Genomic DNA, 72,089 nt, shown 5'->3' with positions numbered 1-72,089 from the left:
GAGAAATGCAACACGTGGGCTTACACTTTCACAGATATGATTTATTTAATCACTTTATAAAGAAACTTGCAACAAATCTAAAAACACACATGTAAGCTACTCAGGAACAAAAACCAGAGCTAATGTTTTAACCAGTTACTAGGCACATTACCATAGCATGAAAATGCGCACACACCTCTCAACTGGCATGTTATAAACACAAAACACTTCAGTAAACTATTCACTCATTTTGTGCACAAAATTGCAACAAATAAACAAAGTAGCAGTGCAACCTAGTTGGCCCTTCAGAAACAAGGAGCAGAGGTATTATGAACAGCAGAGTTAGTTGTTGGGCTGGTTAACATCACTGATTTAAGTTAATAGTTTTCCAGCCCTACAGAACACACACACACAGATACACGAGCCGCCGCAGTGGTTCGGTGGTTATTGTGCTCGGCTGCTGGCCTGTTAAGACACGGGTTCTATTCTGGCCGCGGTGGTTGCATTTCGATGGAGGCAAAATGCTAGAGGCCCGTAAATGCCATCTGCATGCACGAGATCTAAAGAATGAGGACAGGTTCCAAACTTGTCAAGCACTGCAGTGATTGTACAGAGATTTTCAAGTGTGAAGATCCTTAGCAGAAGCAGACCACAAACCACTTGTGAAGCCACAGAGACGCATCATATTAAAAAAGCTGGTTCACAATGTGCGAGCAATACTTCAATTGTATCATATAACACAGAAATGATGTTTCTTTCATAGTTTTTATGATAAAGGTGTGATAAGTTTTTTTTTCCTGCTGCGCTGGTTTGAGGGCATTTAAGCAGTGTCTGCGTCGTTAAATAACCAGTTGTCAGTGAGCGCTGTGTTTTATCTTTCTTCCCAACTTCAGTAAAACGGCAAGTTGGTACATACTTGAAGAAAACAGCACAGCAACAGGCACAAGAGAAAAGATGGGACAGGTGCTGACCAGCAACTGAAGGTTTATTGAAAAGGAACACATAAAATATACTCACTTTACAACCAAGAGCGCCCATGAGCTGCGCGAACAACATTGCTAAGCAATCAACTTCAGTCATGGTGGTCAAGATTCAACAGTTCACAGTCATGAACGACCTTCCGTCCTTGTTCATGATTGTGAACTATTGTATCCTGACCACCATGACTGAAGTTGACAGGTTATCAGTGTTCGTGCAGCTCATGCACACTCTTGGTTGTGAAGAGAGTATACTTTGTGTTCCTTTTCAATAAACCTTCAGTTGCTAGTCAGCAACTGTCTCATCTTCTCTCTTGTCCCTGTTGCTGCACTGATTTCTTCAAGTATCCTTCTTCCCTTCTTTGGTCATGCACCGTTGCACTGGAAAACTACAAATTTAAAAGTACTGTCAGCATTTGCCTGAACAATTTAGCACGTCTAAAATATGCTTGTCTTCTGGTAGCCTCCAGCTGCTCACGATGATGGTCTCTTCTAATTCATGATGTCACAAGCGAAGCTGCAACCCTGCAAAAAAAAAAATCCTAATATAAGCATCTTGGTGGGCACACGTCTAATAACAAATCTTTTGCAATCCTCAATGAACACAGACATTGGACAGCTCTGTACAAAGAACTTATGTCCAGTCACTTGGCTCAAACCAAAATAGTGAAAAAAAAAAAACGCCCTTCCCTGGCACCACGAGCATATTTTTACAGCCTGAGCAACAAATTGTTCTGAAAGTGGCTAAAGAATGCATTCATTACATAAAAGACATTGACTATTCATGACACCTAAAATTCCTCAAAAGTAAGCAAATTATATACAAACAAAAATTCCCAATTACGCACCTCACAGCAATGGCAAGTGCTGCTGTTTCGCTTGAATCCTGCCTTACAAGCGTACCTGCTGGTGTCAGCCATGGGGACGGCCATTCAATTGCTTAAACCCACAAGGGCGTTTAGATGAAGGCATAGCCGGCTGGAGGTGGTTGCACATCACTCCCTTTGTCTTCCCTCAATTGTACCATGGCAGGTGGCTGACAAAGTAAACCAAGCGAAGAGGGCAGGCCCAGCCTATCGTCTTTTTCAGCCTCACTGCTGTGCACAATTTGAAAGGCAAAGTTGCTAACGGCCAATTCATCCGGGGCTACATAAGCTAGATCACAAACTGATTATGGGTGCAGGGGTCAAGTGGATGCAGCTAGCACAGGAAAGGGCTAATTTGGGGAATATGGGGGAGGCTGTCACCCTGCAGTGAGTATAGTCCGGCTGATGATGACGAAGGATGATTGATTACCAATGAATATTTCACTTTTCTTACCCTTGGCACAAATCGCTGCACAGACTCATAAATGTTGGTTATAAGAGTATACATCTGATTGGGAATGAGAGGGCATGATGCAGCAGCGTCAGTTTCGAGTGAAAGAATAAATTCTGGTTCCTTGCTTACAATGCCGCTGGATCTATGCTATCTTCCAGTAGAATGCATGAGAACTGGTGTAATGCCCTCGCACAAAGTGCAGACGTTAAGGAACATGCACAACATGTTCTTCTAGAGAACGAAAAATTCCAAAGTAGTGGTAATGACCATCGGTCATCACTGCTGGATCACTATGCCTCTGTGTCTTTAGTAATTTCTAGCATCCGTGGGTAACTCTGGATGGTATGGCTTCAGCACTTTAAGCAGGGAATGCAGGTGAGAAGCAGGCAATTGGCTATTAATTGCCCACACGCGCAAGTCGTGCTCTAGACATTGAGTAGCGGAACCAGACTCAAGTGTCATTCTATCTTCATAAACCACCAACTCCTCATTTTCAGAAATCCGCGACAACTCTTACGTTGCACTTTCTATGTCAGAGATGCTGCTAGCGGTGTTAAAATCCGACAAGTGAGAACTGCGGCTTTCAACTGCTTCCTCGGCTGGCGCTGATAAAAAGGATAAAATAACATTATGCGATGAAAAGGCATCTTGACTGTTCTGCTCCTGTTGCGCACAATCTGCTGCCATGACCATTATCAAGACTGACAACTGCCCCAAACAGTTTTCTAGTTCGTCGTGAACAGCCTCTGCTGTTCTTCGGCGTCGTTGCCGAATGGACACTTCGCTTAGCGAACACTTCATTCTCTTCATGATACAACGAATGTAGCACTTTATCAAACTATCACGAAGGGCATGGAAAACATATATACACTACTGGCTTTGTGCCAACCAACACAGGTCACAGCACAATAATGGAAGTCTAGAAATCACTCACCATTGAGGTCATCCTCTGGGCAAGCCTTTGTTGTTTCAGCTGAATTCCAGTAAAACCACAACGAAACACAGCAGCGAGGGCACGGCGACCGCAAAAAAACTGTACTAGAAGAACAAAAAACGTGAAAATCTTGCCACGACTGCCGCTGACACGCGGGTTCTCGGATGAGCGCGCGTCGCAGTATTGGCTCTCGGCGCGGCCACGAGTAGCCGCGGTTTGGATTTGGATTTGTGATAGTGATCTCCATGGCCATTAGACTGCGGGGCGTCAGTGAAACTAGAACTAAATTTCTTCGGCAGTTTTAATTTTGTCTGCGTGTTTAATTAAAAACAAAGTAATTCCAGCTGTTTAAAAATATTTTAGATAGAAATATATCTTTCTACCTTAGTGTCACAGAGTGCAAGTACACTTGCACTGCTCACCATTTGCATACACACCACATGCAAACTTGCACTCGAAGTAAAAATTAATAAATTAATACTGTCATGGTGAGGAGCAGTGATCTGGTACCGGCTTTTCTATTTGGGCTTCAGAAATAGCCAGAGAGGGCAGACAATTAACCTATAGCATGAATGTTATAGCAATGCCATCGTATGTGGTTCAACATTTATTCATCATTTGACAATATTGCTGCAATGTGATAAGACCACTTTAGAGCAACGTTATCAGCATGTTGCTTGGTAACACTGCAGCAACATTATCTAATGTTGAAGAATGTTAGCGCAACATAGTACAACATTTCGTTTAGAATTTCCTCATGGCCGAGGAACTGTTATCTTAACTTGATGGTCGCTGAAAATGCTAGATGTTTTATTTTTCTTTTCATAGTGTAAGCTCTGCTGCTCCACTAAGAGGTCTAACAAGTATCACACACATATATAGTTAGCATTCGAGAAGAGTATATTATAAATAATAATAAGCCGAGTGGTCAGCTTCCCGCTTCAACTATAAGGTAATGGAGCTCCCGGGCGCGGCCATCTTCAGCCGACTGGCGCACCGCGGTGCGGGCGTTTCTTTGGGGACTGCGGGGCTGCAGCAGCTCTGCGGCCGCGCTTGCATAGAGCAGCGCTTCGGACGCTGAAGAAACATTGTCCAGCATACTTCTGCAGCGTGGCTGTGTTGCAGGAAATATTGACGTTATCAAAGGGAGAACATTGATGAGCTGAAATGATATTTAGTTTAACATACACGTTAATTGTGTCGGCGCTTAGAACGCGCTCGTGCTTTTATCGCTTCACAAAGAAAAGTTTTTGTTCAGTATCAAGTATTAGGTGTGCGGCTAGCATGCAGTTCCAATTCCCATGCACTCTTAATCCTTCCTGCAGGCCGTAAAGCACCCCCCACAAACAGGGCTTTCTTGTTGCCTGCGTGGTGCGCCAGTTTATCAACAAATTACCGCTTTGAGCTTATTGAGTCGCAGCGCCAACAGAAAACAAATTTTGTAATGGTTTATGCTCCCTGGTGCCTATAAACGACAACCTTCAGACTGCAGCTCGCTTATCCAGTTCCTACACCATTGAGTCAAATCAATAAATTCACATTCCTATGCATAAAATTATCATAGATGATAGCGCATGTAAAAGACGGCAACAAACGACACGCCAGCGCAGAAATCTGCTTAGAAGTAGCGGTTTCCAGTCCGTACGCTACTTGGCCGACTACTCCGCGGGAAAAATTCTTGTCGTTCGCAATAGTATTCCAGAATTTCCCTGAACAGCGTCACAGCTGCGGTGCCAGCGCTTAGAGCCAGCAGAATATCATCATGGTGTGCACAAACAACGAGACAGACGCGCACCGCTTCGCCGCACTTACTCACATCCAAATGAACGGAAAAAAACTCGGAGATGTCACGTTAACGACTAACTGCGCGCAAGATAACCGCAGTACTGTCTGGTAGAGGGAAAATGTGAGTAGTGACACACAGCCCACACCCTCATACGTTAGGTGATGGAGCACAACAACGACAGAGGCGAACAGGTAAACATGCCTTCTACGCGCGGCGCCGGCGCGACCCGCAGTTACCGCAGTCCCTCGGGCCGCGCGCGCCGACAGATGGCGACTGGTGTCGAGAGTAGGAGCGCATCCGCAGCCTGCGTGCGAGGGTAAAAGAAGACGCTGGTGAGACAGTAAAAAAAATTATCGAAGAACTTTAACACCGTTTAAATGCACGCCTGCAATACTTTTAAAATGGCTATTACATGAGGAACCAGGTGGGACTCTCATGACCTGCGGAGAATCCTATTCCTGTCTGTGGCGTATGCGGCATGCAAGATGGCGGCAACCTGAATAGAATGGTCTGTACACTGCAAGGTAAAACATTGTCGTCTGAACGCTGACTTTTGGTGCCGTTTTTCCGTTGCTTACGTTACGTTCCGCAGAGAGCGAAGACAGCAGGGATATTTTGAGCAGATCATTTGACCCTCTTCATTCAGAACCGCTGGCAAGCGTGTACTGCCACGTGGTCGTGGAACTCGGCTTAGATTGCCCGACATCAGCCGACACGTACCAACTTTTTGTCGGAAAGAGAGATGATTGACAACCATGACATACATTAGGAATGTCTAGAAAAAGAAAGAAAAATAATAGTTCCCTGTCCACACCGCCGAATGGCACAACGGGCACGACAACTGCGAGAGCACAACGAGAAAATCCCCCTGGTTTCCCACTTTTTTTTGTCGCGATCTTGCCCTGTCAACCGCGCAGCCCAAGCCCAGCGACCGGAGCAGTGGCGTAGCCAGAAATTTTTCGGGGGGGGGGGGGGCAGTATACGCCCCCGGTAAAAAAAATAATATAAAGAAAGAGCCTGCGCCCAAGCAATACCTTAGCCATTTTTCTGCTTTAATTAACCTGAAGGGTTAGTTGTTTCGTTCGCTGTAATATCTACATAAAGATACCAGCGCACGCAGGACGCCAAGGACTTGATTCGTAAAGAACATTTATTTTCTCACAAAAGAGACCCATACAAAAAACCGCGGCTTTTTAGAATATTTTCACATAATATACAACGGCAAAGAAGCTTTTGCTCTACAACGAAGTCAGCAACTGCGAACGAATGACATTCGTCAAAACTTCTACCCCACTCATGTTAACCTGCGCCCGGCCGCAGAGGCGCCAAAAAAAGAAGAAACACTTTTTATTTTCGCGATAGTTTATGATCATTTGAGGACAATGCAAAGGATGAAGACGTAGGCTGACGTGAAAAGGTACGTTTAGTTTCGTGAACTATATGCCTACAATTAAAAGGAGTGTCAAACGTCGTGCGATGGCGAAGAGCGACTCTTTTCTGCAATTTTCCGCTTCCTATTATAGAGCAGCGGCAACGTACGCAAATCATTTCGAGAATAAACCGACACTCTTCTTATTTTCGTTTTTACATTTTAATATATCGATGCGGTGTGTAAATAGCATGGGCGAAAAAAAGGCCGAAAGGAGGGGAGGAGGGGAAGGGATCTGCATTGCTATAGCATAGCTATTACTCGTAAGGGTAGGCGAAGTGTTATGTGCAGTATCCTTGTCTGCGAAGAGCTACGCAAAGAGGACCCCAGGCCACTGGGGTCCTCACCAACACCGACTAAGAATCTTATGTTCACCGTACGTACGATCTTCTGCCGTTGCCTAGCAACTCGAGTTACTACTCGAGCAGTTACGCGGGTAAGCTCGGGTAGTAACTCGGGTCATCATCATCAGCCTGACTACACCCACTGCAGGGCAAAGGCCTCTCCCATGTCTCTCCAATTAACCCTGTCCTTTGTAACTCGGGTAAGCTCGGGTAAGTTCGGAGGAGCGTCGCGCCAGCTGCGCGAGAGGTTGCTCGGGAAGAGCAACATGGGTCATACAATCTTTACCAGCGGCTGTGATAGAAACAGCCACCTGGTGATGCGATAGCGCGTCGCTTAACCGCTGCGCCACTGCGCTTGTAGTGGTATGAGGTCTCGCCGCCATCTATGAATGTTACGTAGAGAAGGACGAATTCAGCATATATGGGCATTAACCCACTAAAGATGTCACGTCATACCCTTAAGCTTAAGTGCCCACTCTAATTGAAGAATGAATATCTGCTTTCGCACGTCTACTCGGGTTAACTACGTTAAACCCCCTTCTTATTTTTAGTTTGATCCGGCTTAAATCAGGTGCGCTCATTTTATCAGAGAACTCCATGGTGGACAATTGAAACCATCTAAAGTTATGTCGATGAGTTCATTCATTTCCAGTGGTTTACTAAGTGGTACTCAGTGCTATGTACTCGTACAGTGCGCACGTCAAGCCGCACTTGACGCGCGAGAAATACGTCACTTTAAGGCTGCTAGACGCCCGTCTCATTGTTTGCTGCAGTATCTTCTTGTTGGCTGTCTAACATGAGGCTGCCTTCCTTCGTATCTTCGCTGCATGCTGTTTTCACCTGCACCTGCAAAATGCGACAAGACAGCGTATCAACTGGTTATCGCAAACAACGACGAGGTGAAGGAGTGAGAGAGCGCGCTGTGCCATCAGTTTTTTTATTTTTTTCTGACCGCGAAGTTCACTCTATTCACCCTCAGTACGTCAACCTCTTACCCTACACTCAGTTCTCGGTGTTCATGAATGAAGCTAAAATCAGGGTCCGTACTCCAGAACTGTTCATTGTCTCATTGTCTGTTTGTCCATTTGGTCCTGTACCATTGGCCACTGAGATACACCCGTGGCTTTCAAGCGTCTGTGGGAAGCGACCCGACCATTGGGAGTTTGGCGACCGAACCTTACCATTGGTTTAGATAGGCAACCAATAGTAGCCAATGGTGAGGTGCATCGCAGCGCTCTGTCAACAGCAAGAGACTGGACCCCACAACTGGTTGCCATTCGGTCCAGTCGCCATCACCCAATGGTCGGGTTTCTTCCCACAGACGACTGAAAGCCGCGGGTATATCTGAGTGACCACTGACAGAGGACCAAATAGACAAACAGACAATGGGAAGTTATGGAATACGGCTCCAATTCTGCATCAAAGATTCCGCATTTGTGGCCACAACAGGGCAGCGGTGAAAAGCGGGCTTCGTTATCTTATTTACCGCATCGAACACATCTAGCAAGTTCGTTTCTTCGCCATCTCACTCAGACCGGCCCTCAAAACATGACTAGGCATCCATGGTTCTTGTTCATAACCAGTGGCCTCAAACAAGCTTATTACGGCGAAAGACACTAGTGGAAGAGCAGCCGCTAAGAAAGATCACTAAGACCATTCTAAAAAAAAAGAAAGCCGATTTCACCTCCCTGTGAGAGAAACTATTGGTGAGTATGTGGGGCTTGACGTCCCGAAGCTGGTGCTGGAATTTGAGAGACACCGTTGTGGAGGGCTCCGGATTATTTTGGATATCATGGGGTTATCTAATGCGCACCGTCGTCGCACAGCACAGGGGCGCTTCTGTATTTCGCTTCCATCTAATCGCACCGCTGCTTCCGACGTTTGATGTCGCGCTAAATTACGAAAGCGAACAAACTGAGGAGCGTGAAGTTGGCGTTTGTAGTAGTGCAAGAACTCTTTCAAGGGCAATGCTTGCTAAACTCCTGGCTTTTTGTGGCTTGATATATTGAGCAGTGATTATCTCGAATAGGAACGGTATGTTTTATTCCACGTCACGTAGAGACGAAATCGCGCGCTCGCTTTCCGCGACTCATCAGCAGTTGCTGGCGCATATCTCGCAGCCACTGCAAACGTCAAATACCGCTGGCGACCACGCTTCTGAGACAGAAAGGATGCAGTGCGTTGAGAGTTCCAAGCGGAAGCAAACGGAGCGGCGGCAGCGATTCAGGTGGGAAGATGACAATGGGAAGTTTGCTGGGGAAATAAGGTGGCCGCAGCTGACGCAGGGCAGGGATAACCGGATGTCAATGGGAGAGGCGTTTGTCCCGCAGTGGAGATGGTTTAGATGATGATTTTGGGAGTGCGTCTTGGAGTGCTGGGTGTCACGTGATGGCTTTTTTTACAGCGAACAGCTGCTATTACCACAGTGTTAGCCTATGGTATGAACACCGCCCTCGCATGCAGGAGGTGCGGGATTCGATCCCCAGTGCCCCTGGCTACCCACCGGTGATACTATGAGTACAATCTGTCCACAGACCTGGTGCTCGGCTTCATTGGGGTGACATTGAAACGGGACTCTGATCTCGCACTGTGTAAAGAAATATGCCTTATGCCATGGCACTCTGGCCAAAGTTTCGATTGCGTAGTTAAAATTCAACACCTCCATCACCATCACCAAAATCTTTTATAGTGAACAAGCCGCGATCACTCAGTGACCTGTCCCTGCACCACGGGTCAGTGCGCGTTAAAAACTGAAATTTAAAACTGGTTTTTTGAAGAAAGTAAATGACGCAGTAATTATCTCACAGGGAAGGGAAGAAGATGGGAGTGAAAGAAGTAAAAGAGAAAGAGGTGCCGTAGTGGAGGTCTCCGGAATAATTTCGACCACCTGGGTATCTTTAACGTGGACTGACATCGCACAGCACACGCGGCATTTGCGTTTCGATGGAGGGGAGATGCAAATGCGCCCGCGCGCTGCCCCTGATGATGATGATGTCCTCACGTTTAATGGCACATCATAGAGTTTCTTACTGTTACCTAGAAGGAAAGCTGGCGGCGCTGCACTTCAGCCACCATGGACGCCCAAAGCATCATGGGGCGGTGAGCTACTTGTTGCGGCGCAGTCGTAATTTTTCGGGAACACGGAGTGGCTTTACTGAGATGTTTCATTCCAAAAACGCTGTCCGTGTGTGCGCAGACGACTTTCGCGCGAACGCAGTGTGCAAAAGCCATAGTAGTGAAAACGCGACGACACACGACGCCAATAAAAGGTTTCACTTTTCCGAAATGCCATTAAAAAACCTCTTATAGTATTTAAGCAACAACATCTTTTTTGAAAACATATTTACTTTTAAAAGTGCGCCTGTTAACTACGAAATATTAGTTTTTTTAGTGTTCATCACTTGGCCAATAGGAAAGCTAGTCATCTCTTATTGTAGGCAAACTTTGCACTTAAATGCTTTTCTGCTCGTTTGTTGCAATCATTAGACAAGATATTGAATGTTAGGACGTTTGTAGTTATCAAACAGCTTTATTTTTCTATTATTTTTTGGCCAAAAGTTGCAGTTCCGCAACAAGTAGCTCACCGCCCCATGATGCTTTGAGCGCCCATGGTGGCTGAGGTGGTCACGTGGGGTCTCCATGCAAACTCCCATAGACGGCTTGCCAGCTTTCCCTCTAGGTAATAGTAAGAAACTCTATGTGGCACATACCCACGGCGGGGGATTGAACACGACGAAGGTAGCGCGAGGCGCGTGCCGTGGCCGCTTCGTCTTTGCGGCCCAGAGCGGAGCTCGCGCGGGGCGTGGATCTCCTACGCCACGGCAGACGCGGGACCGTCGGATCAGCCGCAGTCAGCAGCGGCAAAATCCAGCCGTAGTTGTCGCGGAACAAGAAGCCACTAGGCTTCGCGGTCAAAGCAAACGTCGCCGCTGGATGAACGCAGTTCATGTTTTGGACTATCGCATGCATAAGAAGGAAGCATCCGGACTAGCTGTTCCCTTGGCCGAGCCCGAACCGGGAGACGGTGCCGCCACCTGCTAAACGTGTGCTAAGGGATGAACAGCGCGCCGTGCTCGCAAAGTCGTACAGCAGCGGGAACACTACCGCAGGAACAGCTTTTCGCTGCACTGTTCGTGTAAAGCAGTAGCTTAGCCGTTCTACTTTTTATTTGGCAGGTTCTCGTTTCGGGCCGGCAAATGTTGCATACACTTCAGCTGTTGGTTTTTCGAGGTAATCTACAATTTTCAAATTGTCACTTTTTCTGAAGGCAACGAAAGCTCGTTAATTAGTGTAAATAATAAATAGGCCTAATGAACTATACTGGAGACCAAGTCAAGCCATTATCAAAAGTAGTCAGCTGGTTTCACTTGCGTATATAGGACGCTCCGTCTTTTTTAAAACTTTGGTCACTTTTACCGGGAACGCCCTGCATATTTAGTAGAACTGGATTTTTTAACGACTGTGCATATTTGATGAAGTGCGAGGTTTTATTCTGTTGATTGAAGTTCTTGGCATCGAATCGTACTGAACAAAGTTCTCGACATCGAGTCATACTGCACAAAAGCAGATCACCAGGAGGTAGCGCTACTCGGGGTCTGCCTACACAAGATGTATTTGGTGATTTTGTCTATCACGGCCTTGACGACTGTTGCCTCAGAATACCAGCACTTACTGCTTAACATACGCTATCAGTGCCTCGCAGCCTCTGGAGCGCTCAGTGACACAGGTCTTTGGCTTGTCGGCTCTTCTATGGGGGTCTCAGCCATGCCGGTAACCATGAGAATGAATTGTCGGCAACTGACAGTGACAGCCTTGGAAAGTTAGCGCAAGCGTTAGATTAAATTAAACCCTCCGCCCCCCTTCTTTCCAGGTTTGTAAACCGCGTTTTCAACTGTACGCTTATTAGTGGGAATAATCGCGCTTCACAATAAGAGTATGGCAGGCGGTAAATTTGCACTTGTCACTGCATTCGTACTGCCCTTACCGTAGGTGTGAGATGTGACGACCCCTTCTTTTTTTTTTTTTTTTTTACGCCTCAGCTTAACTGGTAGGCAACACGCTTGTTTGTCGTGTCTTAAGGCGTATTCCAATCGATCGGCGATCTGAAATAGCTTATCGAGACACTCTCTTCGGTTTCGCGGAACAAAATAACTTGCTCCAGAATGCTGACTGGCATACACCATTTTATGCCCTCTCTATGCCATAGGAAGCATAAAGAGGGTTCTCACGCAGCTTCCACCCTCTTCGTTCGATGACGTTCTACGTCACACCTGCGGTATCTCAGGACGTTCTACGTCCGCCGCTTATGAACGTGGGTGCGCTGATGAACACTCTCAAGGTTAGGTTACTTGTAAACATAAATACCCCCGAAAGCAGAAGATTTGACAGCCGTCGCCGTAGCTCAGAGGTAGAGCACCGGACGCGTAATTCGGAGGTCGTGGGTTCGGATCCCACCGGCGGCAGTGGTTGTTTTTTCTTCTGCTTTTCTAATCAATTAGCTTTAAGCGATAACATGTTCAGTAATATTCTAAATTGATCAACACCACAAAATAAATAAATAGATTAAAAAAATCCCCTGTGCCCCTTGGTTTCTGTGGCTGTTGGCTTCTTTCATATTTATAACGAGCCCCTCATACCCCTTCCCTTGTTTTATACACCATTAACGTATGACATCTGCGCTCTAAAAGGATTTGATGCGCTAATATATTTAATAGCAGGACGCTATCGCACATACCTCACTTGGAAGAAGTCCAGCTCTTTTCCAGAGTCTTAAGCAGGTTGTGTTGGTGTAAGGAATGTTTTTCGTACAACTCCTACGCCCACCTGCAAAAGATTGAAGGGCCGTGTCTAATTGTGCTCCTGAATGACGTCATTGCTTATTTGCCAAAATATTAACGTAGAGTTCAGGAAACTTTTTCGCTTAAAGGTGCACTGAAGAGGATTCTGAACTTGCCTTTTTGCCGCGGGAACTCAATCTACACGTTCCTAGCATTCTTAGAAACTGCGACTTATTGCCCTCTGTGGCCGATTTCCCTAATTAAATCGAATTAACGTCCGGCTCCCACCTTTATTTTTTGAATTCTCCCCCGTACGGTGGGCGGAGTGGACCAACGCGTGAAGTGCCTTTCAGCCAGCTCCGTGGAGGCTTTGTTTTCGCTTTATTTTCTTTTTTAGGTTTGCATGAATAAATAGTTTCAGTCGCAGATAATATAGCCGCAAAATAAGCCCGCAGAAATAAAAATACGTGCGGACTATTTGCTACTATGGACTACTACGTATTACTCCGCCGATGGCAGAGCGGCAAGCCGCCACGGGACTGGGTGAAAGGCACTCCACGCGTTGGTCGACTCCGCCCATCGTACGGGGGAGAATTAAAAAAGAAAGACGGGAGCCGGACGTTAATTCTATTATTTAGGGAAATCGGCCACACAGGGCAATAAATCGAAGTTTCTAAGAAAGCTCGGAACATGTAGATCCAGTTCCCGTGGCAAAAAGACAGGTTCAGATTTCTCTTCAGTGCACCTTTAAGCGTAAGGCGTTGAGCAGTTGCCGAGTCAGCAAATCTTTGGGTGGTGGTACCTAAGCGAAAGTTTGAAGTTGTTAATGAGCGCACATATTGCATGAAAGTTGGCTGTTAAACTCCTTATGGTCTTGAAAAAAAAAAAGGTTCAGGCCGTATTCTAGTAGTACTCACGGCGCGTGCCTTTTTGAACTTGGAACAAGTTATATACAGTCGTGCCTTGTTAATATGTATGCTTTGGTTCCCAAACAAAACTGTCCATAAAGAGAGTAGTCCGTAATAACGAATCATGAAGAAAAAAAGAAGTTCAGAAAAAAAAGACGTCGTTAATGTTTGTTTCTTGCTTAGCGGTGGGTAGTGAAGTGGTAATTAGACAATATATATTGGGAGTTCCGATTGCATTATCTCGGTAGACATTTTTTTATAATGTGCTGCAGTTTGATGCGCCTAGAGGTCGACGAAACGCATGGTGGTGTCTAATGACGTGGTGACGTATTCCCTATTACGACTACTGACAGACCATGAACCGCTAGTATATATCGGTACGATGTCGGCGGACTGATGCTTAAGGCAGCTTTCAACGTTATTCAAGGTGCATGCAGAGAGAGCATACTTAGCAACCATTCATGCAATATGAGAAATAGTAAGGCGCGCTGACCGGGCAGCATGACCGTGGAAAGCATGAAATCACAAAACAAAGCCATCTATCTATCTATCCATCCATCCAGCATTTTCATTTTTGCAGTGCTCTTCGCTTCTGTCTATCGCCTGATGAGATGCACACACTTCACGGTTTTGCTCCTCTTGCCGCGTATCACGCTCGCTTCAGCTGTCGAGACTTCTTCGTTTGGCGTGTCTGTCGCTGTAAAAGAAATTGGCAGTGACTTAGCTCTGCTAGGCCAGGATATACTAGCGTCAGCTGAGGGCGAGGTGTCCACATCTCGGTGGATACCTGAGCCAGAGGGAAGGCGCATAACTGCCCTCTTGGAACAGTGGACACCTCAACCGTGCTTTAAGCTAAGTGACGGTAGTGACAGGTGTGCGCTGCATGCGTTGGCATTGACAATGTGTCAGAAAAGCGGTGCTGAAGCCATAGGCCGTCGGCGTTCGTTGTGTTCATTGGCCGTTGGCGTTGACAACGTTTTACACTCCGATCATTTTAAGGAAAGGAAGTGCGCATAATGGCTCCCTGGGTTAGCGGACGCCTGAATCGTGCTTATAGGTACGTGGGGTGATGAGAGAGAGATGTGGGCTGCAGGCATTGACAAGGTTGTGCCAGAAACGCGGCGCTGAAGCTATAGGCCGTCGGCGTTCATTGTGTTCATTGGCGTTGGCATTGTCAATGTTTTACACTCCGATCATTTCAAGGAAAGGAAGGCGAGCGCGCACGGCGAGGCACGCCAGCTGTGCGTAGTGACGTCACTTGCTCCTCGCGCATGCGCAGCACGGCTCTCCAGGAGCCCCGCGAAACTGCTCAACCTCAGCCAGTGTAGCTCACGCTACAAGACATTGCACAAAGTTCAAACATCTCAAAGAGAAGCGTCTCCTAACTCATCCTATATTCGGCTGGGTCAACGAGGCTTCGTATGGCAGCCTGGCCAAAGCCTTAGGGCTTAACAACCACAGATTTCATTCTTCTTTTGTTTGAGGAGAGGTTGTTACAAACGTCTAGCGGGGAGGAGGATTGAGATGAGAGTTAAGGCCCGGGTTGAAATAAAATCTGCTTGATGGGGAGGTTGTCAAGCTGCTTCTGGGCAAGGGTTGTTGGGGGGGTGTGGCTGAATACGCTCAGGCAAATTCAGCATGGCGTCGTTCGTCGCACAGAAATGAGCAGAAAATAACAAAAATAATCTGCTCTTCTGCCACCATATGGTGCGTTTCTGTAAATAAGGAGGTGTTTTTTTTTAAATTGTACGTGCGAACGTAATTTATGTGTACGGCTGCGCTATCTGATCATTTCTCTCTCGCAGAGCTGTCGAGGGAAGAACCTGTTCTCACAAGCATGCATTGCTGAGTATATAGCGTAATTAAAAGCGGTCAACATGTGAGCGAACATTGCAGGAAACATCTTTTAGCCTGTCTTTTGATGTTGCCGGTGGCCTTCGCTCGCTGGAAGGATCAGGCAACAGCCTCCAGATATTCTGTATTTCTGCCGCGACAGTGAAGCAAAAGGGTTCAATGACGAACGCAAGAGCACTATGCTGCGACTTGGTGCCCCTTTTCATTCAGAATGCTGGTTGGTTGGTTTATGGGGTTTAACGTCCCAAAGGGATTCAGGCTATGAGGGACGCCGTAGTGAAGGGCTCCGTAAATTTCGACCACCTGGGGTTCTTTAACGTGCACTGACATCGCACAGTACACGGGCCTCTTGAATTTCTCCTCCAAAGAAATTCAACCGCCGCGGCCGGGATCGAACCCGCGTTTTTCGGGTCAGCAGCCGAGCACCATAACCACTGAGCCACCGCGGCGGTTCATTCAGAATGGGTGCAGGTGTCGCATGTTAAGTGTCTACGCATGGCAGCGTCCCTTATTCATCTGGCGCATTCCGCGTCTTCCAAGCATCACAAAGAGCCGCTGTTTGTGAAGTACGATAACGCTGAGGCATCATTTGGGCCCGCTTATGAGCTCGCTTCGCGAATTGAGGGTGCCAGTTCTTGTGACCATCTGTTGGCCCGCAGCAGTACAGCCTCATTTTGAAGCTTGTTGGTGCACTTCCCGGTTCCTCTTTTCCTTTCTTGCCAATAAGTAATTTGCTCCCTTAGTACAAATTTACTCCACCTTGGGGGATTCCCCTAAACCTTCGTTTGCCGCTGGTGACCAATGCGTATTAGGCACTCGTTATACGGGCTCAAGAAAGCGTCCTTACCAGTTAAAGCGCTGATGAGCAGTCCAATCACGATGGTAGCAATGGTACTAAAAAAGCTGCTCCAATATGATGAAATTCCGAGCGCGGGGAGTGAGTTTGCCGATCTGAAAGACACCGCGAGACGGGATAGTGTAATATCCTCATGGCCTGACGTCCGGGCTTCCGTGAAGACATACGGCCGCAGTGGGACGTTCCCGTGCGGAAAACCTAAACTATTCTCGGAGAGTAAGCATATAGTTCTTGGAGTGGAGACAATTCAAATTTAAATTAAAAGTTTATTCACCAACAATGCACACAAAAGTTGGAGGGGACACTTAAGCTCCGCCTTAAGGGTACGGCGCGATAGAGTAATATGCAGAAGGTCATTCTCTACTTTACATTTATATAGATCCCTAGGAGTCCCCATACTCTTCCTGGCGCACTGCGCCTTCCTGCAGCAACCAATCATTAATTTAACTGCCACCTGCCACAGTGGACGGTTTTCTCCCTATCCGGTGGGCAGGTTGTGATGACGCCGCAAGGTCACGTGACCTAGGTGGCCCACCAGCCTCCCAGGCTGCTTTCTGGAGACCACCTGCCAGAGCCATGGTCGTGGTTATTCGTTCAGAAAGCCGACGCCGACAAGGCCGACACTGAATTTTCTGGTGAACGGGGTCTTCAAAGCTATTGCGTTAAAACCATAAATTCTGATCTGCCTAAGCACACTATGCCTGTTGTCTGATCGGGCAGCAGCTGAAGGCTCCTTTCCAATAAGAAATAAATGTATATGCATACATTTATTGTCTAAATATACATGGCAATATATATCAATCTGACAGCACAAAATAACGCATGCAAAAACCAGTCAAACTATACGAAAGGCAGCAAATTTGCGCACCAATCTCCAACATAAATCATCTTACTCTTGAGGAGGTGTCGGCAACGGCGCAAGCTTGCTGATGTTATCTGCGCAGAAGTCTGTCGTGACGTCCATTCTCGGGGGCTTGACGTCGCTCAGCAGAGTTTGCCACATATGCCACAGCTGGTACACGACCGTCAGCAGAGTGGCCCAGCCGGCTCCCTGGACATGCGGGCGAGCGTACACTGCGTCTTAACAAAGAAGAAAGGCTGAGTTCGGCTCGCCGCACAGCGGTGAGGCCGGCTCCGCCTTCCAAACGCCGCCGGCGTAAATGACACGTGCAAAAAGAAAAAAAGTGAGCGGTGAGCAAAACTGTTTGTGAGCAGGGTACAGTTCGCAACTGCAGGCTGTTCACCGCTGCCTGCTTCGATATATCGCGCTTCGTCTCCATGCGAATCTCAGCGCCTATATAGCGTTTGAAACTGCCCCACCGGAACATCTACTTTTCTATTCAAAAGTTCAGGGGACAACAGGTTTTCGTATTGGTCCTGAAGAAGTTGCTATAGCACCTCACTGAGCGCTCCAAATCGCTGGATATGGAAGAGGACATTCGTACTTATTCCTCCAGATCTTTGAAGTACTCGGCATGCTTCGAAACGCCCGCTACATGGGATAGCAGTAAACTGAGAGGCCTGGAAACTTCTTAATTGCACTATGAAGACGGTTCTGTGCTCTGCGTTATGAGCCGTCATAATCTCTTGTATTCGCTCTTATCTCGGCATAAAGCGATTTTGTTCACTAAGTCTTGAAAGCTAATTCCTTAATTATCCTCGAATATTGCTTCCAGTCTGGTGAACCAAACAGCTGTATGAATATGAACTGTTGAAAAACGTATTCGGCAGAAGATACTCAGAAATTGTAGCCTCGCTGATTTGTGCAGGCAGGAACAACATTGCACTCAGTAATTCAGATCTCAAGCGTCGTGTCTTGGAATACAAATGTAAAAGGAAAAAGGGCAGTGTTTTAATACTCACGAACCTTTGCGTTGACGAAAGGAAAAATCACTGCCATAAGCATCAGTGCGGCTAGGGGTCCTGAAATTGCTGCGTTGGCCATCATGAAGATCTGCAAACGTATCATCAACGATCAGATCGCCGTCACTGCCTGCTTCTTGGCCACACTGTTATGTTGCATCTTACATAGATAAAAGCGCAGGTTATTGTTGAAGGAACATGACGATATGACTGATCACGCCAACAGGTAAAGTTCATAGCAGCGCTCATAACACAGCACGGAAACGTACAAACACTTGCTGTGGCTGTTTTGCATCGTATTATTTAAAACTGGGCAGTTTTTCTTGGCGCTCGGTGAGTAACTTCATGCATAAAAGCAAGGAGCTGTTAACTGCTTATCTGGCTAAAGCTTTGCACTTACTACTCTGCAGGCTGAAATATTTAGTTGTTTTATATGGTAGCACCTCGTGAATCTTAATTCGAGCATTTTGGATGGACTAAAGAAAATTATTGTTCGTAGAATAATGAAAAGCAGAGACATTATCCTGCTCTCCACCCCACAAGCGGAGCGTGACGCTTTGAGATCTTGGGGAACGTCATTTGTGGCAAGTTGATGTAAGCTGTGCAGTCAAATTTTTGCGTTAATAACGCGCAGTGACACCGAGGTAGGCCTTGATAAACCGTGTTCTTGCTGCAGCGTATACAAATTGCGAGGATTTCTACGCGCAAACCCGAACGTTCCGACATCAAAGCGGCAGTGGTGTTGGTTTTGGCTTTTAATGATGAAAAAAGGAAAGATGGAAGGGAAGGGAGAGAAAAACAGCAAAAGGGTCGCATTTTGGGACTCGGCTTTCATGTCAGGAAAGTCTCGACCCTTCGGAGGCAGCCGTGGCATGCGGTCGGCGGCAGGCAGCAAGTCCCGTCAATGGGAGAGTCGCGTCTCTGCGACTGTCTCAAACTTTTCTACCTCGGCGCACAGTGCAGTACGCTTCCTCGTCTATGCTAGACGGTGAGCGAGGGCGACGGCCGAGTGCGCGCATTTTTTCCGACAAGGACGCGTCAGCACATACTATCAAGCGGTTCAGCAATCGGTATACGCTCAAGAGATCGAAGCACTGTGCCTCCGACAAATGACTCAACACAGAGCGTGACAAATTCAGAGCGGTTAGCTTTTTGCCGCGTGCCACCTAAAAAAATGAGTTAACAATTCTTCACAGAATGAGAGAAATGAACTACCTTTCTCCTTTGGAACATATTGGGGGCCTTTCATGTCACTTGAATGATGAATCATTGTGTTACCGGTCAAAACCTGCGTTATATCAGCCGAAGCGATGGATTTAGCTGAAGTGTGCACGATATCGTTTTGCACATTCGATAATATCACGGTCTTGGCTAAAAATTCATTTCTGCATTAATAAGCTAAGCGCAGTCCGCCACCATCCGTCAGACTTCTCTGCTCGCAGACAGTCGATGGCCATATCTCTAGATCTACTGGTTTATTTTCAACGGGTGAGTTATAAGTGTCGCAATTGGAAGCGCGAATTACCGCGACTTGCAGTCTCGTATCCGGTTATAGATAAAACCTTTCTATATTATTATCATCGCGGCCTAGTGCCACGATCTCAACGTTGACCGAGTGGAGAGAAACAACTGTCTATCGCGTCGCGAGAGAAAAGAAAGCAAGAGGCCGAATAGTGCACTTAAATAATAATGTCTCAGTAACATAGAATATTGACGCAATCTTTTATCGGTCATCTTTCTTCTTCTATTGGACGCAAATTTATCGAATTACACATGACCTCCGCCAGATGTGTAAGCTCCAATGTCTCGGGTATATCAACTTTCATACGCTTTACAAAACCCCTGTCTGTGCGCGCCGGTACGGAAGAATGTGTACAGGTTGCCCTGATTTAATGGATTGGGCATAAAAGACAGCAACACGCGACCGGCGCCGTCTGGCTAGTTTAAAATTATACGTTAATGTATATTTAAGTCTTGAAGTTATACGCGGGTGCATATGCAGTGTCTGCCATTCCTGGCTTGAACACGCGAGCGGCATGTTGCGAGTGTGCATGAAAGCGAAGTGGCAGACAACGAGAAGCGTCAGCTCTAGGTCCCTCTGCGCCTGCGCCACTTTGCTTTTGTGAATGGTTGTGTTTGACGCACTTGTCTGACGCACTTGGGTGCAAGGTTCGATCCCCAGTGCCATGGGTACAAGCTTTCCACTGGACTGGTGCTCGTTTTATCTGAGGTGAAATGCTTGGAAAATAGGTCTTTGACCCCCCCCCCCCCCCCCCCTGCCTTTGATTACTTGAAAAAGCCTTGTGCCATGGCACTCTTTTGCCATAGATGCCCTTGCGTCACAAAAATCTCTAATATTAATCATCATCATCAATTCTACTTGAGCGAATATATTTCAATTTTTGGTATTGCACAATATTTCATTGCCATGGATCACACACGTAGGAGCCTAAATTATGATGCACGCGAATAAAGATCTCTAAGCTGCTCTGTACTCGCTACTTCACCGTCCTTGTGAGATTTCAGAGACTTGTGCCACACCTCGTCTGTGTTTCGGTAGCCGTAGTTGCTGCACTGCCTTCGGCATACAAGATCAATGCCCGACCACCTGCACATGACAGCCGAATTGCATGCAGTCCGTTTCTCTATTAGAGCTCACGTTGACGTAAGCCAAATAGTGTGCCTTTCTCAATACAGGGCAGCGCATCGACTACGTATCCTCGGTCGGAACTAAGTCCAATGCGACAGAATAAACAGGTAGCGCGAGGGACATACGCCCGTATGCGCGCTTGGTGCTACGGGCGATTTCTCGTGAGCTGCTCATTTTGATGTTTCTGCACAAGCGATGTTGCTTAAAAGACACTGAAAAGACACGCCCGGAATTTTCCGCCTATCACATACCTCCGAATATATATATTTGGAGGTCGTGGGTTCGGTTCCCACCGGCGGCATGTGGTTGTTTTTTCTTCTTTTCTAGTCAATTATATTTAAGCGATAACACAGAGTAATATTCACCATTGATCAACACCACAAATTAAATAAATATTTAAAAATAGTCTCCTGTGTTTCCTTGGTTTCTGTGGCTGTTGGCTTCTCATATATATATATATATATATATATATATATATATATATATATATATATATATATATATATATATATGGTTGGTTGGTTGGTTTTTGGGGTTTAACGTCCCAAAGCGACTGAGGCTATGAGAGACGCCGTAGTGAAGGGCTCCGGAAATTTCGACCACCTGGGGTTCTTTAACGTGCAGTGACATCGCACAGTACACGGGCCTCTAGAATTTCTCCTCCAAAGAAATTCCAGCCGCCGCGGCCGGGATCGAACCCGCGTCTTTTGGGACAGCAGCCGAGCACCATAGCCGCTGAGCCACCGCGGCGGCAAATATATATATATATATATATATATATATACACACACACACACACACACACACACACACACACACACACACACACACACACACACACACACACACACACACACACACATACATGGTCTGTTCTGAAAGTAGTAGGGCTCATTTTTTTTAAACAAAACGTATTCAAGAGAATAGTACAAACGATTACAATTTTTCAAGGTAGCACCCTTCCGCACCTACACGCTGCTGCCAATGAGTTTTACAGTTTTAGTACGCCTCCAGGAACACCTGGACCGGAATGCTGTTTAGCTCCCTCGTCACGGCCTGTTGAACCACCTCTACCGATCCGTGATGTTTTCCCTCGAGCGTCGATTTTATTCTCGGGAATAGAAAAAAAGTGGCAGGGCCAAGTCGAGGTTTTAGGGGGGCTGAGACAGCGTTGCCGCCTTGTGCTGGACAAAAAATCGGGGTCCTCATTCAGATGACGAAGAAGATCCTACCGGTTGGCCTTTTCCTCCTCTGACAACACTCCCGGCACCAACTTCGCGCACGCTTTCCTCATGGATAAGTTTTCTGTCACGATCCCAAAAACTTGGGTTTGAGGAATGCTCAAGTCATCAGCAATCATTCTGATACTCATTCTACGATCACTGTTAAGTAAATGTTTCCCTCGCTACACATTTTCGTTGGTCTTGCTGGTCGAAGGGCGTCTGAAGCGGTCGTCTTCCTCCACTCTTTCCTTACCGTCTCGGAAAAGCTTGTGCCACTCAAAAACACCTGATCTACCCATAGAAGCGTCACCGTAGGCCTCCTTAATAATGTTGTGAGTCTCTTTGCCCGTTTTACCAAGATTTACTCAAAATTTGATCGCGTATCGCTGATCCAGTAAACGCTCGACGATTCTGCGTGACGAGACGTTTCGACAGGGGTTCACAGTACAAGCGACCTCTTCTCTTTAACGGCCGAGAGCCGACTGCCGATTTTCCCCAGCATTCCCAATATCTCCCTTCAACGATCCTGCACGCGCAGACCACCTCTCGTCCGCCCGTTCGCCCAGGAAAAAACCAGTCCTACTACTTTCAGAACAGACCCTGTATATATATATATATATATTGCTTTGATAATGAGTGCTGGCACACTGTACAAGTGTAACTGGAGAACTTACCCGGGTTATGGACCCCATGTACGGAACGAGCGTGCTGTAGATCGTCATGACGATTCCGACTACGAAAGCTGAACAAAACAAGCAACATAAAATTGTTCATGCCGCCAGGACAACAAAGGTTATTTTACCAAACGTAAGCTGGTAAGTTTAAGTGCGTTAAATAGCCAATTTCGAAGAAAATTTCGCTCAATGCTCCGCGTTCACTGCTCGTTGTAATGTTACTTGTAATGTTGTACAAATTCGTCGCAGCTTTTCTCAGAGCTTTCACGGACTCCAAGTCACCTTTTTTGTACACGCAGCCATGTAACTTGATCGATCATTCCTTTAATATGTACAGTACGGTCCACTGTTAAAGGGCACATGCGGTCGCGTGGCCTCCGCGCTTCGTGAAGCCCTGCTGCCTAGAAGCGGCGAGAACAGGCGGCATGAAGCGCATGCGCGGAAAGACCAGCCGCCATCATGCTTACTGAGCATGCGTCTTGTGCCGACAACTCCCACAAATTCTCGGCGGTCGCGCTCCGCGAAGCGCGGAGGCCACGCGATCGCATGTTCCCTTTAACAGTGGACCGTACTGTACACGACGATTTCAAAGGTTCTAAGCTAGCAAGTGCTTATAGCTAAGACGTCCCCAAGATTATGTAGCATGCGCACAAATGGATGGCGCACGGCGATACTCACCTATGCATTTTGTGACACGTGCGACGTGAGCCTCTGATATCGGCAACTGCGGCGAGACGACGTCCACATAGAGGATGGCTGCCTGAGAGTTGATCAACGACGATATTGTGCTGAAGGGCGGAGAGGAATCGAGGTCACGCCCAAGGGGCCGTCACTTGCTTGTGCGCCGCGCACCCTTTACCAAGTCGCGCGTCGCACGAACCGAGAGATCGGTTCGGACGAGGCATTTCAAACTCGTAGTGCACATGTCCTGCTTCCTTAATTATTCAAAGCAAAAACGACTTTGCAGCTGGTCTTTGGATTCTAAGCGCAGAAGTCCTCAAATAAACCACAAGAACGACGGAAATGCAGAACGAAATCTTTGAATTACACTTTACTTTTCAACATAAGCTCCCCCAATACTGCTATCTTTTCACAGGCCCGCAATTATACCGCATGGACACCTTTCAACGGCTCTGTGGGCTTCTTTGGGTGGCTAGCCAGACACCTATCACAAGAAAATGCTACACTTCTTAAGATGGTGCTAGGAAATCAACGTGTTCTTTAACCTTAACATTATAATCCCGAGATTTCCGTTGTTACCCTGGCGCCAAATGTTTCGTGTAGTTCAATTTTGAACACGAGGTGCTCGCACGGCCGAAACAACTGCCCAGGAAATCTTTCTCCACTCAGCAGTTACGCAAATTCTTGTTAAAATTATAAAATAAATCTGTCATCCTGAGTGGAGGGGTTGAAAGTTAAAGAGCAATTCTACTCTGTTCTGAAAAACATTTGAGATTTAAATGCATGCTATCCCTCGGCGATCAATGATCCCCCAACTGCGTTTCATGTACCTGGCTCATTGCCTTTTTCGAGACCGAAAAAATGTGTGGAAAAAGGACACAGGACGGGCTTGAAATAATGTAGTATTTACTCATTAGCATCCACCTAAGCGCAGCATCATGTGGCTGCAGAGGAAAGCAACTGAGCTGTCGCAGAAGCTTCGCAGTTGAGGAAAAAATCACACTCTGAAAGTCAGTAAATACTCTGGAGTAATTACATTGTGGGATTCCCCTGAACTCGCTGGAGAAAATGCGCGTAGGCAATAGCGGTCTCCTTTTTATTGAGCTGACTTAAATAACATACCTCGTGGCCGCACTGACGATGCCGGACAGAAACAAGCCAGCCATGCCCGGAAATTGAACCAGGTAGGTCTTCACGTAGAACGGAAGGATCTGAAAGTGACAACAGTTCTCCTTCTAGCAGGGAAAAATACAAGGACTTGAAGGTAGTACCCGCAAGCTGACGTTACTGGCAGACAATCGTTTCGTGGTACGGCTGTTCAACAGCTAGTTTGATTAAAAACACTGATACTGAGTGAAAACTGCAGCTGGCATTAATTATGCTTTCGTCAGCGCTGTGCTACATGGCAACAACACCTGACAGCGCATTTTGATTTTATCGCTGAACGTCATTAGACGAAAAAGGACTAAGAAGAAGCGATTGACAACACTAAGCCAGCGCTAATTCTGGCTGACAGACGCAACACAAAGCTCTCAATGTGCGGTCTTCAGAGAATGCCCGGTGACATTCTGTCAAAGAGGCCTCCACGTAAAATATGTAGTACGAAACGCTTTTGTGTGCATAAATTTCCGCATGGCGAAAACGGCTTTTACGGAAAGGTCAAAACAGCGGCTTCCCTCGATGTGAAAGCGGCTATTCTCCAGCACGAAGCCTTTCTTTGCTGCCGCGTGTCAGAATAGAACTGCGAGCGCTAAGTTGTATTTTTACGTGGGCTGCACACAACACATTCAATTCAGCCTGCGTGTAGCTCCGCTGCACGTTACGAGGAAGCAGTGGAAGCGGTAAGAACAACTCGCGCGAGCCTTTAGAAGATCACTAACCTGGTCGAGCTTCTGAATCTGCCCCACGGATTCCGGGTCGCATCCACGAAACCAGAATGTCAACGCCAAAGCCATAGCTGCCTCGGTTAGGTACACGAAGGCTGTGAGCACTAAGCCCACCACAGCCGTGCTGCAACGAAATGAATGACAGTGTGCGTTGTTGGTCTGTGTGTCAACTTGCACAGCGGAGTCAAGGGAGAGTCACACACCTCCAGAGAGGATTGACTGGTAGCTCAAGGGAAAGTATGCCACACTGGTAACAATTTGGGGGTATCTTCGATTTGGGTCAGAATGGAACAACTTTTATTGCTAGTTTAGATAGTTTTTTGAGAAGCCTGTAAGTAAGCGTGATGCAAGAAAGTGCAAAAGACCAAGAAGGCGGCTCAATCGGGTTGGTTCGGGCATGTTGATGGAAACGACTGAACAGCGCACATAGCGCATGTGTCTGTGTTCTTCTCTTCCGTCCCGTCTGTTAGCACTGTTCAGTCGTTTCGATCGAGTAAAAGACGCAGCAGGAATGCGATAACGACAGCGTCCTAGTGTAACAGTGGTCGCAAAAGCCCTAATTGGCCGCTGCATAGTGTACCTAGAACTTTAAGCGCATAATGAAAACTCTATGGCACTCTCATGGTAGCTATATAGTACGGACCCTGAATGCATTAACCTGAAGAAGAAATTAAAAGCACACCTTGGGTATTGACTTTACGGCCCTCCCTGAAGCAAAACTAAGTGACCTAAAACATGCGAATTGCTCAATTCTACGACTTCGTCAATGATGCAAGCGCATACCGCCGAGCTTCCTTCAGCGTTCTTGATGCGATGTATCTCTGCACGACGACTTGATCGAAGCTTGTTCGGTAAATGTTGATCGCCGTTGTCGCCAGGAGGGTGGACCAAACGTTTTCGTCATTGCCGATATCCAACCTGAAACTAAGGCACAAGCCCCTGGGGTCATAAATTTCTCCATCGCGAGAAATCCCCCAGCGTTTTCGTCATCACTAAAACTGAAACTTTACAACCATCACCCAAATCTAAGGACTAAAGGTTGTTGCCTAAAGCTCGGGGTGCAACACCGCGAGCAAGTTCTGAGGAAAGCACAGCTTAGACAGCAAAGACGATTGCGCGATTGCTCTACGTACGGGACGCGCACACTGAAATGTTTTTCAGGCTTTTCTACTCTGTAAATTAGCATTACAAGCCGGCAACATTAAAAGTGTCTCCCATCGCGAGTGTGTGGCGACGCACTTCGGCCACTGTTGCTCCGGCGTTTGCGTGCAGTCGTAAAGCAATGAGTGCGGCTGCTGACGACACGAGCGGCGCACTGCACACGTGTCCGCTTCGTCGAGCACGAAACGCGCACTTTTCAGGTGTTCCTTTATCTTGTGAAATACCCAGATGTCCAATGGGACGAGTTCTAGCCTGTATGGTAAGTGAGACAAAACATCGTGGAACTGCTCCTGCTTCAGACATTGCTTTGCATGGTTTCCCGACGTGTGAGGTGTCGTGGTCGTATTGAATTATTACATCTCTCGGAAGACGAGCTCTACACGAACGTAGATGCAGTTTATGTAGCGTCTGTACGTAATGTCCTGAGTCGACAGTCACGCCACGTTGCAGACATTCGACCAGCGCAACACCATCACAGTCTCCAAAGGTGTCTGCCATCACATTGTTAGCCGAGCTGTGTCCCGAAATTGTTAGGATGAAGGGTGATAGTATGCCTATTCTCCATAGTCGGTGCGTAGTTATGGCGAGTCCATAACGCACCTCCTGCGGAGAATCGGTGCTGAAAGCCCTCTCTGTTCGCCTCGTCACGAGCCAAGTTTTACTGGCAGTTGCGCAGTCGTTCCCGTTTCATGCAGTTCGTCAGGTGACGATGAACCCACCTTGGACGCACTCTTTTGAACTAAAGTTTGTGGTTGATGGCGTGATTCACTCTTCCCAGAAATACACCAACAATGTTTGTGATCAACCTCTGCTTAATGCCACAATCCCCACAATCAATTCAACACGCGCTACCAGCAGCTTTGGAAAGGACGCTAAAACACGTCCACTGCAGTGGTTCTCTTTCAGAGTGGGCGTGAATGGGCTGTCAGCTTGGTGTGTAGTTCACGCCCAGCTCATTTCCTTGCTAAAGGCAACGCAGGTTTCCTCACAGACGACACTCATTCGAGGGCGGATATCAGTAGGTGGAACACTTTCATAAATCCCATCATGACATGTTGCTTTAACAATGTGCGTTCATGTAATCTGCCATTTTTCAGGCTACTGCTTCGTCGTAAGCGGTACATTAGAAATTTTGTCTGAGAGAGGAAACAAAACTTTCAATTCAAGATAGCATCTTTTAATTCCATCAATTTTAAGAAATGTTACACGCCAGGAGGCAAAATTTACTGAATACCCTTCGCGCAACGCCGGCATCAATAGCCGCAGAGAGAGTGCAGTTATCGCTAAAAAACTTTGTCAAAACAAAACGAGATGCAGTGTAGTGGTGTTTTAGTTCAAGTAATTGTTTTTCCTGTTATATGGCAGTGCTGTTAAACGTATGTACAATGGATCACCACCAGTCGACCGAAAAAAGAATGCTGCCGAATGTAGCACCATATAATTCCCCTCCCAATAGACAGTCAAAACATAATGCATGGCTATAGTGCTGGACGTTCATTATCAGCGGAAGAAAAGGAATACAAAAACTTCTCACTTTAGAGCATAAGCGTGAAAGTCCAAGTCGTCCCAGGGGCGTAATCTGGAAAGACCACTCCGCGCGTCGTAGATGACCTTGCCAATGACCGTGGCCGGTGCCAACAATATGAACAGTACCTGCATGCAGTCTGTCCACACTACGCCTCTCATGCCTCCCTATAGAGCGAAAAAAAAAGAAATGAAGCAATGGACGTCATACGGGGGATTTAGCTCGCACTCTAATACGCCGACCAAGTGCGATATGTGGCGACCGGTGCTACAAGGCCTTAAAGAGAACCTGTCTGAAAGGATTCTAGAAAACAATGCTTGGAAGATAAGGGGCTCACGCGAACTAAAGGCCCTTTGCAATTAAACTCAGAACAATGCATGCGGTGAGACCATTAACAAGTGTGTCAGCGAACCGCCCCTTTGCACGCTACAGGAGGCAAAAAGGAGGTAGGGGGGGGGGGGGGGTAGGGGTTTAAGAAGAGACGACTTACTTCAGCACCGCTTTAACGCGGCGATGTTCTGAATAAAAAGCAGCGCAACTGACTCTTTGCAATTGTTTAGGCACTGGCGGTATTCTTACCAGAGTGGTGTAAAGAGTTCCGCAAAGACCAATTCCAAGAGAGCACCATGTCAAGGGAACGCTGAACACTGAAAAGAAATTTAGATTGGAAAGCATGAGTCTATGTAAGTTAACTCACGATGAGTGTTAAAATTAGAGTTCTTTATGCTGAATGCATGAGGTCCCACTCGTATTTATGTTCTAGTTCAGTGCCTTTTGGCGTGGTACTTTGCCGAACGTTAGCAGCACGTTTTGAGCAGTCTTCATTTATAAGCTTTCTGAGCATACTCGAAGCGAGTTTAAAGTTTTAGTTAAAAAGCTCTGGAAGCGTCGTTTCAGACGCGGTCTGCAGAAATGCACCACACGGCGAGCCGGAGGGGACTTCATACTTTCAACGTTTGTGGCACCGTGCGGCCGCCTTCCACATCCTCCCAGCGAGCCTCTCCTCTTTTGTAAGCTTATAACATGGCATAACGGAAAGAACATTTGCACCGGGATTGAACATCGGCTGCTCGTTGCCGTCTGATCTTTTTTCACATTTTTATGATTTCTGTCTGTCCCTTTATCTTAACAGCCTCGGAAGCAAACGAGATTTCCCAAAAGGTTTCCAGAAGCGCACTGCAAACTTGCTATTTATAAAGGCGTGAAATCCCGCAAAAGTTAGAGTCGTTTTACCAGACCAGCATATAATACATTATTTTAAGACACATGCATTAAGGCGGGTGTTAGAGACGTTACCTAGGACCAATACTCCTAAAGCCATGCGTTAGAAATCTTTTTGCGCATTACGCGGAACAGCCTTGAATAATTCACTGACACTGGCCAAGGTAAAAGGATGCGCTGAAATGGTCCTCATATCAGAGTTAAATTTACGAGTCTCCGCTAGAAATGTCTGAGCAGGACCGCCTTTAAAAGTTGTGCTCCTCGGCGTCCTGTTCTGCGAAAGCCCACGCTCGCTAAAATGACTTCATGTAAGCCAGGTAGAGGGGCAGAGTAGCTTCCCAATATGCTTAGCATATTATTGCGATGCATGAACAATTGACAGACAGCGCAGTGATGTCTGCATTGCGGTCTCCCGCTTCTCCTAATGGTCGTATACGAAAAACACGAGATTCAAACACCGGTGTCATGATCACTTCGAATACACATTGCGTATTCGGGGCACTGTATAGTCCCCATTGTCATGACGTGCCATGGTGCTGACATCTGTGCGCTGACCACGCCGTGGTTCCTGCTTCCAGTGAGGCTCTTTTGTGCTTTTTCGAAACCAAGAAAGCGCAAGTAGTTTGACGGAATCTTAAAATTATTACTTTGAGTTTTTGTTGAGCGCCTGTGTTCCTTCAGAAATTCCAGGGCTAAGTGTGAGGCTTGTAGGGTCTGGGATCGAAAGTTTTTAACTTTATTCCTTGTGACTAAGTTATCAATCACGGCATAACACGGGCCGCCGTGTATACAAATACATCACGAACAAACACATCGCGCTGTGAAGCGCTTTAAGTGCACCGTCGGAAAAAGAAGAGACGTAAACAGGAGGCAAACGCAGGCAGGGAAAGAGAACGTGCTCGTATTACGTTGTAGTCTTCTCTTTTTTTTTTGCCCCAACAGCAACTAACTATCTCTACAGTATACTGCTAATGTGCTGCTTGTTTTTGAAGCTTGCTTTTTTAACATCATTCGCATTCGAAAACCCTAAACAGCCCTGATTGACCATTGTCTAGCTGGTTTTCTTTTCGCTCCATTTTTCTTGTTCTCGTTTTCAGTGTAGCTGCAGCCTGAATAATTAACAAAAATCACTCACCCATCGGGAGTAAAAGCTGTACAGCTAAAACACGTAAATTCCCTAAAACTTTTCACAGCTTTACAGGCTGTACCTGCTGACCTTCTCAGTATGTTCGATCACCGCACCCCGTAACCCGGCGCCAGTTCTTTTCAGCTTATAGCAAATCGAGGGCCTCGGACCTCACGGCCTCAGTGCTTGTAGAACCGCGGCAACATACAGGAAGCGTGTATAGCGATATCGTCGATGAACCACGCAGAGTTTATCTCGCATGTGGCAGCGCGTGCTGTCATGCTAATTCGAACTTAGCTCCAACTCGCACTTCGAACATTAGTCGCGCTTTCCGACATCGTTTGGAAACATGGAAAACATTATTTCGAACTCAAGGCTACGTCTCATTTTGTGCTGTTGCCAGAGGCACAGTGTTTTATTATAATATTAATTGGAAAACTGAAGGTGAAAGCTTGAATTGTGGACAGGGCAGCGCCAGAAACGTACAACCAGAGTTTATTACCGAAGTATAAATTAACCAAATTTACCGTTCAGTAGTATAATTCTCGCAGGCTTAACGAGCCGATAATCAGTGCTGGTGAATAACGTGCACTTTCGAAGGTGCGATAGCATCATTAAATGAGCTATCGGATTCAATGAGTTTAATGAGAGGAGTGTTTTCTTGCGTATTCAAACGTAACTTGTACCACGTCTCCAGCACAGATGCGGTACATGAGTCTCGCGTAATTCATTAAAAAAACTATGCATTGCGCTATCGGCGCATTAAGTGGAGCAGTTTGTACCATCTCGAGGGAAAGAAGGGCGGGAAAGGCGGGGAAAGTAGAGATTAATGTCCAACATAAGGTTACTCCGGTTAAAACTGTCCACGAGATTAATTCACACACACTGAAACTCTTTCGTGAAGAACTCAGTGGAATTGAATGAAAAAACGTTTTCTCCTGTCTTTCAGCCGATAAGGCTTATGACTATTTTCTGGAGACATTTTGTTCGGTCTATAAAAAGTATTTCCCCTATAAAGAGTTAAGAAAACCCAAACGAGCTAGATAGGCATGGCTAACTCCCAAACTACTCAGAATGATAAGAAAAAAGCAAAAACTGTTTCAAAGGTTCTTGAAAAACAGAAACCAGGATTCACTTAAAGAATTCAGGCGATACAGAAATAGTCTAAATAGTGCCTTGAGACAACCAAAACGAGACTACTTTCGAAATATGTTTGATGGAATAGTCGATGTGAAACACATTTGGAGTAAACTCTCTTCAATTATATCTCCCCATAGATACACGTCTGATACTAAAGAGCTAATAATAAATAATGAGCAGCTAAGCGGCAAAATGCTGGCTGACAAATTTAACAAACACTTCGCGCCTCTTATTGATAGCAGTTATAATGATAGAGCACTGCGTCACTTAAGGCCACCGTTACAATCATCCATATTTCTTAATCAAACCGACGAGAATGAGGCACAAAATGTGTTCATGCAGATTAAAAACACAAAGTGCGAGGACATCTGTGGCTTAAAAATGCAACCAGTAAGATTTGTTCTTGACCTGATCAAAGCATGTATAACCTACATTTATAACCTTGTTTTAAGCACGGGTGTGTTCCCGCAAAATATGAAGCATGCTAAGGTAATTGTGTTGCATAAAAATGAAGAAAAAAACAACCTTGCCAACTACAGACTAATTTCAATACTACAAGTGTTTTCAAAGGTACTCGAAAAAATAATTTTACTGAGGATGTCCACATTTTTTGATTATCACTCGCTGATCACAGTTTCACAACATGGTTTTAGGCAAGGTCTGTCCACAGAAACCGCCTTACTCTGCCAAAAATAATTAATTTTGCAAAATATAGAGTCCAAAAAATTAACACTGGGGCTTTTCGTTGATTTTTCGAAGGCCTTTGACAGGCTAAACCATAATACACTCCGAGAAAAGCTTTTCTTTTACGGTGTTCGCGGCGTTGCCGCCGAATTAATATGTAGCTATTTGAGGGATCGATTCCAGTCTGTCTGTGTAAATGAAGAACTATAAAGCTGGGAGATGCTTAAATGTGGTGTGCCTCAAGGCAGTATTTTAGGGCCTCTGCTATTTATTATTTACATTAACGACATTGTAAACATTGATGACTCAGCCAAATACGTAATGTACGCAGATGACACTAGCCTTTTTTTTACTGGAACCCATGCAGACGACCTTGTGAAAGGAGCAAATCAAACACTTAGCAAATTATATTTATGGTCACTTGAAAATTCATTACTAATAAATAATGCCAAAACCAAAGCGGTCCTTTTCCGTGCGAAATCAACATCATGTAATACCTCCACTGCCCTGCGTATAAATGACTCTAATCGAATTTTCTTCCACTGTTAAATCACCTGGGATTTTTTTCCATGAGTTCATGCTGTGGGATAATCATACTGATTTCCTGCGCACTAAACGTTCTCGGGTTTTAGGTATGCTTAGAAAATATCGACATTTGCTTCCACCGCATCTCATGCGCTTACTATATAACACACTTTTTGACTCGCAGCTGCGTTACTACCATTTAGTTTGGGGAAACAGCACAAAAATAGCTCTTAAAAAGCTAGTCATTATGCAGAAGAATGCCCTACGCGCAGTAGCAAATTAGGCTAATCATGCCCAAACTCATTCACTTTTCGCAAAATATCAGGTAATTCAAGTTCGTATGCTCTATGTGTACAAGCTACTGGTAACTCTCAAGTCAGAGATGCATAAAAGGCGCAAAACCCTGCATAAAATAGCAAAATTAAGAGAAAACACTTCGTCTCGCCCTACTCGATATCCAGAAATTTGGTTCGTACCGACACCTTGCACAAATTACGGCATGCAGATGATTTGTTTCAGTCTTCCACAAGCACTAAATAAACTTCACCGCACTGCAGAAAAACTGCGTACATTACAAAAAAAAAAGGAGTTGTTCGCTGTCACCGCTTCATGCAACTGCGAATGATGTTTTCTTTGAGTGCATCATTTTCTGATTATATGTCCCGCTTATTTCTTTTTCATTTTTCTGCCACTACGTAATGTTCTGTTGGTGTTTTCTGCTTGGTGATGTTTTGCTGTTGATGATACTCTTTTCCCTGCTGCCGCTGTCGACGTAGATGTTTTGTTTCTATGGGAGATTGGGCCTGTCAAGCCACAAAACCGCGGCTTTTTTCTCGCCTTCCTTATCACAGTTTGCTGTACAGCGTTTTTTTTCTCGTATGTTTTTATGATGTAACTTTTTGGCTGTGGTAGAAATAAAGAAACTCAAACTCAAACACTCGAGCAACTTCTTTCTCACCACGACGGGCCATCACGATATGTCGGCCGCAAAGTGGGGCGAATTTTGTGCCAGCTGCTTGCCAGAACTAGTTCAATACTGTTAGTTCAGTTTCTTCAAAATATGCGATGCGCATAATGTCCTTAATTTGGCGCATCTGCTAACAAACCTGTCCTTCGTTCAACAACCCGTGGATGTGTAAATGTAGCTTATTTAAACGTGAAGCAGCTGCTACAGCCGTTACGCTCGGCGTCGCGCCTGCTTCTGTATGGCGGTTCGCACAAATATGCGCGTTTCGCTTTGAGGCTCGCTGCACAACGACTAAAAAAAAAAGCGACGGCGTGAACAGAAAGTGAGTTTGGGCCCCTGAGCAAATCCGCGGGAGGTTTCGCAAGCTCTGCCTTGATGTCGGCTGAAGCACATCTCTGCTGGGTTGCACGTCAGCTTGAAGTTGAAGGGCAACTATGCCAAACTCCTGTGTATGAATTGGCTTCACTAAGCCGAAATATTTGATGCCTGTTGTCACACGATGGGGACCATGGTCAGGCAAGCAGACAAAACACTTTAGAAGCGAAGCGCTTGTTTCGCGAACTCTTGGCTGTAGGAGCAATGAAATTGTGGGTGGCGACGGAGGCAGTGGGAGAGAAGGATGGCACAGTCGGCAGTCATCGAGCGGAAGAATGTGGCTCCTATTTAAATACGTCGTCGTACGTACGCCTTGTGTGAGCAGCTATCAAGATGAACTGAGAAAAAGCCTCTACCCATTGGAAGGAATAAAACTGCGCAAAGGGATTGAAGAAGAAAACGAGAGACGTGACTGAGCGCAATGCGCTCTGTCCTGTCCTCACGTCTCTTTCGTTTTCTTCTTCAATCTCTTTGCGCAGTTTTATTCCTTTAATTGTTGTTATGAACCAACTCGCCCAGGCGAAAGTGCTTATTGAACTGATCTCTACCCATTGGGTTTATCTGAAATACGATCCTTGAAGCTGAAACATCTTGAAGTGCACTTGACAGTGCCCGTGAAAACGGAATCGAATTAACTGGCTTTTCTTTGCGACATATTGGAGTCGAAAACAATTCGTGGTATATTTCTTCCTTTTAAGTTTCATGAGCTGAGGCCCCGTTACAGTCCTCGATATCGAGATTTCCACATGTATTTGATCATCATGGAAAAAATAAGTGACGTGTTAATAATATAAATGTCCATCCTCATTCATTTCATTGCTCAAAACCAGTGCGCTTGCATGTGAAATGCAGGCTGGCGCAAAAAAAAGAAAAAAAAAGAACGAAGCTAGTTTTCGCACTTATTTCGTTAGTTTAATTAAAAATAATTCTAGAATGCTAATACTTATTCATTCAGTAGCAAAGCTTCCGAGTTGATTCTGTTTACCGCCATCACAAATGAGAAATCATCGATAAAAGTGACGACTAAACGACGACGCTTCCACAGCCCCATTAGATTTGGAATAACGGTGGCAAAACGAATTGTGGTGCGGCTGTCTGAAGCAACTTGGAGCGTGTTAGTCAGATAGGATAAAGCTCTTGCGCCACTAGGCTTAACTGCGCAAGATAGCTTAACGGAAGGCTAAATCGAAAAACGAAAACGGTCACACTTTGTTTCATGCACCCGTTTCTAATGCGAATTATTAAGTGTTTATCGTTTTGCAAACGAGCATAAATGCTTCACACCACCTGGTTTACCCCAGAAGGTGTTACTTTTGAATAGTTATTTGTTTATTGTGAAGCAAGACAATTAAATTTATGCTTTAAACCCCCCACTATTACGCCCTAGTTTCGATTGCTCTGCAGCTTTTAACTTAATTTCTGGCTCTTTTCATTGCACGTTAAGTATTGATCTGAGAACATTGTGTTCCTATATGGAACAAACTAACTCTGGCAGCATGGTCTCCGTCGATACCCGGATGAGAAGTATGCATTTATCGCTTTTTACTCCTCAAGAAAAACGTGCGCGAAAGGAAGAGCGTACCTGTAGCAATGGCGATGGAGGCTGCGAATATGACGACGGCGCCAACACTTTGCTGAAACAGAAAGCAGTGCGTTCTGTCACTTACTAGCCAGCACGAGCACTAGCGCATGTTTTATACAACACCTGCTTTGAGAACAAAACTTTCCTGCGCGAGATTTTATGCAGGCGGTAACGCAAGAACTTGTGGCTGAAGTAAGTACCGGTCGCTGCTCTCTGCTGGTACAAACAACTCTACTTGCATGTATATAAATGTTCAAGAACAAATATAAGTGTGCAGTGGAACCTCGTTAATTCGAACTTTCGCTTTATTAGAACTGAAGTTTTAGTCCTCACAACATGGCGTGGATTAATGGGGCTTCCCTTAATTCGAGCTCTGCATAATTTGAGAAAGTCTTCGGTGCCTGTCAAGTTCGTATTCGACAGTTTGCAGAACTGGCATGCCACTGACATGGTGTGATGTGCACACCACACTGTCGAGGGATTTTTGGAACGTGGCGTGTCGGCAGTGGTGCGTCGGACAGCGGAGCGCCGTGCGTGCCAGCCCCGCGTTGTGCGTGTACGCGTGCGTATGGTGTGCGCGAGGCAGGCACGAGGAGCGGATAGCTGACGTGTCAGAAAACCGAGGCGTAGAGGAAGACACCGCACCACAAGGCTGGTCATTCAAGCGTGGAAGTGGCAGCTGTCGGACGTTGGATCCGAGCTGCCAGTGACTTCCCTTGGATCATCGACGCTAGACCATTGAGCCTCATTCAAGCGTGGAGGTGGCAGCCGTCAGACTTCGGGTCTGTGCTGCCGTGGACTTCCCTTGAATCGACGAAGCAGGCCTACTGCGATCGCCACTTTGCTACCACGTCTTCCTTGGATGGGCTGCATAGGCCTACGGTGTATCGGAACGCCATCGACGGGGCCTGGCTACGGTTTTCCTGCTGCATCTGCCCAGTTCTTGGGGGCGGCTGACAGGAGTTCGTCAGCGTCTCCCGCGGTGTGCATCTCCGTTCCTCATCTCCTGGCTCTCTACCACCGCCTCCCTGGACGCAACGCCAGCGACGCATCGCAAGTCGACAACCCGCGTCTGTGCTACCTGCAAGGCATTCCTGCTCCACCTGGGACGCTTTGTATCCAGTGAACTCTCTCCTTTTTATCCCTAGTGTTGTACGCGTTTCTAGTGTGTGTGTTTTCCTTGGTGTTTTCGTTTCTTTTATTGGCTCCCTTTCTTTAAAATATAAACACGGCTTCGTTTTGTTTTGTTTTGTTTGATTTCTTTGTTCTTTTCATCGAACCTGCACGCGAAAGCGTTCCCCAGCAGTCCGGGACGCGTCACCCCCGATTCGCGACACATGGACAAAATTTCGGCCGCTGAAAACAAAGAGAAAATTTCAATGACGCTTCGTATTGCGCATGCATCCATTCTTTGACGTGATAAACAATCGAAGGGGCATGAATACGCATTTTGAATCCCCGAGACTGCCCTGCAGTGAGAGGCCCCGAATCGCGATGTTCATCGGGTATGCGGCGCTATCGCCGTCGCAAAAGCTTGCACGTATAGTATTTCGCGGACGATGGCGCGGCTTCTTTGTGGTCTAAACGAAATATGGCCTCGCACAATATGTTGCAGATAAGCATGTAACTGAAGATCTTACACGTACCAGTCAAATTTCATGATGTAACCCGTCACTCTATGTTTGATGTCAGAACCTTGCTCGTTTACTCATTACGGCGATTTTTGTAGGTCCGTCAATGTGCATTTAGCTTGCTAGCAGACAATGGGCTGCGAGTCTCCATTTTGTTCACCGACGCAATACACAGTTAACCCTCGTTGACACGAAGGTGCAAAAAAAAAGCAGAAAAAACTTGAGGGGACACTTAAGCTCTGCCTTAAGTGTATGATGGGACAGCGTTAGTGGGTATAATGCCCATATATGCGGAAATGATCATTCTCAACTTCACATTAATATGTCCCCGAGAGTCCTCATACACTCCTAGCGCAGTGGTGCAGCAATTAAGTGGTGCGCCACTGCCTCGGCAGATGGCTGTTTCAAACACAGCCCCCGATGAGGCTTGTGAGACACAGGTTGCTCTACCTGAGCAATCGCTCACAACCAGTCATTAACTTAACTGCCACCTACCATGGTGGACAGTTTGCTCACAATCCGATGGGAAGGTTGTAACGACGTTACAGGATCACTTAACCTTGGTGGCAGGTGGGCTGCCTGCTTCTCTAGGGATTTTTCATTCACGTCGCCGCCGGGTTTTCCACTAAACGGGATCCTTAACGTTCTCGCTTTAAAATTTCGAGATAGCAAGGTTTCGGGATGAGCGAAGTACCAAAATTTTCAGTGTATTCAGCATACATTCTTAGCCGCGCCTGGTAGCAGCGACGAGGCCACTACCCGTGCGGTGGCGGTTGGTGGTGCTTGTTCCTTTCCGCATAATATTTTTCTCTGCCTGCCTGGCCGTCGTTCCTCTGGGGAACAAACCTGCGATGTACGCCGGCTATCAGCGCCCGAATCACGCGAAGTAGAGAGCGACGCCGAGGGGCGCAAACTGCAGCACGCTATAGCACAGACTTGATCGTTGGTTTGATGCGTTGATTTGATCAGCCGCGCAAGCCGCTGGCTGGTGTCAGAGTGCCCTTTTTGCGGGTTTTCATCGGCCAGATTGCGAGATATCTTAATTTCCTGCGAAATGACGAACTTCCGGCTTAATACTTCGAGATATGAGAGTTCGAATTAACAAGGGTTTACTTTATTCCGCACTGTGGTGTCAAACATGGCTTCAGTGCGCAGTATTTCGATACTGAAACGTCACTGTAAAATTTGCGCTATCGTAAATCATTTGGGGCACACTGAAGCGGGTGTCCACACAGATTTATGAACACTTCAATGCACACCCAGTGCAAGACAAAACGCAGCAGAAAAGCTTGTAATTACTGCTTTCATAAAGGTACGAAAATAATAGTTATACTCATTGTTTTAGGGTCGTTAGTTCTGCGTGGTGAGGCAAATGCAAGGCATTTGGAATACAGCCGTTTCACTTACCGTGAGAGCGATGTACGATACACAAGCTGTAAGGGCTATGCAGGAGTTGAATCGCATTCGAAGGTACTGAAAGCGAAAACGAAAAATATCGACATGAAAAGACTTCAGAGCTACGTCTTCACATTTAATGCAGAAATGGTGTTGCAGCAGCGTCTGGTGCACTAATATTGCACGTGGCAAGGGGATTATTCTGAGCATGCGTTGTGTTGGCTCTTTGAATACGACCAAATCACTGTGCATTTACAAGACAGTGCTTGAGTTAAATATGCTGGTCATATTCACTTTGTTTCAGTCCTTCGTCAAATATTTCAAATAACGTTCGACCAAAACAACTCTCTATCTTTTGGCAAATGACGCGCAGAAGTGGAGCGTGAATAATTAGAGATGGTCAAAAATGAGCGAGTGGCATATGTCCCTCTACACCTCGCATTTTAAAAAGTAAGCGTGCAGTAAGTACGCATCGCAGAATGTCACCTTGCCTTAAGAAAAAAAAAAATGGAGGGGACACCGAAGATACGCCTTAACGGTATGACACGATAGCGTTAATGGGTTAATGAGGACTTTTAGAATAGGGTGACGCTATCGGTTAGGGTCATAGGGGAATAGCGGGGCCGCCAGTGCGCAGGACAATAACCAGGGGGAGATGCGTTACTGTCCTGCGCACTGGCGCCCCCGCTATTCCCCTATGACCCTAACCGACAGCGTCACCCTATTCTGAAAGCCTCTAATGCCCATATATGCAGAATTGCTCATCCTATAGTTTACATTCATAGACCCCTGGGAGTCATCAAAACACTCCTGGCACAGCGGTGCAGCAGTTGAGCGATGCTCCACTGACCCGACAGGTGTCTCTTTCAAACACAGCCACCGGTGGAGCTTGTGTGACCTAGGTTGCTCTTTCTGAACAGCCTTTCGCGACCAGTCATTAAATAAACTGCCACCTGCCACTGTGGGCAGATTGCTCACAATCTGGTGGGCAGATGGGGACGACCTCACAAGGTCGCTTGACAGATGGCTCACCTGCCACCTACAGGGTCTGTTCTGAAAGTAGTAGGACTGTTTTTTTCCTGGGCGAACGGGCTGATGAGAGGTGGTCTGCGCGTGCAGGATCGTTGAAGGGGGATATTGGGAATGCTGGGGAAAATCGGCAGTCGGCTCTCGTCCGTTGAAGAGAGGAGGTCGCTGGTACTTCTGAAGCCTTGTCGAAACGTCTCGTCACGCAAAATCATGGAGCGTTTACCGGATCAGCGATACGCGATCAAATTTTGTGTAAATCTTGGTAAAACGGGCAAAAATACTCAGGACATGATTAAGGAGGCCTACGGTGACGCTGCCATGGGTAGACCAGGCATTTTTTGAGTGGCGGAAGCTGCTCCGAGAAGGTGAGGAAAGAGTGGAGGAAGACGACCGCTCCAGACGCCCTTCGACCAGCAAGACCAACGAAAATGTGTAGCGAGTGAAACATTTACTTAACAGTGATCGTAGGATGAGTATCAGAATGATTGCTGATAACTTGCGCATTCCCCAAACCCAAGTTTTTGAGATCGTGACAGAAGACTTAGCCATGAGGAAATTGTGCGCGAAGTTGCTGCCGGGAGTGTTGTCAGAGGAGGAAAAGGCCAAACGGTAGGATCTTCTTCATCATCTGAATGAGGACCCCGATTTTTCGCCCAGCACAAGGCGGCAACGCTGCCTCAGCCCCGCTACAGCCTCGACTTGGCCCCGCCAGACTTTTTTCTATTCCCGAGAATAAAATGACGCTCGAGGGGAAACATCACGGATCGGTAGAGGTGGTTCAACAGGCCGTGACGAGGGAGCTAAACAGCATTCCGGTCCAGGCGTTCTTGGAGGCGTACGAAAACTGTAAAACTCATTGCTAGCAGCGTGTAGGTGCGGAAGGGTGCTACCTTGAAAAAATTTAATCGTTTGTACTATTCTCTTGAATAAATTTTGTTTAAAAAAATGAGTCCTACTACTTTCAGAACAGACCATGTATGTTGCTTCTCTGAGGATTTTTACTGAGGTTGCTTCTCTGAGGATGAAGAGGTGGCACTGCTGCAGGGCTTCCCCCCTCCTAGCGAGGAACTGAGCGACGAGTGAGAGTAAGGTGCTGGAGCCAGTGCACTCGGCGAGGTGCTGTTGTCACTGCGGAGAGACCAGCAGAAAGGTGAGGAGTTACGGAGTCGTTGGCAAGGTAGGCTGGCTTCAGCCGTTCCAGGGCTATTGAGTCAGCGGAGTCGTTTAAGTAAGGATAAGTCCCGAGGTAATGCGGCTGAATAGGGCTGCGGTGAGAGTCTTGGCGGACAAAAAACATGGGTAGCTATACCGAGGTCGGGCGAAACGCAAACTTGTCGAGGTGTCCCGGGGCGCGATGGTTGAGGTTGATGACTTGGAAACACATCGTGGAGAAGATGTATGTACTGCAGTGGGGCTGTAAGGTGATAACGAAGCCTCGAAGAAGTCAGTAGGAAGGCGAATTGAGGTGCCAAAAACAAGCTCAGCCGTTGAACAGGGGAGTTCCTGTTTGAAGGCGCAGCGTACGCCCAATAGATTAAGAGGCAGGCGCTGAAGCCACTCGTTGGTGTTTTATGGGCAGCGCGTGAGGCTTTGAGGTAGCGTTATAGAAACGTTCCACTAGGCCTTTCGTCTGGGGGTGGTATACGAAGTAGTGTGCAGGCGAGTCATGCCGAGAAGGCGAAGGAACTCAGCGAAGACAGACGGCTCGAACTGTCTGCCGCGGTCCGTGATGTTTGCAGACGGACATGGAAAGCGGGCCGCCCAGGTAGAAAGGAAAGCAGACGGGAATCTGGAGGCAGAAATATCGGGCAGCTGTGTTGCGTCAGGCCAACGGGTGTACTTGTCCACGCAGGTGGCTCTTACTTGACCGCGTCGATTTCAGTGATCTCGGCATACGGTCTCGCGTCACTGTCATTGTGTAATCACTTCGCCCACACATTAAACTTCCGGAAGGAGCACACGTCAAGACAGGGCAATCAGCCAGGACGTTGAACTTGCGCATCATATACCTCCTGCGCTAAAATGCACTTTTCTCTGAACAGTGACCTCGCTAAACGCGGTGGTTCTCCGTGTTTATCCATCATGTGACTTTTCCACACATTAAACAGTCTTATCAGCACGTAAAGTTTACAGGAATCTCTGGAGTCTTTGATCACACGCAGAAATCTTATAGGATAAGGCGTAATCTCAATGTCTTTTTTAAGAGTCTGCTGAAGTATATGCCAAAAGAATACAACATCACGACATAGATAAATAATTTCATTGCTCAATAGTTTCTCATTGCTCGCACAGGAAGCATTTCTCTGACCGCGGCACAATTGTCCCCTTGGCGCGAAGGCACGTCCTATGTTAACTAGAATTGCACCATTTCATGCTTTTTTTTTTACGCTCGGAAGTTTCCTAAGGGAAACGTGTGTGCATTATAAAGGTTATAAGGTTCAAACCAATAAATATAAACGGAGACTGAGGGAAAATAGAAGTTGACCTGCATCGATAATGTACCGCGTTCTAATTACCGTAAACGGAGCTTTTATAAACTAGAAAAGGCGAAAATGAAATTCACGGATCGGCACCATCGACCGATTCCGCAAGTAAAATGCTTGCGTCGACATCGATTTTTAGGCACCAATCCCAGAGGCGCGTCACAACGCCATTCACTTTAAGGCCAGGCCTTTCGGTAGGGACGTCACGAGTATGAATAGACTGGCGGAAAGATTTTTAGATCAAATTTTCTCGCCGATAGATGCGCCTTTCGCTGCCATAGAAACGTCAGCATAACCGGAAGGGGCTATATAATCAAATTTTTCTTAGCACGTACATTAATTAGATGGAGCTGTCCCGAGTGTCACTTTAAGCTAATTTTTAGGTCTGTATGATAGAAAGAGTATACCTGCATGCTGTGCAGACCGCTTTAATTTCACTTCAGCAACATGCACTAACAGCGTGCGTGCGTGCGTGTGCGTGCGCCTGCGCATGCGTGTGTGTGTGTGTGTGTGTGTTGTGCCTGGCCGAGATTGCATACTAAAACTTATGTATAGAATATAAGGGAGTTATCAGTTTTGCTATATTAAATAAATGTGTGCAGGCAAACAGTTATTTATCGCATTTTAACCATTTAGTTACACAATTACCCATCTTCGTGCCAGTTATTGTGGGTTAATGAATTTTTACGCAGTGGGCAATGACACCATGGCTTTTGGTTACATCGTGCCAAAATGCACGCGCTGTTAGTTTCATTATTTCTTGAGAGGCGTGTAGCCACCGAAGTAATATCCATATCAGTTTTTAGAATTTCAAAAACGCAGTAGCCCTCGGCTCTACGGCCCAGCGAATTTTGGTTACATCACGCCAAATACTGCGCGGAGGGGCTGCTTGCAGGCATAGCAACCCGTTCAGTGCACGTAACTCGTCGAAATAGGCAAAATTCTTTGGGCCACAGCGCCGAGGGTTATTGCGTTTTCGAACTTCTAAGAGCTGATATGGATATTGCGATGGGCTGCACACCTCTGAATAAATAAGGAGACTAACAGTAATAGTTATAAGGTTAATTACTCAATATTAGTTAACCAGCCTACTAGTTAACACGTCTTAGCTGTATTCTGATGAGCGCTACACAGCTGATAATGATATGCCGGAAAAAGCACTCTTCTAACTTAAAACGCCTATTATTAAAAATTGCAGAACATCTTAGGTGAAATACTGGTATAAAGTGAAGTTCGGTCTACTGAATGAACGGAGTGTGAATGCCTGTGTGCTCTCGATATCACCGATTATAAATAGTTCCCGAGGCACTCGACTGTGAATCTGTTTCGTGCCCCACGCAAGCTTGGTTAGTGTAACCCGTGAATCTCCCCTTCCGCTTCCCCTCTTCCACTCGCGCACAATCTACCGGTGTATGCTTATGTGGCGAACCTGAAGTAATATCTAAAAATAGCAGGAACTATGAGATGCAATCAAAGAATCAATGCTAAGGATTAAAATCGACTCCATTACAATGAAAACCGTAATCAAAGGGGGAGAAATGACCGGAAAGATCTTGCACAGTCTTCTTCGAGGACTCAAAAGGGAATACGCGAAAATTTACGAACATCGTACGTTCTATCCTTTAGCTTTCATAATTCCTGCCGACCGCTTTAGCTGCATCGGCTTCCCACGCCAACAAGACGGAGAGGTCTTGGCGGAAAGTGGCAAACTGGGAGAAAATGGCTGGAACGGGTTGGAGCCGTCCGTTATACGCGTGGCGCACCTGGAATACGGAGGTGATGCGCAGTGAGTAGAAGATGGGCACGACCAGCTCAGTGGCGAGCGGAAGCACCGCAATGAGCGGCACCAGCGTCCACAGCATGTGGAAGCCGAACGCGTACAGGTGCGCCGTGAAGCCGATGAGGCCCGTGGACGAGACCATGCTGGCCACCACAGACAGCGCCAGGGGCAGCGAACGCAGCGTCCGGCTGCCCAGAAACACCTCGCCGGCCGTCGAGTCCGGTGCTGAAGTGCCGCGGCGGAACGAGAAGCGCAAACCCAGTCCCAGGTTGGCCGCCATCAGCAGGCCGAACACGAACACTTCGAGCATGGTCGTCGACAGTCAGCAGCTGCGCAGCGCCTGTGGACGCAACCGATCGCTGATGAGCTCGTCGAGCTCTGAGGCGCGCATTCGCGCGCAGCTGGCGTTTCAACCTGCCTCACAATTTCTATAGGGAATGTTGTGATTGTGAGGAAGAACGACGAAAAAAAAAAAAACTTCAGGAGGCCTGCAAGGCCTGTGGCTTGTAGATAGTGACGCCGCAGTCAGGTGCAGGTTTCATGAATTAATAGCTCGTTCTTTGTCCACCGAAGCGAACGTGTCGGTCAGTTCTGACATTCGTTGCAACCGCGAATGAAGGAAACGCGACAAAAGTTGCAAAAAAAAAAAATCTGAGCAATCAAAATATAATCAGTCCTCAGACGCGAGGTGATTGTGGTTGCGCCCGTTTCGCGTGACGGCCTTACATTCGTCATAGGATTTCCAAAGATGGCCATCTTTGATGAAAAAGCCCACTTCTCACCTCCATCCCCCTCCCTATCCCCTCCCTTTTTTTTTTGTGAGGAAAACTCTATAATATTCGAGTTTGTCCTACTGTGTCCGGTGTTTTCCAGTTATAACGACGTTGAGATAGCTGCCACAAAAAAAAAAAAAAAAGAGAGAAGAAGAAGGCTTCTTCGCCTGCACCCCTTATGTAAAAAGAATTGAGCAGGCAGGAGCACAATAAAGGAATGTGGGATAAACCCTGGCGGGCATTGAGAGGATTATTCTATCGCGTTATCCTTCTGGAAGTCGACACATACGCATGACACCGCCTAAATCCTTGCGAGTAATGGATGCTGTACATACGCAGCACCGGACAGGAAATAGGACAGGCATGAAAATCAGACCGGAAACTGTGGAACGGTGAAGGAAACGCAAAAATGCAGAGAACAAGCTGTTCCCATTTTGTCGGCTCAGGTGGAAATCGAGGTCATGCAACTTCCAACCGACTTGCCCGTTAATCGACGCCCATGTTACAATCGGTTGCTGGCATCATATATGGGCGCAGACTGCAGAGGCAGAAAAACAATGCCTATCACCAAACGCGCACATTACCATTGTTAACCCTTTAGAGTTGGCCTATTAGACAAAAAAAATACCTAAGGGGTAATTTTCGCGCGGGTATTCGCTATAGTGTGTCGAAACGGAATGAGATCGACGGATAAGCTCTTACAGAAGGAGCGTGGACGGCATGTATTAGTTGATGGCGTCGCCAATCCGGGGTAATATTAAAACACTGATTTCACAGAATTAGCTTTCCATGCTACTTCTCGCAGCACGAAAGGACGAATAGCACAGAAAATTTTAACTGAAATTTATTATTGATGAACATGCCACCCGAAGCCTGCACGTAGACACGGGACATGCAGTTGTGTGATGCTGTTGTGATCAAATATGATAAGATAAGAATTCACGTTTCTTTCCTTGCATAAAAATGGAAGGCGAGCGTCGGCTCTTGGAAAGTTCTTCGTTGTGACACATATGGTGCGCCTGAAGTTATCACGGACAGCTGAGGAGCGCCCTTTACGGCGGACATTACACAAGGAATCCAGCCGAAGCGGTGGATCAGCGGTTAGGGTGCCCACCTGCTGTCCCGAAAGACGCGGTTTCATTTCTGGCCGCGGCGATCGAATATCGATGGTGGCGAAATATAGAGGCTCGTGTACTGTGCGATGTCAGAGCACGATAAATAACCCCAAGGGATCTAAACTGTCCGAAGCCATCCACTACTGCGTCCCTCATAGCCTGAGTAGCTCTGGAACGTTAAACTCCGCAAAACCAAAACTAAACAAGTACTACTTCACTACAACCAGAAAAGCCACTGGAGGATGTCAGCTTACCATCTCCGGACCAACTGCTTCACGGAGCGCGTGAATGTAAGGCAATCGCCGATGTGCTCACCAAGTAGATCGACGCTGAGCGCAAGACTTCGAACATCACCCTTCTGTACGTGATGGTCGTGTGAAAAAGTGTGTAGTACAGCAAGGAACAACACAGACGAGCTCATTTAAACTCGTTCAAGACAGAAAAACCACGACCACGGTCAATACCATGCTGCTGAACCTCACTGAAGAAGACAGCCTTGACGTCCCAGCCTTCCTGCCACGCGCTAAAGTCTCACAGCTCGACCGGCTACGGATTAAATGACGTCGGCGCAACGACATCCGGCGCAACAATCTGCGGCGACGCGACGCGCCGTACAAATCCGCCGACCGCAAGTAAATGGGTGTGGACGCTAGTTTGCCGCTGTGAATTAAAAGTTCTACTCCGCTATTTCGGACCGTGTGAGATGATGCGAGATGTCTCGGCGAGTTCAACTAGATGAAGTCGTTCTCGATGTAGTGACGCCGTTCTGTAAAGACTGTGCATGGCAGCAAGTAAGCCGTACCGTATATGTTGCCTGTCTTGAACCAAATTTTCCTTTTTACTCGTTATACTCGCTGCTCGGCTGGCTCGAGTAACATCGGGGTGATCCATCTAGAACTGGAGGGCAATGCCGCAATGTTCAGTTCTATCTTCATTTTTTAATGCATGCAATGCTTTTTATTCCCATTCTCGCCAAACTAAGGCCGAACATCGTCCCGGAATCGAGTCAAAGTGGGCGCCGAACCCAACGGCATCCAATTCCGAATTTTACATGCGAATGGTATCCTGTGAAAAAAAAAAAAAACTTTCCCTGAGCTAATAGCAGGATTTCAGCCAACGCAGAACCAAATCGAGCAGCTTTGTCTCCTGACGCCTCAGGCAACTCGGCCGTCTACGCAACTACTCGCTCTGTCTATCTGTTCTAGGGTGATCAAAATTACACTTTACAGATTTCTTAAATTAGGCGCAGGGAGTACCTTAAATCCACCTGTACACATAAGTTATGTGGCCAAGGGGACACAAAGTGACATAATGATTGTCACCGTCAGGCAAACAATTAACCTGAATATAATAATGAACTAAGCCACTGCGGCTGGCGTGAATGTTTACATTGGAAACATAGAGGCAGTCTAAATTCTAGGCCAGTCTATTTGGCAGAATTCTATCTAGAATTTCACCAAATAGAGTAGCTTAGAGCACGCGTGCATTCCGAAGTATTGGCCCCCAAAGTTTCAGCGGATGTTGCGTAATTACGCTCATAAGGGGCTGCCACTCGACGCGGAACTTCTTCCAAGTGTGACGCAACTATTACGGCGGCCGTTTCTTCCATTCCGGTAACTGAAAATGAAAGGGAAATAGTTACCTGCCTCACCGGTCGCTCTGCGCCGCTAGCAGACGAAACGCGGTGTCACGCAAGGAAGAATTTCACGCCGATCGTCACCGACGTGCACGTTAACTTACGTGGATCGAGGTGAAAATTTGGAATTAAATATCTCGGAGCACACGCGTGCTATGAGGAGAAAGGGCAGCTGTTCCAGTCCCCACTGTTCCATTTTTCTTTTCAGCGCAATCGCTTTACTTCAGAGGCACTAGGTAATGGTTGTGCAATGACGTCATGACCCTGTAGTTTAATGAGGAATTGTTTAGTGACGTCATCACTGTTCGGCCGTGTAATCGTTGGGGGGTGTTTGAATTTTTAGAGCGAGGTCATGTGGTTGTGACCTCACGACATTCTGGACCAATCCGTATTTTCTGGCCGCAACACCGATGCCGGGTTTCCCCGCTTAACCGGACCCTTAACGCTATTGCGTTAAAACACAAACGCTAGCTGGCAACTGAAGCGTTTTAGTCGAGAAAGTGAACTAGTTCTACGCCTTCGTTAAATCCAGCGGAGGGTCTATACTCCGTAAAAAGCTATAGTGGCAACTAGGCTGTCTTTGCTGCTTCGAGCTAGCGGGTCCTGGTGTTGGTTAAAGAAGTCTTTTATCGCAGAGCGCGCCTGTGTCACTGGCATTTCGCCTCCATTGTAATGCTTCCGCCGCGGCTGAGAATCTATACCTCGTCCTTGGGCTCTTTACCCGCCGCGGTGGCTCAGTGGTTAAGGCGCTCGTCTACTGAGCCGTAGTACCCAGGTTCGAACCCGACCGCGGCGGCCGCGTTTCGATGGAGGCGAAACGCAAAAGGCGCCCGTGTACTGTGCGATGCCAGTGCACGATCCCCAGGTGGTCGAAATCATTCCGGAGACCTTTCTTCCTATCTTCTTTCACTCCCTCCTTTATCCGTTCCCTTACGGCGCGGTTAGGGTGTCCACCGAGATATGTGAAACAGTTACTGCGTCATTTCCTTTCTTAAAAAACCAATTTTCCAATTTTTCCTTGGGCTCAGCAGTCGAAACGCCCCAGCCACTAAGCCACCGTGGCGGAAAATGTAGTAAAAACCGCCGCGGTGGCTGAATGGTTATGGTGCCAGGCTGATAACCCGAAAGACGCGGGTTCGGTCCCTGTCGCAACGGTTACATTTCGATGGAGGCGAAATGCTACAGGCCCTTGTACCGCACCAATGTCAGTGCACGGTAAACAACCCCAGGTGGTAGAAATTGGTTTGGTTTGGTTTAGTGGGGTTTAACGTCCCAAAGCGATTCAGGCTATGAGGGACACCGTAGTGAAGGGCTCCGGAAATTTCGACCACCTGGGGTTCTTTAACGTGCACTGACATCGTACAGTACACGGGCTTCTAGAATTTCGCCTCCATCGAAATTCGACCGCCGCGGCCGGGATCGAACCCGCGTCTTTCGGGCCAGCAGCCGAGCGCCGTAACCACTGAGCCACAACGGCGGGGCTGGTGGTAGAAATTATCCGTGCCCTCCACCTCATAGCCTGACTCGTTTCGGGACGGTAAACCTCCATAAACCATAAACAAAGGGCGTATCTTTGCTTCGATCGGGCCAAGAGGTGCGTTGCCCGCACATTCAGAACGCTGCGTGCCCGTTATCGTGGTAAACGGCGTACACTCCACAAACGGCCTCCGTAGACGCCATTGCATGTGCTGGTTGATAGTTCTACTGCTGACTCATGTCTCAGTCTAGCTGCGACTACCAGTTATGTGGAAAACCACACAAGGTTTTCCGTTAACGAGGTCCATTGAACGTGCCTCAATGGCCTGAGGGTGGCTTGTTTGAATCGTGACCCAAGGTTCCCGGGTTCGATCCCCATCTCAGTCTAGCTTTCTTTTTACCACAGTAAATTAACATAACATTATTACGTGTCATAATGGCATTTCAGTAATGTTGCAACCTTATATTGCAACCTTATATTATATTGTGTTATTGGATTCGAAAAAAACTTTCTTCAATACAACACTGACTAATTTTCTCACAAGCTCACCACAAAAGTTCTGGCGATATTTTTCAGCGAAAAAGAACGCAATCACACAGGTAATGGATGGGAACGATGAGGTGACTGATAAAACCGATATTGCAAATCTGTTTAATGATTTCTTCCAGTCGGTCTTCAGTAAGGATGATAATGACATTGAGAGTGATCATACAACAATTTACACGTTGCCATACTCAATGCACGAGATTCGCATCAATAGGGAGGGCATCTGTCAGCAGCTGCTGTCTCTGGACCCGAAGAAATCGAGCGGTCCCGATGAAATACCGACGGAATTCCTTAAACGGTATGCTGAGTGGTTATCATATTATTTGCACATTTTATTTGAAAAGTCATTGCGGGATCATTCTTTACCTCGTGACTGGCGCAGCGCAATAGTAGTTCCGGTATTTAAAGGCGGTAATCGACTTCTTGTAAAAAACTACAGGCCAGTTTCACTCACTTCCGTATGTTGCAAGGTTTTTGAACACATAATAGCTAAACACATCTTTCATTTTTTAGAAATAAATGACCTATTGTGTCCATTTCAGCATGGTTTTCGGACCGGCCTTTCGACAGTGACGCAGTTAATTGAAACAGTGAACGACTTTTGCAAGGCTATAGATGAACGTCAGCAGGTAGATGTGGTCTGTGTAGACTTCTCGAAGGCTTTCGATAAAGTTCCGCATCATAAGCTTCTTTTTAAACTACGCAGATTAGGAATCGCTGAAAATATAGTACTATGGATTCAGGCCTATCTAAGTAACCGCTGTCAAGTCGTCAGAATAGAAAGTGCAGTATCGAATAGGCGTGAAGTTCTGTCGGGGGTGCCACAGGGCTCCGTTTTAGGTCCGCTTTTGTTTTTATTGTATATAAATGATATTTCTGCTATCGTCGAATCGCCTGTCAGAATGAAACTTTTTGCCGATGATTGTTTAATTTACTCTCCTGTGGCTTCCCCGGCAGATCAGATGAACATAAATAGATGTCTTCAGTCGTTAAACTCGTGGTGCCTGAAATGGGGTATGGAAATAAACTACCAAAAATCTAATTACATGCAAGTAACAAGGAAGCAGAATGTTATGATGTTTCGATACAATATCGGTGAAAATTCCTTAGATCAAGTAAAGTGTCTCAAGTACTTGGGAGTGACATTAACAAATAATCTTGACTGGCGCACCCATATTGAAAATGTCTATTTAAAAGCCTACCAGAAGGTCTGTTTCCTGAGGAGGAAGTTGCCGAATGCGACTAGAGAAATTAAATTGATTGCGTACAAGACGTTCGTGCGGCCAATAATAGAGTACGCAAGTGCAGTGTGGAGTCCTCATCAAAAGGGTTTAAAACGGAAACTAGAAAGATTGCAAAGGATGTCAGCACGTTTTATATGCTCTAAATACCGCCGCACTGATTCAGTCACAGCAATGCTAAAAGAGTGTCAGCTAGAATCACTAGAAGTAAGAAGACTAAAGCAGAAATTGAAACTTTTTTTTCTGATAATGAATGATAAAGTCAAAGTTAATAAACATCACTATGTTGCACCTCCCCTGAAGCGTTGCCCTCGGAAAAAATCACAGTAAGGTATTACAACCTATTATTACACGTACTGATGTCTATCGCTACTCCTTTTTTCCCGATGCTGTAGAAATTTGGAATCAACTACCAAGTGACGTTGTGGACCAAACAGATGTAGACAAATTTGTGATAGGTGTGAACGCGTTCCTGGAAGATTGCTGTGCAAATCTGTAATTCTGTGCATTTGAGTGTTTCTTTTTTTTAGCGAAGAGAATTGCACTTGTGTCTGTATATGTTTCCCTCCCTGTAATGACCCTCATGCAGAGGGTTAACAGTATGAATAAATAAATAAAAAAAAATATTCGCCCAATGAGAATTTTCTTTTCACGCCAGAGAGGCTGCCGAACGATATTTCCGGAAGTTCTGTATGGATCTCTGCTACCGAACGGAAGAAGAAAGAGAAAAACGACTGCCTCTAAGGAGGAGGAGGAGGAGGAATAAGAGGAAAGGCAGGGAGGTTAACCGAAAGAATAATCGGTTTGCTACCCTACACGGGAGGAAGGGGGTGAGAGTATTAAAAATGAAAGAGAAAGGAGAGTAACAGAAATTTTAAGTCACATCAAAGTTAGCATTCGTGAAGTCACAGCCTGTCATGCAGGCCAGAAGTCCGCAAGAGGCGGACCAGTGCCTTTGAGGCCTTCACCGCCGACGATCGCCACGGCAAGTGGCCGAGGATCTTCATTTCAGTCAGTGGGCATGGATCTAGACGCTCCAGCGCACGGCGACTCAGTAAAGTTTCGTCACGTCGTGGTAGGCCGGATGGAAGCCGAAGCTTCAGATCTGGGTCCAAGGATTTTGAACGTGAATGGGAAAATTGGCCGGAATTCCGCGCGGCAATCGTGATGTCCCGCGCAAGTGCGTGAAGCCTGCCCGCTGCGTCTGATCTCGAAAGGGGGATCGACACAAACTCGCCGTCCTGGCGAGCAGTTCGCGCGACCTCATCCGCGCGGTGATTCCCTGCAATGCCGCTGTGCCCCGGTAGCCATTAGTAGATAATGTCATGCCCTGCATTGATGGCAGAGTGATGGAAAACTCTAAGACTGCCTCTAAGATTCCGATATGAACATGCCCGCTAACAGCAGTCGCTAAAAAGTTCATTAATCGATTAGTGTTAATTAGGTGCCTGACCGTGACAGCTATCATCTCACTTTGTGTCCTCCCTGAATGCTTAACTTATGTGCAGAGGTGAATTTCGTGTACCTCTCAGCGACTAATTTTAAGAAATCTTTAAAGCTGAATTTTGATCATAATTCATACAACACATGGCAGAACTTACCAGAAACCATGGGGTAGGAATATATAGAGACTAAATCGGCATGAATGTGGCACACGGCGCCACTATGGGCTCTGTGGTACTTGCTACGTGTCCCACTGCGCTAGAGCTGAAGGACATGAAACACTATCCTGGTCGTCATTCCTGAACTGCACTGTCGTTCTGTGCTTCGGAAGGCTCAGCGGCAGTGTAGCACTGCAGCCGTACAGTGGCGCTGGATGAGTCAAGATAGGAAGAATCTTCTGTACAGGGGTCGCCACGCGAGTCCGACAAAAAAGGGCTCGACTCTGTCAGGAGCGGCAGCTTCATGTTGTCGCACGCGAAGATGAGAAGGATGCCAAGGCAACCGAACGCGCCGTTAAGGTCGAAAGAGAGCAGGCTAATTCTGCGGCTCGTTACCCGTCGGACGCAGCTATGCTCAGAACGCTGCCCGGCTAGAAGAGAAGCAGCTGATGGCGGCGGCTCATCCAGTCACGAAAGCAGCTTGGTATTCCGAGCGCGCTGTACAGAGCTCGAAGAACAGAAGCGGTCGAAGGCTCGAAGGCGGCGGCACTTCGAATAGCCAAGGGACCTCGCTGGGATCCATTTATAAAAATAATTAGGACAACTTTAGGACAACGCATTACAACAATTAGGACAACAAAAATAATTAGGACACTTAATCTCTCTCTCAGCGCATTCCGGGCGCGGGCGGAGGGGTGCGGGAGCGGGGAATCATTTTTATTACTTTTAAGATCTCTTTTGGCCTCTTTAAACAGACGACGTACCATTAACAATATTAGGCCCTTCTGACGTTCAGAAGAAGATGTAATTCCACTGAAAATCTCAAGTGATTCAAGATACCTTGTGTGTGCAGTTCAATTCCTGTACCCAGTGCACCCACCTCCGCGATACTCTTACCCACATTCTTCTCGAAGGCCCTGCGGACCCCCCCACGGAGCCTACAGCTCCTGACCACTTGGGAGGAATGGGAGATCCCACTACGCTCGACGGACCCGGCAAGACAGATCGCCACTGATCGCGCCGCCAACGTCATGGAACTCCATGAACTCATGAACGTATAGTTGAGTGGGGTAGTGCGGGGACCCAGGGACCTACGTGTCCCAAATCCTGTGATCATTAAAGTTATTTTTTTCTCTCTCTTTATACTAAAATAAAGCGAAATCCAAGGAGTACTATCTGCCACGATGGGACTATCCACTTTCCAAATGACATGTTTCTCTCTCATTGCGTTCGTACAATGGACAGCACACCTGTGTAGAACGCTGGAGCGGTGTGCTGCGGAACAAACTGAAATCTTTACGCAGATCATATATTGCTGATACAGTGCAGTTGCCAGGGAAAAATGTGTGTCTATGCAGCTTCGTTCTAGAGTAAGAATTGTCTCTAGAACCGTATACCTGCTTAAAAAGTTTTCTTCCTTTGTGCGACAGGGCAGCGTTCCAGCGCTCTAGATAGGCGGGCTGATGTCTGTACGCCCGATTCAAGCTAGAAATCGTGGCGCAGTTCGCACGCTTTGTTTCGAGACCAAGATGATCGAGAGGGTGGCAGGGAATGCATTGAAACAGTTGCTTGTCTCTAGCATCGGACCAATACAGCCCACGGTGACGCAGCACAAATATTGCTCGCAAATTAGTAATTATCCTATTCAAAGGCACATGTAAGATTGTACAACTAGCCATCGCTTTTCATTTTGTTGTATTGACCCTCTTTGCGAAGTAATGCTGGGTTAATCTGTTTGGAAATAATCAACACAGATCAAAATTGCAACTGCAGTGTACGCACTACGTTCATGCACGCACACGCACGCAGAGGCTCGCGGAATAAAACGCGTGCACTTTAACAATTGAGGATGTTAACAAAGGTTTATAGAACGGATGGCGGCTGTAACTGTACCTCAGTGGCTTTTCATTTCGAAGGCAACAGCGGATGGGAAGAACCTTTGGTAAACAGCGCCATGGCGTTTTCAGCATCTCTTGATGAATCACCATGATCGGACCCGTGCAGCAGTTGCATTTGTTCATGGATTGCTTACTGCATTGTAACTAGCGAACCATGAGTTGCCTTTAACAATTCTGATCTGTAAGAGGTAAACAACAAAACTGCCATGAAAGTCTACGGCTGATTGGACGAGGATAGCGTCCGTGCAAGTTTCTTCGGTATCGGAACCGTCATTCTCGCGTGTCTTTTCTTTGAGGACATGCAAGCTGGTCGCCAGTTTTGAAAGGATAGTGTCACGAATCTAGAACTAAATCGGTAGCCATGATATAGCGCAGGTTTCGGGGCGCCCACGTGCTCGAAATATGACGTCACCGGGATACGGCCTGCGATTGGCCAGTGGTAGCATGGGAAGTGTTATATGTGTAGCTACTGAGCGAGTTGCGCCCACACTTAGCCGCCGGACTTTTACCAGCCTGCTTTGCCAGTGGACGCGTTAGACATCGCGTTTGGTCGCTAGAAAGCATTTGGACGGCTGAGGATCATGGAGGTTGTCGCGCGCGTTTTGCTAGCGGTATTTGTGCTGCAACTTGGTAAGCCTTTCTCCTTACGCGCTGCGTTGAACATTTACTCTTGCATTCGTTTAGTGCGACTGCTGATGTTCCTATACGTAACGAAGCGCTGCACCGCTCGCGAGACAAGACCACTCGTGTGATTCGTTTGAGCTGCACTCGTTAACATCTCGATAAAAAGGCTGTAATTACTCGCTTTAACTGATAGTCGGTATACCTTTGTACTGCGGATAATTTAAGCCTGTGTGTAGGTAATCCATCTTAAGCGTGTGGAACTCTTCACACGCGTGTGTTTCTGCCCTTGTGCAATGCTGTGTGCATTTATTCCCGTCCCTTTCTCTTGCAGCGCACGAGGCGTCCTCTGACTGTCTACGGGACGTGTGGTTCGACTGCGAGAACGGCCGCTGCATCGCCATGTTCTTCAGGTGTAATGGCGATAACGACTGTGGCAACAACAAGGATGAGATCGGCTGTAATGGGTCGACTGTTCTCCCAGAAACACTCGAAGGCGCGACGCCATTCACCGTTCACCGTTGAATTTATGACTGATGCTGTTTTATGGAACTGTTCGAGCAAATATACTTTTCGTTTCAAAATGACTCCTTTTTTTTTTCTCCAGGCAGAGAAATAAAAACAGAACTTGGCGCCTTGCTAGCCACATTCTTGAAGAAAATGCGGTAGGATTTGAAACATGACTTACCAGGATATTTCAGAAGAGCCCCAAAATTGTCGATGTAGGCCCGCTACAGGCAGCGCATTGGTGGATTAGTGGGGATTGATAGGTGGCTTATCAGGTAATTGGATCCAGGTTAATATCAGGTTAATATGAGCCCATGTGATAATCTACTGTACGGTGTTTGGAACTTTGCATTCCACATATGTTCATGTTTGGCAGTGCTGATGACGTCACGACCCTCCCAACGAATCAGGGTATTTCGTTATGGAGAAAACAGGTGGCTTTTGCTAGACCACCTAAATGCTATCGCATTAAAAGAATTTTTAGATGAGCTCACATTAACTCGGGGGGGGGGGGGGGGGGCGCTAGCGTCGGTGACTGGAGCGGTCGCATACCGCGTCGGCTCCGTGATAAATCGCAATCAATTGCGATACACCAACTTTTTCCCCTGCAAGCCTGGTATTATCGTCTCCAGAAACCTCAGCGGCACCTGTCTACACCACGTTTGTTAAGGTGGGGCCAATTTTCGACCACTTTTCGGTCATTTGAAGCTTTCGTCACGCCGCGGTGGTGCTAAGCCTAACGGCGCCGGGGCCTGCGATGGCCCCGGTCGGGGATCCCTCGGCTCTGGCGGCTCCAAATCAAGTCACCGGATACGACCCGCAGTCCTTGCAGATCGTAACAATGGATACCCATCAATCCGAGGATACGACTCAAGGCGAAGATCCTCTACCAACCGAGGACGACTACCTACAAGATATGGTCCGCGTCTGGCGCGAAAAGAAGAACGCGGCAGCGGCATCGAGGGACGCTGCTGCTGGTGCCACCCAGCAACAGGCACCGGCTAGCTCTGCGCATACGCAGGGCGGGAGTGCGCTGAACGCAGCCTCGAAGAGCTCCAAGCAACTCCGGTGGCGGCCGCAGAACACGCCGCGCATTGAAAAAGATGACATCGTTGTGGTGCTGAAACCAAGAAACACGGTCGACCTCAAGGCAACGTTTGGTCCTGGACAAGCCGGCGCTGCAGTCCGCAGCATCCTCGGGGACGACGAAAATGCTGGACTTGTGGTGTGGCCCGTTTGGGACCAAAACGTCCTTGTATGTGCACTGAAATCAGTCGACGCCGCGGAGAAGCTACTCCGGGATATTGTGCTGCCGGTAGGGGAACGCGAGCTACCGTTCCGGGGACACCCTAAACTCTCCGGTGCGTTCTGTCGAGGCGTCGTGACTGTTTCGCCAGACGAAACGTCTGAAAGCGTTAAAAGAAAACTCAGTGCGAAACAAAATGTGGTGTCTGTGCGCAAGCTAGGGGGAACCCCGGTTGCGGTGATCACCTTCGCGGGGACCAAGGTGCCACGGACGGTGTTGTACAGCTACGAACGGCTCCCTGTTCGCCTGTACAAGAAAACAGTGCCAGCATGCCACCGCTGTGGCACAGTGGGCCATCGGGCCGATGCGTGCCCGCGACCGCAGCCAGGACGCTGCAAACGCTTCGGAGTCCAGGTTCCCGATGCCACTCCTGACGGCCTGGCGGAACATGACTGTGTTCCGAGCTGCCTCATCTGCGGAGGCGGCCACCCTACCGGAGCTCCTGGCTGTGCTGGGCGGTTCCGGAAAGCCATCAAACCGAGCTCCGCATCCGGATCGAAACCGAAGACAAAGACGGGGCCCAAGCAGGCTCCTCCGCCCAAGGCCAAGAAAGCGCCAGCCGATCAGGAAATCAAGGCCAAACCCGACACATCGAAACCTGTCAAGTCCGCGACCCAGGCGGTGCCCCCGGTCCTCAACGCCAGGGACTTCCCGCCCTTGGAACCCGTCCAATCACAGGTGAGCAGTTGGAGTAGGGCAGTCTCTGGGCCCCCTACCCGTCCCTCCCCTACCCGTCCCTCCCCTACCCGTCCCTCCCCTACCGAAACCGCCCTACAGCAGCAGGTAGAGGAGCTCAGGCGCCAGAACCAAATTCTAGCGCGCAAAATTCAGGAATTAGAGGCCAAACAGGCCGGGTCATCCGAACCAATGCAAGAAGCTGAGCCAGATGAGGATGACGGATCATCCGTAACATCTTGCCTCACTAGCGTCTCGCGGCAGAGCGGGGACACGGTAGTTGGATCAGCTGGTCGCGTCGCCGGCCTAGAGGCACTGCAGCGCCAAACCGAGCAACTGGAGGAGCAAGTGGCGGCCCTCCCGAATCAAATCATGTCAGCAGTCCGCGAGTCCTTCCAGGACATGTTCAAGGCAGCTTTAACGCAAGCACTTCCCGATCTTATGGCCCAGGTCACTGACTCGGTCCTTAAAGCCGTGCAGCCCTGGGTCAGCACCCAAATTCAGAACGCCACTAGCACCGATTCCCCTCACCTAAAACGTAAGACAGCCTCCCGCCAGGCAGCGAAGGAACACGGTTCAGGCTCGGCAGCTGTTGGGTCGGTGCGGCCCCTTGCTGGGGTTGCGCTGGCTCCCGGCCAGAGCTAGACCGCTACCCTGTAAATAAATAGAACAAGATGGCTACCACATCTAATAGGAATGATAAAAACCTTGAAAAATTCCAAATCATCCAATGGAACTGCAGGGGTTTCAGGGCTTGGAAAAAACGGTCACACCTCCAGCTCTACCTGCAGTCCCTAGGTGACATGCCGGCACTCGTTGCCCTGCAGGAGCCCGGCATAGACGCTAAATTATCAGGCTACAGCACCTTTCAGGGGGGCCCCTCTACGTGCATCCTGGTGAATAAGGCTTACACCGTGGTTCAGGTCGACTTAGACTTGAGTACCGAGCAAGAATATACAATGGTCCGGGTACTGCCTCTCAGACGCCGCGACCCGTCAATACATATCCTCAACATATACTGCCCTCCACATAAGCCGCGCGTAACTTTTAATGAAATCTTCCTTCGCGCGATAAAAATGGCAGCCAAAGAGCCTCAAGTGATCGTTGGAGACTTCAATGCTCCCAGCCTTCATTGGGGCTACCACTTCGAACAGGCAAGAGGACGTAAGCTGGCGGAGCTCATCTCCACCCTCAGCCTCACGTTGCTCACGGACCCGGCGTATCCCACCCGAGTGGGGAATTCGGTAACCCGCGACACGTGTCCAGACCTTTCTCTCGTTAAAAATGCTAGAGCGGCTGCTTGGGAGAACTTGGGAGATTCTCTAGGCAGCGATAACCTCCTTCTCCGGATTACACTCATGGCGAAGGCAGCGCGCAAAAAATGGGGTCAGGCCAAGCTGACCGATTGGCACAAATTCCGAAATCACACTATCCCTCCCGTACTATTTTCCGGCGGCTACGCGGAGTGGGCTAACCACATATACAACATTCAGAAACAACACGTCACAACACTACAAACCACCGAAGAGATCCCCGCAGTGGACACCCACCTCCTGCATTTGTGGGAGGCGCGCCGGAGCTTAACTAAACGGTGGAAAAAGCAGAAAACTAATCGCAAATTACGCGACCGCATAGTCAAACTAACAGAGCAAGCTGCAGCGTATGCTGCCGAACTCTCAGATTCAAATTGGATAGCACGCTGCGACGCCGCAGCTCATCAGATGAGCTCGAAGGGGACGTGGCGTCTCTTTCGCAGTCTAATCGACCCCTCTCAAACGAGAGGGGAGACGCAAAAGCAGCTCCGGCGGGCTCTGCAAGGGTATCAAGGTACGACGGCGCAACTTGCGGACACTCTGTGCGACAGATATCTTTGTCGTACGGAGGACCCGCCTGGGCCTGAGTACATGTACTCTGGCAGGCCTAATGAAACACTTGATGCCCCTTTTGAGTTGCACGACCTTGAGGCGGCCTTAGCAAAAATGCGCCGGGGTACGGCTCCGGGACGGGATCACATAACAGTGAACCTGTTGGCGAACCTGCCGGACTCAGCCTACCTCCATTTATTAGAATACATCAACCAGATCTGGGACGGGCGTCCACTCCCTCCCGAGTGGAAAACGTCACTTGTGACGTTTATCCCTAACACAGGTAAGGCCGTGAATACGGACAACCTGAGGCCCATATCACTGACCTCATGTGCGGGCAAGCTTATGGAGACGATGGTTCGGGATCGCCTCTCTCCATACCTGGAGAGTAAGGGCTTCTTTGCAGTCACCATGTTCGGGTTTCGCCCCCACATGTCTGCACAGGATGTCCTTCTCCAGCTGCACAGGGATGTAATACGACCCACAACTATGCAACACAATGACAAAGCCATCCTCGCCCTTGATCTGAAAGGGGCTTTCGACAATGTTAAACACGGAAGCATCCTGGCCAACTTGAGTTCTACCGATTGTGGGGCTAGGGCCTACGCGTATGTAAGAGATTTCGTGACTAATCGCCAGGCCTTTCTTCGGATTGAGGGCGAGGAATACGGCCCTTACATGATGGGAACACGGGGTACCCCTCAGGGAGCGGTGTTATCACCGCTCCTGTTCAACATAGCTATGATGCGCCTCCCTAGCCAACTGGCCCGGGTGGAAGGCATTCAACACGCGTTATATGCAGATGACATTACAATTTGGACCACTGAGGGGAGCCTTGGAGACATGGAGGCCCGCCTTCAGCAGGCCGCTTCCATAGTCGATGCGTATGCTATTGACTGTGGACTCCAATGTGCTCCAGCGAAATCTGAGCTTTTGCATGTCAGAGCGAACCCAAAGGATAGGACAGCAATTCACATCTCAGGTCCTATTAGAGAGGTGGAGGAGCTCCGCATTCTGGGCCTTTTCATTCACCAGAGACTCAAACCGGACTCCACCATTCTGAAACTCAAGAGAGTAGGCGAACAGGTAGGGCGCATCATCCGCCGCGTTTCCAACAAGCGGGGCGGTCTGCGGGGCAGGGACGCGCTTCGGCTCGTCTATGCCTTAGTGACTAGCCGGATCCTATACGCCGTGCCATATCTCCGCACTACTAAGCAAGACGAGGCGCGAATAGACGCCGTCACCCGCAAGGCAACTAAGCGAGCCCTGGATCTCCCGGTGGCTACCTCTAATGCCAAACTCAAGGCATTGGGGGTGCTAAACTCCTACCAGGAGCTGCGGGAGGCCCACCTCGTGAACCAATACACGCGGCTCATGCAGACGGCCCCTGGGCGCCGCCTGCTAAACCGCTTACATATCCAACACGACTGCACTCCAGAGGAGGCGGAGCGTATCCCAGTACTGTGGCCCCATATGCTCTGGGTCTCCCCGCTCCCCCGTAACATGGACACCGACATGCACGTTAACAGGCGACAAGCGCGGGCTCGGGCTCTTGAGAGACAACACGGCTCCCGACCCGGTGTATATTATGTAGACGTAGCAGGCCCATCGCCCACGGGATTTTGCACGGCCGCTGTCGTTCACCAGGAAATGCACGTTGATGGACTCTCTTTTCGAGCCCCGAATTCAATGCGAGCCGAGGAAGTAGCGATAGCGCTTGCTGCCGCCCACGCCAATTCGAGAATCATCATTACGGACTCCCGAAAAGCATGTGATCATTACTTGGCAGGGGAGATCTCCCCCTTAGCTGCTTGCATTCTAAGACGGACTGCCACTGATCCAACACCCAAAAGAATCATTTGGGCTCCTGGCCACCAGGGCTTACGAGGTAATGAGGCCGCTGACGCGGCTGCCCGAGCGCTTACTCACCGGGCTCCTCATCCCAGCTCTTCTGGCTCGGAGACTAACCAGCCGCTGCTGCGATTCAAGGAAATTATAACGCATTATAGCGACATCCACCGCCATTTCCCGGCCCCTGCAAAGGGTCTGAGTAAGACGGAGGAGCGAACTTTAAGGCGCCTGCAGACAGGTACTCTACTCTGTCCTGCAATCTTAAAGCATTACGATCCTAACACGGATGGGCGGTGCCCACACTGTGGGGAGACCTGTGATATCTTCCACATGGTGTGGGCATGTACTCAAAATCCCCACCTCCCCCCTTCCCCTACCCCTTCCAGAGAGGCATGGGAGACTGCCCTTCTCAACTGCTCCTCGCTTGAGTCCCAAAGGGCTCTGGTGAAACGGGCTAGAGACGGGGCATTGTCATGCGGTGTCCCGGACTAGGGACGCCGACCATGTAGCGGGGCCACTCTGTGGCTCCCAAACTCTATTTCAGTAATTAAAAGTTTTCACCACCACCACCACCACCACCACCACATTAACTCAAACAGCACGTTGTAGCTTTCGCGGTTCGTTCCACTTATCTGAGTTTGTGTGATCGGGACTGTAGGCAATCTTTTAGGTCATACAATTGAAGCGCAAAACGCAGAGAAGACCGAGGAACTGAACAGGTGAGCGCTCCGTTACGGCAAGGAGCGGCCGAGCTGATTTTGATGTTATTTTACTTCGTTGTACAATGAGTAGAAAACGGAAGGGCAAATAGGAGCTCGTTATGAAATCCATGACGGAAGCCAATAGTCACCGAAACCAAGCAGCATAGGGGATTTTTAAAAGTAATTTGTGGTGTTAGTCTATTGGAGCTTAACAAGATAATTATTTTTAAAAAGTTAGTTCATTACAAAGCAGAAGAAAAAACAACCACGTGCCGCCGGTGGGATCCGAACTCACAACCTCCGATTTTCGTGGTTTCGCTGGTGAACACTCCCAAAGTTCGGTTAAATTACACATAAATACCTCCGAAAGCAGATGATTCGACAGCCGTCGCTGTAGCTCCGTTGGTAGAGCACCGAACGCGAAATTCTGAGGTCGCGGATTCGAATCCCACCGTCGGCATATGGTTGCTTTTTCTTCTGCTTTTTAGTGAATTATCATTGCAAAAAGAAATTACCCCGTTAAGCTTCAATTGACGAACACCACAAATCATTAAAAAAAAACATGCCTTATGCTGCTTGGTTTCGGTGACTGTTGACTCCTCTCATGTTCCTTCGACAATGGTAGGGCCAAATAACTGCTATCCGACATTGTTTTAGGTCGTACGAGTAGGCGACAAAATGAATACTTAGCCTACGCACTAAGCGTTTACCTGACATATCTTTCGCATCCGAGTGGGTTTAGTCCTGTTCAGCACTCACCCAGGTCTCAATTTTCTCGGTTTCGAGAACGCGCTTGTAGGGTTTAAAACGAGCGGTTTAAATTCCCGCCTCTGACGCCGCGTGCTCTTCATGCCTCTGCGCCCTCACTATCTTATATGCATCTGGGCTTTCTGTGATGCTGAGAGAAATCTCAGAGAACTAGGCATACTATATATTCTGCTTTGAAAATGTACGTTGTATCAGAGCAAAAACTACTGCTGAACCTGGTTAGAGAGTGAAAGCTACGGCGTATCGGGCAAGTTCTATAAGGCCGCTGAAACGCTGAGTGCGTTCTGGACACTGGACAGGCAGCGCACCCATCCTGCTACCCTGGCAGGTGGCAATTAATGGTTGATAGAGAGAATTTGCTAACCCAACGAACGCTGCGGCCTATTGCTGCAGTGCCGCGTGTCTGTCACAACGTTGTCAGCGCTAACGCATGCAGCCCACATCTCTTTCTCATAACTGCACGCACCTATAAGCGCGATTTAGGCGTCCACTGACCCAGGGAGCCAGTTATGCGCACTTCTTTTCCTTAAAATTATCGGAGTATAAAACGCTGTCAACGCCAACGCCAACGAACTCAATGAACGCCTTCAGTGCCGCGTTTCTGCCACAACGTTGTCAATGCCAACGCATGCAGCGCATATCGGTCACTACTGCCGCGTAGCTTAAAAGCACGACAGATGTCCACTGTTCCAAGAGGGCAGTTATACGCCTTTCCTTTGCTTTCTAAGCTCCCGCTCTATTGGTTTCGTAACGTAAAGCGCGACTGTCCCAGGGGGCCAGTTATGCGCCTTTCCTTTGCTTTCAAAGCTCAAGGTCATTTGAAGGTGAAAACTAGGCACACGGCGATCGAATCACGAGGTCCCGTAGGGAAGCTTTCGCTTCAAAACTATTACCGACAGCCACGTGGGTCGTGTCATAAGCGAGGCCAAATTTGGAACTCTAAGAGACGCTTTCCTGACATCGTTCCCTGATTCGATACGCATTATCAAGACGACCCTTATCACGAGCGCATTGAGATACGCTCAGACAGCGGCATCCCGAAAGCGCTGCGCCTCCAGATCAACCTTTTTTCTCCACTCACTTTGTGTTACGGCGCTGTGATCTGAATGTCAAAACTCCAGCGCAGGTTGCCCAAGGTTTGTTAGTCAGAGTTGTCGCTTGTTGGTAACAGATTTCCAGCGCTGCTGTGCTGTCATCATAGCGGCGCACGCACGCACCTGCAGCTGCCGTGTCAGCGCCGCAAGGCGAACGATAACGCGCGCGAAGAGCAGGCTGTGCTTCACCAGAGGTAGGTTTCCTCCTTTCCCGCGAATCAAAACGTCCTCTTTGGACTGACGCCTGCTTCCCGAATTCCAACTACAGAAAGCGAAACACGTTTCTCTATCGGTCGCCACCAGGCACTACTATTGTGCGAGAAGACGAATAACGACACCTCCTTTTTCTATTTCCGTGTTGCGTCATATACTGACCCTAGAGAAAAAGCTGGGCCCTCAGGCCGTGCAATGAAACAAGGAACGCATGAGCGCACACATAATACCATTGTTCGTGGTTGTCAGCTGCTAGAACGCTTTCTAAAGCTGGTGGTAGGACGGATAGGAGTTCGCAACACACACCATTGGAAGTTGAGGACGTGCAGTGCAGCTCTAAACAGCTATCGAAACGTCATGCTTGGGACGTTTCAGACGGCATGTAGCTCGTACTGAAGGTTACATACCCACGGCAATGTCGTGTGTTTATCTTTTCTTCCACTAGCATCATGAAGTGAAATATTCGGGTAATCTCCACACCTGCTGGTCCGTACCGAGCGCCTGCCGCGTATCAGTCGAGCGCACCAATCTGAATCATCTGAATGCGTCTCAGAACAATGATTTGGTACACGGATAAAGTGAGACATTCAAAAGATTGCGAGGGCATACACATGAATGGAAATGTCTTTCTGTATAGTTTGTACTGAGTGCATTTCAAGTAACCTTCAATCTTTCCGACGATAACCGATAGCCGATTACAAAGACTGGCTTACTTCATATCGTGTTCACCGGACACAAACACTGCTTATGTTTTCCTAGCGTAGGAGGGGCCCACAACGTGATCGTTTATGCACAGCACGTTTATTTCTCTTTGCTGACGGGGCACGTTTACGAAGCTCAGTGTGCATCAATATTAAACCCTGAAACTTTTGTCAAACCTTCATCCATGTGCCTCAGTCCGCTATTAGCGTTTTATTCGACGTAAATAATCCCGGTAGCAGACTATCGTTGAAAACTAGGATAGTTAATGACGGTTCATCATAGAACGTAAAACCAACGCGCAAAACGTTGCGTCTGCCTTCTTCTACATTGCTTGGCGCGCAGTTTTTTACCATCTATAGTGAACCGTATCAGTGTGGCGGCTCAGAACGGGAGGAAGCCATTGCTGCCTCGAATCCAGTTGATACAGTGACAATGCCTTTGTCCTCAGCCACTTGCTCCAAAATTTGTTATTGGTAAAAAAACTGCTAATAAGAATGCTGCTCTGTCTATGCGGTGTCATTGCTCTTTTTTGGGGGTGTCGGCCTAGGTGATCCCAAAAATGTCTGCTGCATTCACCTCATGTTCAGCAGTCGATATTTGGATTAGACTTTCGCTGCGACAGGAAGAGGCGCCTCATACGATGTTTACTGAATAAACGTGCACTTTTGTGCCCGTTTATACGCGCGAGTGAACGAGTATACATACATAGGTGATTGTCACAGCTAATGGCAGTCACCTAAGTTCTCGTTGTGTCCGCTCTCAAGCGTCGTTGGCGTTGCTTCTATTCCGTTTGAAAAATGTAACTGTAAGCTCTGTCCAGCATATAAAAGTAGTTCGAAAGCTTTTTGAATCCGTGCACAGTTTTCAGATGCTCATATTTCGTCCGATGGTTCGAGGAATCAAATAAATTCCATCTGTTCTGATGAAAAAACGTGTTGGACGCAGTGAGGGTGAAAGCAGGTCAGAACGCCGGTGGGGACCGCTTTTTGTCAGCTTTAACCCCTGTAGTACATGTTAGGGCGCACGGCCACGCAGTGATCACCGCGGCCTTTCGAGCGTGAAAACTTTCTCAGCGCACCGTCATGCGGCGCCGCGCTCACCGAAGGCCACGAGGTCGCGTGATTTCAGTTCATCCGCTGCCCCTACTGTATGTTTTTTTATCGCGTAGAGGTATAGTGGTTTACATTCCAGACGAACCAGGATACGAGCGTGAGCTTCTACCCCCTCCCGCCTATATATATATATATATATATATATATATATATATATATATATATATATATATATATATACGAGGTCTGTTAGAAAAGTATCCGACCTTTGGCCGTAGAAAAAAAACTTGCATAACTGGAGCGTTCCAAACCTAGTCACCTTCAAAGTAGTCTACTTGGGACTCCACATACTTCTCCCAGCGGTGCTGCCATTGTGGGAAGTATTCCGAAAAGACCCCTTTCGGAATGGAGTTTAGCTCAGCTGTCGTTGCAGCCATAATGTTCTTCCTTGTCTGAAATCGCGCTTCTTTCAATGGACTTTTGATTTTGGGAACCAGCCAGAAATCGCAGGGGCCATGTCAGGAGAGTAAGGAGTCTGTTGAAATACAGGAGTCTGGTTTTTCGCCAAAAAAGTCTGAATCAAGTGCGAGGCATGTGCAGGAGCATTGTCGTGATGGATGCGCCACTTTCCTGTTGACCTCAACTCCGGGTTCTTGCGCCGCACAGCATCACGTAGGAAACGGAGGATATCCCTGTAGTACTTTTTGGTTATTGTTTGACCCTGTGGAGCGCGTACTCGTGGTCTGCCACACAGAGGGTGTCAAAGAAAGCAGTCAGCATCACTTTGACATTGCTGCGCACTTGGCGGCCTTCTTAAGTCTTGGTGACGTGGAATGCTTCCACTGTGACGACTGGGGTCTGGTTTCCGGGTCGTACCTGTACACCGAAGACTCGTCACCATCGATTATGATGTTGATGAAGTCGGGGTCACTGTTTGCGGAATCCAGCACGTCCTGTGAGACTTCAACACGAAGCTGCTTTTGCTCCACCGTGAGCAGCTTCGGCACGAATTTCGCCGCAACTCTCTCCATGGCTAAATCTTCGGTGATAAAGGAATGTGCGGAAAAATTGCTCATGTCCACCTCTTCCTCGATTTCTCGGATAGTCACGCGACGGTCCCGCATCACCACAGCGTTCAGTTCGGCAATGACCTGGTCATTTTGGCATGTGGATGGCCGATTGGAGCGTGGCTCGTTCTCCACCGATGTGCGGCCATCTTTAAATCAATTGTACCACTGCTTAATCTGTGTGGTGCTCATAGCATCGTCACCGAAAGCCGTCTGAATATTTCGAATGGTTTCCACTTGGCTGTCGCCCAGTTTATGGCAAAATTTGGTCCAGTAGCGCTGCTCCTTTAACTCCGCCATTTTCCTTGCAATAAAAAACCGACGAGAGCAGTGCGCACTGCCTCACTCAAATGCTGCGTCCCAGCGACTGACGCTATCGGCAGGCGGTAAAAAATTCGTGCATGCGCATGAAGGTTCAAGGTCGCCTGATGCAAGCGTGCTTGTTTCATATCCATCAGGTGTTCGCAAAAAAAAATAAAGTCGGATACTTTTCTAACAGACCTCGTATATATATATATATATATATATATATATATATATATATATATATATATATATATATATATAGAGAGAGAGAGAGAGAGACAGAGAAATATATGCTTCGTTAAAGGAAACATATTTATTGGACTCGACGTTTCGATCGGAAGACCGATCTTCTTCAAGGGTGATTTGTCTGATGTTTCCCCTTTTATAGGGGTGGGCATCGAACAGGTGAGTGAGAAACACAAAGTAGATATCTTTGTGTTTCTCATTAACCTGTTCGGTGCCCACTCTATAAAGGGGGAAACATCATCAGACAAATCACTCTTGAAGAAGATCAGTCTTCCGATCGATACGTCGAGTCCAATAAATATGTTTCCTTTAACGAAGCGTATACTTCGCTATATACTCTTGTAAGCAGTCAAGTACTTCATGGTCTCGCTACCTGTATATATATATATATATATGGCAAACAAGGTAAGGGGAATGAGGGGCTCGTTATAAATATGAGAGAAGCCAACAGCCACAGAAACCAAGGGGCACAGGGGATTTTTAATTAATTTATTTATTTTGTGCTGTTGCTCGATTTAGAATATTACTAAATATTTTATCGCTTAAAGCTGATTGATTAGAAAAGCAGAAGAAAAAACAAGCACATGCCGCCGGTGGGATCCGAACCCACGACCTCCGAATTACGCGTCCGGTGCTCTACCGCTGAGCTACGGCGACGGCTGTCAAATCTGCTTTCGGGGGTATTTATGTTTACAAATAACCTAACCTTGAGAGCGTACATCAGCGCCACCCACGTTCTTAAGCGGCGGACGTAGCACGTCCTTAGTTACCGCTGATGTGACGTAGAACGTCATCCAACGGCGAGGGTGGAAGCTGTGTGAGAACACTCTTAGGTAAGGGGAATGAGGGGCTCGTTATAAATATGAGAGAAGCCGACAGCCACAGAAACCAAGGGACACAGGGGATTTTTAATTAATTTATTTATTTTGTGCTGTTGCTCGATTTAGAATATTACTGAATATCTTATCGCTCAAAGCTTCTAAATCGAGCGAATATGTTATCGCTTAATATTCTAAATTGAGCAACAGCACAAAGTAAATAAATTAATTAAAAATCCCCTGTGCCCCTTGGTTTCTGTGGCTGTTGGCTTCTTCTCTCATATATATATATATATATATATATATATATATATATATATATATATATATATCCAATGCGCAGATTTAAGAAAGACGTGTGAAGTTTACAAAGCAGTGTTTGTCAAACTCTTTTTTAAATATACAATTTTGCTCGTTCTTGAAATGCTTAGACATGTGAGGTTTAGCGTCCCGATGCTGTGCGGGTGATATTAGGGACGCCCTAGTGGACGGCTCCGGATAAATTTAGACCACCTGGGGGATTCTTTAGCCTGCGCTGACAAAACACAGCACACGTGTGTTTTCGCATTTTGCTTTCATGGAAAGGCGACCACCGCAACCCCGCGTACGGTCCCTCGTAGTGGATATCTGAGGCTAACAAAAAAAACGAGTATTGACAACTTTACTCTCAAGAGTGAAAGCACCAATAAAACCGTCAAAAAAGTGCCAGAAAAGTAGCTACTAGCAGCAAGGCTGCATCGTGGTTGGTTTTTAGCATAAAACAGTTTTAAGCGCAGTCGACCAGTTTCTGCGAAGCTCCTCGCAGATTTAAGCAAAGCACGGTTCGTCACAGGTAGTCATAAAATAAAAACACCGCGCAGTCGCGCAGGACATAGCACCGTCGACGCTTTGAATTCAACGCCGGCGCATTATACCGAAAAAAACCTTCACCCAACAGCAGCAGCCCAATCTCAGAGGAAGCCATATCAGGTGTTTTACCGAAGATCCTCTGAAATTTTTAAAAATTGGCTTTTTAAGCACGAAGAGCGCATTTTTCGGCATGGCATTGTCAGCGGTGTATTGCATCTGAATACAGCTTTTACGTGCTAATTAGTAGGCTGGGTAACTAATATTGAATAGATAACTTTTTAACCATTACTCCTAGTCTCCTTATTTATTTACAGGCGTGTAGCTCACCCTAATAAGCATACCAGTTTTTAGAATTTTCAAAACGGAGTTACCTTCGGTGCTGTGGCCCCGCAAATTTGGCCTATTTCGACAAGTTACGTGCTTTGCTTGCAAGCTTTTCCAAAGCGCGTGTCTTTTGGCGTGATGCAGGCAAAATTTGCTGGGCCGCAGAGGCGAGGGTAACTGCGTTTTCGAAATAGATGTTTTTCAGACAATCCCAGAACACAATGCGGGCGCGCAGTGCAGCTTGGAGAAAAGAGGTACGATCCCACGGAGCAAGCGGCAAGCAGGCAAGCTTTTCGCGTAGCTTTAGGCCGAGGAAGCAGTGTTTGTGACCGAGCTATCCAAACGGAATCGTCGTGCGTACTGCATTTAACAAGGCTGTTCATTTTTAGGCCGAGTTGTTGGCAACGGAAGTATCCAAACGGAACCAGCCTGGATCCCAACCGCTCTGCGTCAGTAAAATGGGCTAAAATTTGTTGTTCGCGAAAATATTAAGGTCCCAGATAGATTAATGTCTATAAATCATTTTGGAGGACCGTTGACCAATACTTAGTTGTTGGTAGAAGGGATAACTGCGATAGAAGCAAATTTCTTCCCAGAGCCACTTCGCTGCTTCTGCCCGGTGCGGCTCGCGCCGGCGCCGTTGCGGATTTGTCGCGGCTCGTCAAGGCGCGTCAAGGCTGCCAGAATCGAGGCCCTCGCTTCTGGCCTCGAAGCGAGGGCCTCGATTCTGGCAGCCTTGACGCCTTAGGAAGCATAAGAGGGTTCTCACGCAGCTTCCACCCTCTCCGTTCGATGACGTTCTACGTCACACCTGCGGTAACTCAGGACGTTCTACGTCCGCCGCTTATGAACGTGGGTGGCGCTGATGAACACTCTCAAGGTTAGGTTACTTGTAAACATAAATACCCCCGAAAGCAGAAGAATTGACAGCCGTCGCCGTAGCTCAGAGGTAGAGCACCGGACGCGTAATTCGGAGGTCGTGGGTTCGGATCCCACCGGCGGCAGGTGGTTGTTTTTTCTTCTGCTTTTCTAATCAGTTATCTTTAAAAAAACGATAACATATTCAGTAATATTCTAAATTGATCAACACCACAAAATAAATAACTTAAAAAAAAACCCCTGTGCCCCTTGGTTTCTGTGGCTGCTGGCTTCTGTCTACATCTTTGATGTTTTTCAGTCTCCTAGTTAGTCCAATCATTGCTATGTTAAAGAGCAAAGGTGAGATGATGGATCCTTGTGGCGTCCCTCTGTTTGGCGTCGTCTTCTTTTCTGACCTAATGTTGTTGATGCCGATCGTTGCTGTTCTGTTAGACAGGAAGGCCTTTACGTATGCGAAGATCCTCTCCCCACAGTTTTTTGCCGAGAGTTCTGTGAGAATGGCATTGTGGCCGATGTTGTCGAAGGCCCCCTTGAGGTCTACGGCCAAGATTACGCCTTCTCGAGTGCCCGATATTTGTTTTAGTACCGTGTCTCTTAACTGGAGCATCACGTCTTGCGTGGAGAGCCCCGTTCTGAACCCGAACATGGTATCCGGAAACAGACCGTTGTCCTCCATGTAAATACTCAGTCTAGTCTTGACCACTTTCTCGTATAGTTTACCGAGGCATGAAGTTAGTGAAATGGGCCTAAGGTTCTCTAAACTGGGTGTTTTCCCTGGTTTAGGTATCACGATAATGTCAGCGTGTTTCCACTCCGCCGGGACCGTGCCCCATTCCCAGTGCTCGTTGATTAGTCCAGTCAGGCTTTCGATTTGGTCATCACTGAGGTTTCTGATCATTGCATTTGTTACTTGATCTTTTCCCGGTGTTGTGTTCCTTGTGAATGACCTGGCAGCCGCGTATACCTCGTAGTCTTTTATCGGTTCATCCAGCTTCGAGTTCCTTGTCCCTGAATATACCATGGTGCAGGGTGGCACTTGCGTGCTTCCGACGTACCTGGACCAAAGAAAATCTGTAATCTGGGCGTCCGTTCCCTGAAAATTGTGCGTGATACGTTCTATCGTTTTGCTGTTTTCTCTTTTCGATTTTGTCGGGTCTAAGAGGTGCCTGAGCAGCGCCCATGTTTTAGCGCTACCCAAGTTGCCGTTTAGTTCATTGCAAATTTGGTGCCAATTATCTCTAAGTAAGTTTGCAGTGTGTTCTTCTATCTCCTTATTGATTTGAGCTATTCTGAGTCTCAATTTCCTGTTATGTTTTTGTTTCTTCCATCTTTTCGTCAGTCCCCTACGAGCCTCCCAAAGATGTAGCAATCGTTTATCCACACGTGGAAATTCATCGGTGACCTCTAGCTCCGTAGTATTGTCTCTGTGGACCTCCCGTAGTCGTTTGGTCCACTTTTCGATGTCCGTTATCGCAGTTCTTCCGGCTTCATTCTCCAACTGTGCACGGAATTTTTTCCAATCTGTGATTTTTGTCTTTCTCTGGATTGTGCTGAACCTTGTAAGTTTAATTTGCGTTTGTATTACGTAGTGGTCACTTCCGAACTGCTCCCCGGTGTTAGACCATTCGTAGTCTAGGATATTTCCTATGATGGTCAAATCAGGGCTAGTGTCTCTTGAAACGCTGTTTCCGACCCTAGTAGGGTATCTGCTATCGGTAACGATTTCCAGCCCGTGCGTGTCCACTCCATCTAGGATGGTTTTTCCTTTCTTTGTATTGATCTTGTAGCCCCACTCTTTATGCGGAGCATTGAAATCTCCTACAATCACAAGGTGGTTTTGTTTTGCCAGGCCGATCACCGCTCTAATGATTTCTCTGAAGTCATGTCTCTTCTTGCGCGGTGGTGAATATATGTTAAGTACGAAGAGGCTCTTCTCCCCGCACTTCTTAGGTATTACCTCTATTAAAAGGTGTTCTATATCTTCTTCTGGTGTCGTGTGCTTGTGCGTAGTGACCCCCTTCTGACATAAAATGGCCACTTTTTTAAATCTTTCATCTACTATGGTGTCGTAGCCCACTATCTTCGGCGAAGTGTTAGTTTCTTGCAGCGCTATTACAGTGGGAGGGTGTTTATGCTGCATTACATGTATGTTGAAATCCGTTTTTTTTTCGAAATCCTCTACAGTTCCATTGC

At 47.4% G+C, this 72,089-nt stretch overlaps 1 protein-coding gene and 1 long non-coding RNA gene across 2 annotated transcripts; both read right to left on the bottom strand.

The window, feature by feature from the left end:
* Positions 1 to 15: 15 nt before the first annotated feature.
* LOC149352249 (uncharacterized) lies at positions 16 to 3,667 on the bottom strand. Its single transcript, XR_016290713.1, has 2 exons — positions 3,211 to 3,667; positions 16 to 1,481 (listed from the first exon to the last, which is right to left on the bottom strand). It is a non-coding gene; the product is annotated as an uncharacterized LOC149352249 (long non-coding RNA).
* Positions 3,668 to 17,053: 13,386 nt separating this feature from the next.
* On the bottom strand, positions 17,054 to 44,081 carry LOC149352248 (sodium/iodide cotransporter-like). The gene is made up of 11 exons (XM_089575680.1): positions 43,749 to 44,081; positions 38,486 to 38,551; positions 35,448 to 35,499; positions 28,407 to 28,474; positions 27,837 to 27,994; positions 25,925 to 26,059; positions 25,136 to 25,265; positions 24,378 to 24,466; positions 23,253 to 23,362; positions 22,575 to 22,642; positions 17,054 to 17,215 (listed from the first exon to the last, which is right to left on the bottom strand). The coding sequence occupies exons 1-11, from the start codon at positions 44,073 to 44,075 to the stop codon at positions 17,054 to 17,056; spliced, it is 1,365 nt and encodes a 454-aa protein (XP_089431806.1). The 5' UTR covers positions 44,076 to 44,081.
* Positions 44,082 to 72,089: the final 28,008 nt, after the last annotated feature.

The sequence above is a fragment of the Amblyomma mixtum genome, chromosome 3 (genome assembly GCF_055824585.1).
Source record: "Amblyomma mixtum isolate Tamu chromosome 3, ASM5582458v1, whole genome shotgun sequence".
NCBI classification, from domain to species: Eukaryota; Metazoa; Arthropoda; class Arachnida; order Ixodida; family Ixodidae; genus Amblyomma; species Amblyomma mixtum.
Note: the sequence above shows the minus strand (reverse complement) of the source record. Positions and strands in the feature narration are given on the sequence as shown.

What these genes read in the sequence shown, in the direction of transcription:
- LOC149352248 (XM_089575680.1), bottom strand. Translation starts at nt 44,075, where the DNA reads ATGCTCGAAGTGTTCGTGTTCGGCCTGCTGATGGCGGCCAACCTGGGA. An exon ending in GCATCACCTCCGTATTCCAG is followed by an intron (nt 38,552 to 43,748) that starts GTGCGCCACGCG and finishes TTTCGCTTTCAG; the next exon opens with TACCTTCGAATGCGATTCAA. An exon ending in ACGCTGAAGGAAGCTCGGCG is followed by an intron (nt 25,266 to 25,924) that starts GTATGCGCTTGC and finishes ATTTCGTTGCAG; the next exon opens with CACGGCTGTGGTGGGCTTAG.